Source organism: Theropithecus gelada, chromosome 20 (assembly GCF_003255815.1).
Source record: "Theropithecus gelada isolate Dixy chromosome 20, Tgel_1.0, whole genome shotgun sequence".
NCBI lineage: Eukaryota > Metazoa > Chordata > Mammalia > Primates > Cercopithecidae > Theropithecus > Theropithecus gelada.
Window position 1 is genome coordinate 44,625,148 of NC_037688.1, and position 72,089 is coordinate 44,697,236.

Genomic DNA, 72,089 nt, shown 5'->3' on the forward strand with positions numbered 1-72,089 from the left:
CCAGGAAACATTTACCCCCCAGTCCAGACCACAGCTGAGTCATTGGCCAGGAGAAGCTCAGTCTGTGTGCAGAGAGCTGGAGATTATCTCATCTTCCAGGCACTTGTAGACGTCCAATCCGGACAAATCATGTCCCACCCCCAAGAATCTGCAAGAAATGGCTCGATGTGTCTCCCACACAACAGGCCGATAACTCGGCATCACTCGAGCCAGTGGGCAGACAATGTCCCCGCCGACAGGGTCCAGCCTGGTGCCCCACCCAGCAGACGTGCTCCAACAATGGCTTCATCGTCCTCCCCACCAGGACTGTGTAGACGAGGGAGGTGCCTCCTGCGGTGCAGGCTGCGAGCTCCGAGCAGTCACGCTGGACGCCGGACCAGTGCCCTGGGCTGCTCCTCCCTGCGGCTCCACGAGCCCAGGTAGGGATCACCAGAGGTCGTTTTACTCCCAAGTGGAGCGATAAATCAGCCCTTCTACAGGAAGATTTCTCACAAAGTGCCCTGCTGCACTGTCAAAGGGTAAAAAGGAGAAAAATAATAATAATAAAGCCAGAGGCAACGGCTCCGGGCAAGAGCAAGATGACAATGTTTGTACAGCGGGGTTTGCAGAGGAGCCCCCGTAAGAGCCCAGCGTCTCAGAGAGCCAGTCCTTTGAACTGTCCCACCCTTTGTTATTACAAGAGACTTGATAAGCCCACCCAGCACAGAGACCCTCAGAATCCAGGCATATGGACTCCATTAATCTGCCCTTGCACCTTTTAAGTACTTTGCAGCTCCTGCCGCCCACAAAATCCAAGCAGAGTGAGAGTCGCAGGGTTAATTTTCTTAAATGGATTTTAGTCAGGCAAGTCCTGGGTTTCTTTGGAGTGCAGAAGTTGACAGCTCACTGCTGGCCCTGATCTGTCCTTGGGGTAATGACGTCTGCCGCCCCTCAGCATGGGGACCAGATGCGGTCAAGGTGGTGGAAGCAGCAAGCGATGGAAAAGCCCAGCCAGCTTAGGCAAAACCCAGCACGGGGGAAGGCAAGGCAGCAGCTCAGGGACCGTGCCTTGGGTTCTGTACCCGGGAGGCAACCCAGCATGGGGGAAGGCAAAGCAGTGGCTCGGGGACCACATCCTGGGTTCCATCCCTGGGCACCACTGGCGGGCTGTGCACAATGTCGGACACACACCTTAGATCCTGTGCCCATTTCCCCTTCTGAAAGCAGAAGCCACAGTCACTCCTCTGCCCTGCTGTGAGGAGGATCATGAGTTACAATGTGTACAGCAATGGTAACAGTTCCTGCCATGTAACAAGCGCTCAACAAAGATGTGCTGACTGGGTGAGGGAATGAGAAACAACAGCAACCTTCAACGCAAGAATGAGCATCAAAACGGCGCGTGCCACTGTGCTGAGAGCTCTAGATGTGGTCTTTCTAGCCCTCCCAACCATCCTTCTTGAGATTCTAGGGGCTACAAATGCAGACGCCTCCACCAGACTCCAACACTGCACTCATGTTGAGGTGAGCGTCCAAACCCAAACCCCGCCAACAGGGCTGGGGAAGCTTCCGGGGACACCAGGTGAGCGTCCTTCATGAAAGGACGCTCCTGTAGAGTAACTGCTCTCCTGCCTGGAGGCCTCTGGTGGGGGATGAAGCCTGGGGCTATGGCCACAACCTTACATTCACTAGAAGCTGGAAACCGCTGGGCGTGGGTGGCAGCGACAGGGACAAGTATGGAAGTCCCAGGCCACATCTGCGATGGCTGGGCTAGCCTACCTTGCAGCTCCTTGTTTTCCAAGAGGACGTGGTTCTGCCCCGTTTCTCCCAGCCAGCCTTGGGACTATGGAGAGGGCCATGGCAGAGGCGAGTGCCAGCCAGGCAAGGATGGTGCAGAGACCCACAGGTCATTCATTCATTCACTCCTCCAGTAATGCCTGTCAAGCACTTTCTACATACCAGATCCCTTCCGGGGGGAGGGTACTTTTACTGAGGGGTGCAGCTCAAGCTGGTATTTAGGTGGCTGGCCGTGTGCACAGACTTGAGGCCACATGGGGCCCCAGGACCGTTCATCTGCACCATAACTCAACGAAGTAGGGCCGGCATTGGGAAAAGCGGGATTCGAGACATTTAAATGGGTTTTTCTGTTTGTTTTCACTGCAGGACCTGTCAGAGCCTGGAATGTGCCTGTGTGCATGGAGACTCCCCTGGGTGGGTGTCCAAGAGCATGGCACTGGAACTCTCCGGCCTCCGTGCCCTCATCTCTACAGTGGGGATGGAAGGAGTAGCCACCTCCTAAGTCTTAGAGGTTGAGCATTCAGTGAGATAAGCCTGTGAACCATTCGACACAGTGATGGCATGTGGACAGTGTCAACCCCGAGAACTGTGCTGATGTCTGTTCCTCTTCTCCTCCCTGAGCACCTCTGCTCCATGGAGAATACACCTGCACCAGATCACAGAGGCAACCAGTGTCTGGTCAGAAAGACAGCGAGCTCCCTGCGGCTCACTCCCTCTATGGCTTATCTGTCCCGAGACCCCCACCAGTCAGCCGCTCTAGGCTAATCTCTAGATATCCCAGGCCAGCCCACTCGGGGGACCAGCTGAGCCCCCTCTTGCCATGAGTGGGTGAACCCTCTAATGAATAACCCTCCACAGTGCCGTGCCCACCTCCGCCTCCCCAGTACACAGCCCTCTCCCTCCTGGCCTTCAAGGGGCTGCTTTGGTGCACACACTCCTTATTTGTTCTCTTTTTATCTGCTTGGCCACATTCATTTAGAAAAAAAAAATGATCTCAGCTCTCAAGACATGCTGTAAGGAGGATAGTCCCTGGCCACGGTCTGCAGTGAATTTCACAGAACAAACTTCCCTTGACCACTAAGGCAATTGAAGCCGCTCTCCAACAGCCAGAGACACCTGGCCAGCTCCCGCCCTGCAAGCTGACTGAGGAGCCCCTGAGGGAGGTCACTGGAAAGAACGTGTCCAGGTCTGGCCAGACTCGTCACTGTCCTTCCTCCTGGAGGGAACCAGCAGTGTGTGAGGAAGCAAATGACTCTGTATTTGGTATGAAATGACTGAACTGGACCTCAGTAGGTGCTTATGAATTCTGCTTCATACACCTCTCTTAAGATATTTTTTTCTTGTTTTAATAAAAGAGCACGGGTGTGGACCAGGTGTGGTGGCTCACGCCTGTAATCCCAGACTTTGGGAGGCTGAGGTAGGTGAAACTCAGGAGTTTGAGACCAGCCTGGGAAACATGGCAAAACCCCATCTCTACCAAAAATACAAAAAATTAGCCAGGCATGGTGGTACATACCTATAGTCCCAGCTACTCAGGAGGCTGAGGTAGGAGGACAGCTTGAACCCAGGAGGCAGAGGTTGCAGTGAGCCGAGATCGTGCCACTGCACTCCAGCCTGGATGACAGAGTGAGACCCTGTCTCAGGGGGAAAAAAAAAAAAAAAAAAAAAAAAAAAGCATGGGGGAAGAAGGGAAAAAAGGTAGCCAGTTTCCCCAGAGAAATTATTTGACAAAAAACGTTTAACACTTAGCAATCTTGGAGTTTCTTTAACTTAATTTGTAAACGAGACCCCTGGGTTGAATATTTGAGGTCTACATGTGACAACTGCCTACATGAATTTTATGCAATTCTTGGTGGTGTGAAAAAGCATTAATGGGCAAGAGGAACCCAGCTGCGATTACCAAGGTGTTTGGATCTCACCCATCACGGCTGAAGGGAGGCCTGGCCTTGGAAGCTGGAGTCGGGTGTCCTGGTCTGGAAGCTTTGGATTTCCAGAGAGGCTCTCAGGCACCCTGACCACCCCTGCATGGCGCTGCCCAACCAGCAAGGGTGGCTGCTGTCCGAGGAGACCCAGGCCCGGGGACGGCCTCCCGCCCGAGGAGCTGGCTTGGGGTGGTCGCTGCTGCTGCAGCCGTGTTGTCATCACTGCTGCTGTGTGGTAGGGTTGTCGTGTTGTGTGGGTGTTGTCGTTGTTGTGGCCATTTTGCAGTGTTGTTCCCACTGTGTTGTGTTATTGTAGGTGGTATGTTGCTGTTGTGTTTTTCTTGAGGATGATGCATTGCTGGCATTCTCGCTGTGGCCAGGTTGGCCGAGCCGTCCTGACGTTTGTGTTGCTGTGTGGTTGTTGATCATGATGCATTGTCATTGCTGCTGTGTTGCTCTGTTGTTGCTGTGTTCTTGCTGTCATTCTCATGCTGTTGTGGTGTTGTCGCTGTGTTGTTGCTGGGGTTGGTGTTGCCGTGATGATGGTGCTGCGTGTGTCGTGTTATTGGTGCTCTTGTCATCACTGCTGTGTTGTGGGTTTGAATGTTGATGTATCTTTGGTGATGTGATGTTGTCATCATTGGTGCTGTGTTGTTGTTTCATTGTTGTGCTGTCATTCCTGCTGTGTCATTGTGGCTGTGTTGTCATCACTGTCACTGTGTCATTGTTGCTGCTATGCTGTTGTGATCGTCACTGTACTGTCGTGATTGCCACCACACTGTCATGATCCTCACTGTGTAGTCGTGATCCTGTGTTGTTTGTGACTGTCACTGCGCTGCCATGATTCTGTGTTGTCATGACTGTCACTGTGTTGTTGTGACTGTCACCAAACTGTTGTGATTCTCGCTGTGCTGTTGCAGTTGTCACTGTGTTGTCGTGACTGTCACTGTGCTGTTGCGATTTTGTCACTGTGTTGTGGTCCTCACTGTTGTCACGATTCCATTGTGTTGTCGTGACTGACACCATGTTGTCATGATTGTCTCTGCATTGTCATGATTTTCACTGTTGCCGTGATTCTCATTGTGTTGATGTGATTGTCACTGTATTGCTGTGATTCTTGCTGTTGTCGTGATTCTTGCTGTGGTGTCGTGATTGTCACTGTGCTGCCGCTATTTGTCTCTGTGCTGTCATGACTGTCCCTGTGCTATCGTGATTCTCACTGTGTTGTTGTGATCCTCACTGTGTTGTCATGATTGTCACTGTGCTGTCGCGATTGTCACTGTGTTGTCGTGATTCTTCCTGTGTTCTTGTGGTTGTTGCTGTGCTGCTGTGGTCGCTGCTGCCGGGCATGGACCCTTCTCTCCGCTGCACGGGGTCCTGCTCCAGATCTCCTCACTGTGTATCAGGGAAGGAGTTCAGGTGCAAATCTAGGCTTGTGGTTCCTTAAGCTTATACAATTTGGGGGATCCTTGTCAAGAAAAGATACAAAATGACCAATTTTGGTAGAAAAGTAAATATTCATTTGGAATGAGTAAAGAAATCACAACAAACTGTAAAGTTTAAAAACTAACAAACATAACAAATGCACATATCACACAACCCAGCAAAACAGCCCAGTCCCTGCTTCCAGTAAGGAGTAACCTGTTCCCTCACACCCCTCCTTGAGCTTCTCCTTGGTGGAGGCCATCACATGGATGTCCGGGCAGAGACAGGACCGTGTGTTCACAGCCGAGCCCCCTAGAGCAGGCACTGGGCTTCCCGTGCTGGCCAGGCCACCTCGGAGCTGGGTGGCCTTGAGCTAAATGAAGCCTCTTTCCTCTGTTTCTCCCTTTCCTCATCTGTAAAATGGGCTGCTGATGAGACCTGCACTTCCCGCTATGGGCTGTGGTGCGGGTGAGCTGGCAGCCGGGCTGCCAGTCACCAAGCGCACATCTGTTGGTCACCGAGCACACATCTGCTGGTCAAGTGACACGATGTGTCTTCTCCTTCCTGATATTCCCTCCTCACAAAAATAGAACAAAGTGGAAAGGCCACATCATTCCTAGAAACCCTGCAGAAACGGATGCACAGAGAAGCAGCTGAAGAATGTTTAAACACAGGAGGTGGCATATTGGGCTCCCCAGAAGCCGGCCCTGGGACGAGCTTCAGAGAGATGGGCATTTACCCAGGAGGTGGTCCCAGGCAGCAAAGGCCGGGAAGGGAGGAGGGAGATCGAAAAGGCAGAGTCAGCAAAGAGTTATTTTACCAAGGAGCTTCCTCTGTGGACAGCTAGGGCTCACTCCACCAGCACCTGGGAAGCAGCTGTGTTCGTGAGCTTCCTGTGGCTATAACCAAACGGCACAAACACGACTTGAAGAATGCATGAATTCTCTCACCGCTCTGGAGGGTAGAAGCCCAACCCAGGTCTCATGGGGCTAAGATCAAGATATGGGCAGGGCTGGTTCCTTCTGGAGGATCCAGGGAAGGATCCGCTCCTCACCTTTCCCGGCTTCTACAAGCCGCCTGCACTCCTTGGCTCCTGGCCCCTCCCTCCACCTCCAAAGCCAGCCATGCCAGGTGACTCCTCACACCCCACGTCTCTGACTCTCTTCTGCCTCCTCTCCACTTACAGAGACCCTGTGGTTACAGTGGGCCCACCCCAGGATTAACGATTAACTAGCAACCTTAACTGCACCTGTAACCTGGAGTCCTCTTTGCCACATTCAGTAGCATCCAGGTATCACTGCTTTTGCTTTCACTTTCTCTTTCTTTCTTTCTTTCTGTCTCTCTTTCTCTTTCTTTCTCTCTCTCTCTCTCGCTCCCTTCCTCCCTCCCTCTCTCCCTCTCCCTCTCACTCTCTCTCCTGGTCTCGTTCTTTCTCCTTCTCCCCACTTTCTGTCCCTTTCCCCTTCTTTCCTTCTTCCCTCATTCCCTCCGTGTTCCCATCCTGTTCTCTATCACCATCTCTCTGTCCGTACTCATCACACTCATTCTTGGTTTGGACCATTCTCAGCCGGAGGGAGACCAGACGCTGAGTCAGGAGGAGGCCTGTGAGCCTATTTTTAGGGAAAAAGGCCAACACGTGATTTATCAGGAATTTGAACCAAGACACAGTCAGGAAGGCAGGTAATGGCGTTAGCAGCAGACAATTGAACCCCCATCTGGACCAAAATGTGCCCAGATAGCTACAATTTAATTGTGTTTCTGTGCTGCCATTTAATTCATCTTAAACATGGGCATGGAGGGAGAGACTTCAGGACCACCGAAATCCAAATTGAAAAGTAATCAGGAGGATCTGGGCCACCCTTTGGTGTCTGCAGTGAGTTTAAGAGAATGCCATGATTACACCAGCTTGCTGGAGGGCCTTAGACGTTTCCCCGATGTTCCCAGGCTTTGGTTTTTTCATGCACGAAATAAGGGTGTAATACAATAATAAGGTCCTAAATCACCAACCATCTCTACATTCTCTGATTTCACCTTCAAACCAACAGAGTGTAAGAATAGCTCACATGTATTAAGGGGTGACTTTGCACCTGGCATGGTTAGGTTATGTGAACTGATTCATAAAATTTTTCCAACACGCCTGTGAGGCAGGTAGCCGCATCACCAACATCCTCTCTGTAAAGACAAGGTGACTGAAACACAGAGAGGTTAATATTTAACTTTCCTGAGGTCAGACAGTGGGTAAACAATGGGGCCAGGATGCAAACCCACCAATCTGGCAGAAGAGCTCCCTCAACCATGACTATCCAGTTTTGGAGGGTGAGAGTGGGAGTGGCTGGACACTTCACAGCAAAATTCAGACGGGAGAAGAAACCACTGGCTGCAGAGACTGAATTCCCACACCTATTTGAGGTGTGACTGCAAATTCTCAGGGGTGTGCCATTGGGCAAGAAAAGGAAATAAAATACCTTAATGGAAAGGAAGAAGTAAAATTACCATATTCTCGGATGACATGATCTTATGTGGAGAGAGTCCTAAGGACTATACACTGTACATACCTATTAGAACTAATATACAGGGTCACATGATGTAAGAGCAATGTGCAAAACTCAGGTGTGTCTCTGTACTCTAGCAATGAACAATCAAAAGATGAAGCTAAGAATATGATACCACTCACAATCGCATCAAAAAGAATAAAATACTTAGAAATAAAGTACAAGTCTTGGCTGATGAAAATTAGAAAACTTCACAGAGGAAAATCAAGGATCTAAATAAATGGAGGGACATCCCAGGTTCATGGATTAGAAGGCTCATGATTGTTAAAATGTACATTCTCCCCAAATTGATCTACAGATTCAATGCAATGCCTATCAAAATTCCAGCAAGCTCTGTTTACAGAAACTGACAAGCAGACTCTAAAATTTATGTAAAGATGCAAAACACCTAGAGTAAACTAAAACATTTTTAAATAAAAGACAAACTTTCATACCCTGGGCTTTCATATCCTGATTTTTAAATGCGTGAAGAAGCTATGGTTTCATGACTCTGTGATGCTGGCGTTAGAAGAGACATACATCAACGGAACAGAACAGAGAGATCAGAAATCAACCCTTATATTGGTAGTCAAATGATTGTATACAAAAGTTCCAAGACAATTAATTGAAGAAAGAATAGTCTGTTTATAAATGAAGCTGGGAAAATGGGATACCCATATAAGAAAAGATCACTTTAGGCCCTTGTCTCATACCACACACAAAAATTAACTCAAAATGGAAAATAAACGTAAGGGCTAAAATAACAAAACTTTTAGAAAAAAAAAAAAGAAGAAGAAAATCTTTGAGACTTTGGGGTAAGCAAAGATTTTTTAGCCATTTATCAGAAGCGCAATCCATAAAATAAAAAAATTGACAAAATTGGATCTCATCAAAATTTAAAACTTCTGTTTCTCAAAATACAATATTAAGAAAATGAAAGGACAAACAACAGCTGAGAATAAAATATTTGCAAAACACATATCCAATAAAGGACCCAGAATATACAACAAAGAAAACTACAACTCTATGACAAACAAATCCAATCAAAACAAGACAAAAGATAGGAAAAAGCATTTCAGCAAAGAAGATATACAAATGGCTAATACATATATGAAATAGGTGTTCAACATCATTAGCCATTAGGGAAATGCAATTTAAAACCCCAGTGAGATACCCCTTTATACTCACTGAAGTGACTATCATAAATAACACAGACAATAACAAGTGTTGGAGATGATATGGAGAAATGGGAACCCTCCTGTGATGCTGGTTATATTAGTCCATTCTCATGCTGCTAATAAAGACACACCCAAGACTGGGTAATCTGTAAAGGAAAGAGGTTTAATGGACTCACAGTTCTACATAGCTGGGGAGGCTTCATAATCATGGAAGAAGACAAGGAAGAGCAAAGGCATGTCTTACATGGCAGTGGTCAAGAGAGCTTGTGCAGGGGAACTCCCCTTTATAAAACCATTGGATCTCCTGAGACTTATTCACTATCATGAGAACAGCATGGGAAAACCGCACCCCCATGATTCAATTACCTCCCACAGGGTCCTTCCCACAACATCTGAGGATTATTACAATTCAAGGTGAGATTTGGGTGAGGACACAGCCAAACTGTATCACTGGTGGGAGTGCAAAATGGCGCAGCCACTTTGGAAAGCAGTTTGGAAGTTTCTCAAAAAGTTAAACAAACTACCCTGCAAATCGGCAATTCTATTCCTAGGTATCTACTCAAGAAAAATGAAAACCTATGTGTGAAAACCTAAAAAACACAAAGACTCATCTACAAATGTTCATGACAGCATTATTCGAAGTGGCCAAAAATGAAACAACCCAAGTGTTCATCAGCTGGTGAGTAGATAAACAAATGTGGCCTGTCCATGCAGTGGGATGTATTCAGTCATAAAAAGGAACAAAGCATGGATGGCATGGATGTACGCTGCAACATGGATAAACCTCCTCAACATGATGCTCAGGGAAAGAAACTGGACACAAAAGACCATGTATTGGCTGACTCCTAGAAGAAATGCCCAGAATAGGCAAATACATAAAGATAGAAAATGGCTCCCAGGGACTACAGGTGGGAACAGAAATTAACCATCAATGAGCATGAGGATCTTATGGGGGCAGGGAGAGTTCTAAATGTTCTAAACTGAATGTCCCAAAATGTTATTGGTGATGAGTGCACCACTCAGGAATGCTACTGAAATCATTGAATTGTGCACTTGAAGTGGTTGACTCTTGTCCTATGTAAAATGTACATTCACAGAGTCGTTTCCAGAAAATTCTCAGGGATGCCTCCCTTTGCTAAAGAAGGAGTTGATATACTCATTCTACAAATCCATGAGCATGAAAGAGTTCTTCCCTGCAGGGTCACAGCAAGAGAAACTGGAAGTCCAGGCTTTTCTCTGCACATGTAGAAGTAAAAGAGGTACCTGTGTTCAGAAACCCCCTAGGGAAAGAGCTCTTTTGATGGGTTTTGCTGCTGTGAATGTCATTTAGTCCCAAGAATCTAAGTCGCCTTGCCACCATGCAGGCTGTGATCTTAAGAAGACACTTGTCCTCTGAGCCTCAATTATTTCAGCTATAAAATGGGGAAAATTGACACAATGAACTGCTGTACCAGAATTTGGACCCAGACCTCCTGATTGCTAGTCTAGGGTTCTTTCCATTCAAGTTCTGCATCCCACATTTCTGCAGTCATTGAAGATCCCGTGTATTTCTGCGGCTACTCATAACCTGAGTTAACCACAGATTCATGGGATTGAGTGCTACCGAAGAGATGGGAGGATTCGCTTCCCCATTCCTGCTCATCTGCACACCAAGATTCTCGACTTCCACCCTGGGTAGCCACTTAACCCCAACCCTGCCACAATTCTGTCAAGATGCCACTAAACTCCCCACAAGGACCCCATTTAACTGTGACATCCATTCCTATCAGGTCTCCATCCTTCCTCTCTCTGTTCTCCCCAGTGTGCCCTCCAGGGCCCCCATGACCAGCCCTCCCATCCTGGCATCCCCTTCACTAACCACTTAGAGCAAAGGGAGTCCAGGAGACTCCATTGGAAACACTGCCGTCTGTTATTTCCTGAACTGTGGGCTGTGACTCCCTGTGTCCTCTGGAGAAAAGATTGCCATGTGTATATTTCTCATTTTCCATGACACTTCTGCTCTGTGTGTTGCAATCATGGTGGGTGGTGAGGTTGAAACAAAATCTGTGGCTTGGCTGTGAGAGGAGAATGGGAGCTCCTCTGTGGGCAGAAGCAGCTGCTTGCCTGGCAGGGGAGGTGCAGGGTGAAGACAGCCAGGAAAGAGAGAAAAAGAGCAGGGAAAACCCAGAATGGCACCAATGGGCAGAGGTTCCACTGCCCTTGACCAGTGGGGACAAGTTAGGCTGCTCTGGGCTCCACATTTTAGAGCAAGTGATGCAGGCTGGTAAACTGAGGCAGCCTTGGCCCTGAGTCTGGCTGAGACACCCCAGGAAGACTGGAATGATGGAGTCCATGAGCCAGGTTAGGAAGTCAGAGTCCCGAGTGCCCTGCCCTTCTCCCCCTGCCAGGGATTCGTTCAAGTGCCTGGGCCAACCAGGGCCCCTCCCTCGTGTTTCACCTGAAGCTGGGAGAGAATAGAAGAGCCCCACAGTGATAAGCTGGGGAGAACAAAGTTGAAGTACTCACACTCCCTGATTTTAAAAACTTACTGCAAACACCTGGGGAGGCCATGCTGCCCTCCAGGGCAGAAAACTCGCCTCCCTAACAGAGGTGGAAATGAGCTTGTGGCACTCATTCATTAACAAATAACCAGGAAGCACCTCCTAAGTGTCAGGAGCTATTCTCTGCCTGGGGCCACAGCAGTGAGCCTGGGGATGAGTGAAGTCCCTGCCCTATGGAGTTTATATTCAGTTTGGAGACAAAAGATATTTTAAAATAAAATAATAAGTAACATAAATATCTGGCATTTCATTCAGTGGAAGCGCTAAAGAGAGAAACAAAGAAGAGAGGGGGTTGGGGGCATGGGGCAGAGTTGGAGGAGTCAGCAGTGAGGGGGCTCTGGTGAGGCCTTTCACTTTCATCATTACAAGAAGGTGCTGGAGGGGGTTGAACAGAGAAATGGCAGGGTCTGGCTTACATTGTTTTTCTATTGAGATGAAATTCACAAAATTAACTCTTAAAGTGAACAGTTTGTTGGCATTCAGTACATTCACCATGTTGTGTGACTACCCCTATTTATTCCAAAACATTTCTATCACCCCAAAAGGAGATCCCACACCCATTATCAGTCACTCCCATTCACCTCTGCCCCCAGCCTTTGGAAGTCACCAATTTGCTCTCTGTTTCTGTGGATTTGCCTATGCTGGACACTTTGTATGAATGGGTCATTCAACATGCAGTCTCTTGTGACCAGCTTACTTTATGCAGCATTGTGTTTTCCATGCACATCCATGTTGCAGCATGGGTCAGTGCTTCACTCCTTTTTGTGGTGGAGTCATGTTCCATTGCATGGATATTTTAACAATCCTTTTTATAGAGGTGAAAAAGTTGATCCTAAAATTCATATACGATTCTGAGATACCCCAAATAATCACATTTTTTCTTAAAAAAATAACAAAGTTGAAGGACTCACACTCCCTGATTTTTAAAACTTACTACAAATTTTGGAAACCCCAATCAACCACTGTAGTACTGGCATAAAATAGAAATACAGAGCAATGGAATAGAACCCAGTCCAGAAATAAACTAATATTTCTATAGTCACTTTATTTGACAAAGGTGCCAAGACCATTCTATAGGGGGAAAAAAATGTCTCTTCAATAAATGGTTCTGAGAAAACTGGGTATCCACATGCCAAACAATGAAGCTGGACCCCTACCTCACACCATATATAAATACTAACTCAAAATGGATCAAAGGCCCAAATGTAAGAGTTAAAACTATAAAACCCTTAGAGGAAAATATAGGAGTAAATCTTCATGATTGCCTTAAACTTCAAAAGAATCAGCCTGGCTGATGTGCTGGGTTGAATCCCAGAGGCTCCTTTCTCCAACCCTGTTAGAGACCCTCAGGAGCCTCACAAACTTGACCTCTCACCTTCGGTCATGAGCCAGAAAGTGGCCCCAGGTGGACACAAAGGAAACAATGGATGGAGAAAGGGCCCTATGGTCTCCATGAGCACCCACATGACAATGAACCAGTACTATTCAAACTACACACAATGCCCACATGACATAAACCAGAATCATTCACACTGCACATGAGGTCCATGTGATATCATTTTGGATGCTCCTTTTAAAATAAAGGACTTTGTTCTCTTGCCACTGTCTTCATCCTCAGACAGGAAGAAGCACTTTGATCTGTGGATGACACTCCCCGAGGCCTTCAGCAAGGTGACTTCTGTCAGGAGGAGGGGAGTCTTTGCTCTCTGGGTCTGCTCCTCTGGCACCATAGACAATGTGCCTTTGACCAGCAGGATCCAAGGAACTGGACCTTGCCACAGGCGACCAGCAGATGCTCCAGTGAAGGACAGGCTCAGAGTGGGCGGGGGAGGAAAGCCTCACCTACACTGACTTGGGAATCTGCAGCAAGTCAGGCCAGGAAGCACCCCATACTTCTGCTGCATCTGTCAACAGCACATTGGGCTGACCCTGTGCCACTCAAAGACAAATGCACTGTGAGCTTAGACCAGCAAGATCATCGTGCTTTGGGATGAGGCTATCACACAGCAGAAGTCCCTTAATCAAACAAATACTCTGGTAAAATTGACAGAGCTGAACTTGAAACCATGGATCAAAGGTAAACGGATCAACAGACAAGCAGGGTCAGCATTCAGTTTGCACAAACAGGGAGTCAGAACAGTCAAAACTAAGGGTGCCCCACAAGCTGGCTGGAAGATCCACTCTGTTAGACAGAGAGGGACCTGGGGCCCTGCTGCCCCATAAGTGAGTCCAGACAGCCCAACCATGTGAGCCTCACAGGAACCTGTCACCACCTGCCACCACTAGGAACTCTTCCTCCACCAAATGCTTCCCTGATGGCCCACAGGTGTCCCCCTGGGAACCCACAGGTGAGGCCAGTGTGGCTAGGAGTTGCCATTGCTCACAGGAGGCCATGCTTTGGGGAACAGGGACCCCCGGGATCCTGCAGGGAGGTAGGAAAGGACCCCTCCCTGTTGCATCATAACCTGTGAGAGATTCACAGAGCTGCGAGGCTGGGCTCCAACTGGGCCATGGGATTTCTGTGAAGCCACTTGTTCTGTGCTAGCCCACAGACCTCCTTGACCTCCAGCACTGAGATGTGCTCTTGTGACAGCCCCACCTGACCTCAGAAGAGCCAGGGCCCAGCGTGTGCAGTGACAGAGACCCCAGTGCTGAAGGCTCTCCTTCAGGTCCCCCTCCAAGGGCAGCTGTGGCCGATGCCCTCAGCCATGGCCACATACTGTGAGCTCAGGGGAAGTCCCTCAATGCACCAGAGCCATGGTGGCCCCAGCTGCGGGGCATCTCTGTGCTGGGTCATCCAATCTCATCATCATCACATCCACTCATTAGCCCAGGTCCCCGCAGGAAGCAGGTGGCACAGGCAAGCTGGGGGAAATGAGGAAAGGGGTTGTAGTCAGACCCACAGCCCATATCTGGCTGCCATCCACTTCTGTAGAGCCTAGGAGCTAAGATGAGCTTTATTTGTTTAAAGTTGTAAAAAATAAAACCAAAAGTAAATACATGGGAATGTATGCATGTGGCTCACATTTGGGGACCCCAGAAAAGGGCATAATAAATAGCTGGGAGGGGGCAGTTACTGTGGTTGCTGGAACTCAGGAGGTGGCAGTAGTGGAAGGAGACCAGCCAGGATGAGCTGCAGCCTGGGGTGGGCACCCAGCCAGATCATGGGACCCCTCTCCTGTGTGGGGAGCTGGGGGGTAGCACCCCTACTTTGCTCCCTACTCTCCATATCATGCCAGGGGGCCCCACTAGCCAGCCCACCCAGAAGTGGGGTTCAGGATCCCAGGACATAGAGCAGGTGGGGGTAAAGTGGGGCCCCCTGCAGAGTGGGGTGCCAATCCTGATTTTACTTAGGCAGAACGGGGAGCCTCAGAGGTGAGCAGACTTGCCCAAGACTACCCAGCTCCTACGTACCTGCACAGAGACAAGGACTCAGCTCTGTTCTCCCCTACCTCAAGCCCACAGGTCTACCCAGGCTTGGCCAAGGCCCTGGCAAACTCTGGAGCTGGCTCTGCCACTCACCCTACAGATCCTCCAGCCCATGCCCCAGCTCAGATTCCACACTCAGTAAGCAAACTTCTGAGTAGAATTCCAACTCACACAGAGCTTTCCCACAGGGAGGAACGTGCTTGCCAAGCTGACAAGCATCCAGCCTACTGGACACTTGGGGGCTCACTATAAAGGAGTAATTTGACCCAGAAAGGGACTGCACTGACCAGCTGACACTGATTTCTGCCCCCACTGCAGCCCCTTCCTCACTGCACTCAAGCACGCTAGCATTCGGGTTTGCATCTGTCTCTCGTGAATTAGGTTAGTGTGAGTCAGTCCTCCTGAGCCTGAGCACATCTGGGGCACAGACCAGATCACATTTCTGGGCCTACGAGGCCAAGGGTGAGGTGCTGGGCCGGGCTGCAATAACCTCAGCCAAACCCTGCTTCCCTGGGGCCCAAGTGGGCCTAACTGGTCTCTGCTGGGGAGCCCTCAATCAAATCTCCGTCAAACCACAACAGCGACAAGTTTACAACCCTCAACCAGAACCCTCTGCAGGGCTAAGACCCGAGTTTGCATCCGCTGCTGCATGGGACTCACACACCAGAAAATCAGCTGTGTTATAGAAACCACCAGCATCTCCACTTCCCAGTGCCAAAGAAAGGGAATCCTGTGTTTAAAAATTAGGAACAAAAAGAACTGGGCCATCATCAGTGACTGCTACTACAAGTCTTTGGTACACAGGGTCTGAAGGCAGAAAAGAGTTACCACTGCTCTTGTATCTCTGCAGGATGCCTGGGCCTCAGGCTGGGAAGCGTCCCCATGCATGTGGCAGGCACACACCAGAGCCCACCGCACTGCAACCACGAGGTCTGAAGAGCCCCTGTGGGCACAGCGGTGGGCTGTGGGCTTGGGGGCCTCACAGGTTGGCTGTGTCCTGGTACCAACTCATGCTTCAAGCCTCAGATCCTCTTCTCTAAAAGAGGTAAGGCAGGGTGGCCAGGAGGCTTCAATGAAACAATGTTTGAAAACCACTGAGGTGGGTGGCTCCTGATTTCCCATGAGGACAGGCAAGGGTGGTAACCAGTACCAGGAAGAGGAACAGCCACTTTCAAGATGAAATCTCAGAAAGTGATCGTTGATGAACAAGAAAGAATCAGATTGCTGGTGGCTGGGGGCTGGCACCTTTCCTCAGGGTGCTTCGAGTTGCATCCCTTTTCTCCTAGTGAGCCTTGAGAGGGCTGGAGGGGGCTAGAGACTGACACCGTAGAGACCCACAAATGGGCACCAGGAGACCACAGTGGGCAGACTTGGTGCTGCTGAAGGGAAAACTGGCCCACCACCTCTGGGGTGCGTCCTGGGGTGCTCCAAGCTGGGCCGGCAGTGACTTCGGTGGGCCACACTGAATCACAAGTGCCCCAGCATTCAGAGCCTGGGTCGCCCCCTCCCACACTGACATTGGGCTTGGCCTTGTGACTTACTCTGGCTGGTGGAGCGTTGGCCAACGTGATGCAAGCAAAGGCTTCCTGAGCTTGCAAATTGGGTGTGGCGTCTTGGAACCCAGCAGCCATCCTGTGAGGAAGCACAGGTGCTCCTGCTAGAGTGAGGCCCCTAGAAGGGGCACTGGGGATTGACATGGGAGGGAGGAGCCGGGTGACACATCAAGGAGCTCCCAGTTGAATGCAGCCAGTGAATGGCCCTGGAGACACAGGGTAAGCTGAGCCACCCTGCCAGCCCACAAAATCACAGAAATACAAAATCACTGTTACTCAAAGCCACTAAATGTGGGGATTGCTTGTCAGGAAGCAACAGGCAACTGAAACAAATTCCCAGCATCGCCTGTAGCAGCCCACGATTTCACCACTGCAGCTCACGCTATTTGCACGAACATTATGACAACCACGTTGCAGATGCCAACAGCCTCCTTCTGATCTAATTCCTTCGGAAAGGAACGCCAGAATCCAGGATATCCTAAACTGTAGCCACCTTCTGGACAGGCAAGCATGAAGAACCAACCCCATCATTCATCACTGTTTGTGCTGCTTTAAGTCCAGTGGCCCCTGTTGTCACTTCTCATTCTCTGTACCCTCCATCATCGGGTGCAGATCTGTGGCTGAACTGCTCAGCCTGCAAGCTGTGATGTCAGGACCTGGTAGGTCCGTGGTGGCCAGCCCAAAGTCAACAACCCACACAAATGGCCCTTTGACCTGCACACCATTCCCTGGTGGCATTCATCTATTTAAAGATGCCAGTATCATGATCCTGTTTTCTGGGGCTCTTTTCTGCTGACAAGGCTCGCATCGGGGGCCAGCATCGTTTAGGGGATGGAGCAGACCCCAGGTGGGTCTACAGCCAGGGAGTAGTCTCCCCTGTAAAGGGGGGATGACTATAATTCTTTGGGTGTCTGGTATATGCCAGGAACCGTGTTGGGAGATTTACAGACAGAATGGTACTTTTTAAAAAAGTTCCACCTAAAGGGGATCTTTGAGGCAGTGAACTATCTTGGCAGCGTAAGGGTGGATACAGGACACCATGCATCTGACAAAGCCCCTAGAACTACACCACAGAGAGTGAACCTGGTGTAAACTGTGGGTCTCAGTAACAACGTAGCAGTATCAGTTTATCCCTTGTCACAAATGTACCTCACTCATGCAGGATGCTAACAACAGGGGAGCCTAGGAGGGGAGATGGAGTGAATGAGAAATCTGTGCTATCTGCACAATTCTCTGTAAACCTAGAACTGCTCTGTAAAATAAAACCTATTATTTTTTAAAGTTACAGGAAAAGAAAAAGGGAAGGAGGGAAAGACAGAAGGAGAGAAAGAGTCTAAGCCACCTTTCTCCTCTTGGGATAGCCAGGCAGCAGGCAGGCTCAACTTATCTGACTCTGGGATGCCAGAACAGGAAACGGGAAGAATTCTCAAATCAGGAGGAAGTCTAGAATCACAGTGGAACATGCCTGGCCAGTCCTGGCTCTGTCACTCACTGGATGCCCCTGAACAAGGTGCATAGCATCCCCAGGCTCCGAATCCATCACATGTAAAATGAGGATAATAACAGGACCTTGGGGACGAAGGCGGTGAGAGTGGTGAGGGAAGGATTTGCGCCTCCCCTCCCTAAGTCCTGGTAAAGTTGGCCTAGAAATGAATGAACAGAGCAGGTAGAATGTGGTCATGCTTTTGGCATTTAACAAATCGGAAGATAGTGGCTCTGAGCACAGGTGAAGTAAGAAATTCCCTAACATCTCTGCTCTCTGCCCCCATGAGCTGGCAATCAGAAGTGTGTGTCTCCCACCTAGGGCTGCTGAGCAGGTAACAGGGACAATGTGCATCCCGGGGTGTGACAGTGTGGCACACAGCCCATGCAGTCAGAGACCAGGAGCTGCTGGGGAGAGGTAAAGGAGGGGCCTCTATCAGCCCTCAGTGAAGCCGAGAGACGTGTCCAGATCACGGCCTGGCACCGTCAAACTTTACATTTTTCCTGTCTTATGGTCATGCGATGACATCTATTTTGGATGTGATTTGCACGTCCACATGTGTGCATGACAAGAGCACGTTGTCGGCAACATGTTGGCGCGTGTTACTTGTTACTGGGTTACCCTCTTTAGGAAGAGCCTGAATTCACAGTTCCAGTGCAGAAATTCCTCACAGGTGTTTGTCATTATAGATATGTTTATCAGCATTCCTCACACCCCCCGAATCAAAAACAGTTGAAAAATCAAGAAAATGAGAAAATGTGTCATAATTCTCCTGCAAGAATTAAGCCTAACAGTCAACACAGAGACGTTACAAGTTTGAAGGAACCCAACAAAGTCCTCAAAAGTGACCACAGGAAATGCTGACCCTCAGAGATGATGGTGCACGCCCACATCTCTGGGAACCAGGTGAAGCGTGGAAGACGGAGGGGACCATCAAGTCAGTGCCTCCGACCTGCCGATGTCACTGCGGTTGTCATGTTGGAACCACAAGGTCAGGGTCTGCCATGAATAGCAAGTGATTCTTGCAAATAAAATAAACATGAATACCTTTATACACATAGTATACTCTATACAAATCCTATGAGAGGTGTTCCAAGAAATAACAAGTTATGGAAGCAAAGTCAGTCCTTCAATTGGCCATTTCGACACATGATTCTGTGTGAGGCTGTCAATACTTCCAGAAGATTTGAATGTGGCATGCTTTTGGAGTAGGAATAGGCACTCCAGGGCACACAGATCTTTATAAAGGTCTAAGAAGAAATGCAAACCGGAGAAGGAATGAATATTACTATAGAATCCTCCAAGCAAAATCAGAGACTAATCTTCAATCGCAGTTAGTAAAACCCAATTTCAGTGTCAAAGCATCAAAAGAGCCAGGGGACAAAATTTTGTCTTCTGTTAAGAAGGAAACCGTTAAAAAAGAAATAAGCTGGAAACCATCATCCTCAGCAAACTATTACAAGGACAGAAAACCAAAACCGCATGTTCTCACTCATAGGTGGGAATCGAACAATGAGAACACTTGGACACAGGGTGGGGAACATCACACACTGGGGCCTGTCGTGGGGTGGGCGGCAGGGGGAGGGATAGCATTAGGAAAAATATCTAATGTAAATGACCAGTTAATGGGTGCAGCAAACCAACATGGCACATGTATATCTAGATAACAAACCTGCATGTTGTGCACATGTACCCTAGAACTTAAAGTATAATAAAAAAAAATACTTAAAAAAAAAAGAAACGTAGATGAAGCAACAGGCACCTAATGTACAATCGCAGATGCTTTGGAATGCATGCTCAACAATCCAACCAACGTAACAGCAAAATAAATGTTTCTACGTCTAGATTAATGCTATGAAGCAAAGATCAAGGCCTTCAGAGAGGCCTAAAATGTTAATACACTGTTTTCTAAAATTTCACCGTAAGATTGGTAACTACACTAAATATCTGTGGTACTTCAATTTTGTAATGATTTTTGAGATTTATTTTGTTAATGTGTCTTTCTTTTAATATTTTCTGTTATCACATGTCTGAATAAGGTACAGATTAATGTGAAATGCTACCAAATGACATAATATTGTCAAAAGATATTGATCATTATGTCTTTTTTAAAAAATATAAAACACTCTGGAACTTCATTTAATTGTATCACAAAAAAATGATTTACCGTTTACTGTTAGGATTTCTCATTCTTATTTAAATCACATAAAGTGTTCTGGAAGATGCAAAGTAACTTATGATTTCAGGAATTACTGTGATTTCCCAGGAATATTGTTCCCAAACCCTAAAGATGAATATCAGTTGGGAATTCAGGACTCCTCGCCTAAACTGAGTAGCAGGAGCCAATAGGGGTCAGCGAATGAGACAGGATGAGAACACGGAGCAAGAGGGCTGGAGAGAGCTTGGAGGAGACACATGCTGGAGACCACAGCCAAGGCCAGCAGGCAAGGCCCTGGGTTTGCATGAGTGAGCAGGATTTAAAAGAACCAAGACAGGGGGACATTTGGGCTCAGAAGATCCACGTTATTCCTCAACCCTGCCCTTGACTGCAAGTTCACAGACAGAATGACGCAATTACGGGCAGCCAGAGGGTGAGCCCGCACGCTGCCCTCCAGCTGCTGAGGCAGGGACCCGTCTGGCTGGACCCCTCGGAACACGCAGGTGGCCTCCGCTCCTCCAGACAGACAGGGGCACTCCCCCCGCTGCTGCCCCACACACGCAGGCTGCGGCGGGCCGGGTGGGAAGTGGGTGGGCTGGCTCTCTGCACCTCGGTCCAATTTGGCCCGGGTCGGGCGGCAGCCTCCCAAGCCGCGTCTGCAGAGGCCTCAGCAGGCTGGAAGTGCGGCCCTGCATAAACACGCACTGTTTTTCTTTGAGGCTTACGCACTTATCCCTGTCATAAATTGTCACCTACTTACACTGAGGGGTCGCAGGCCTCGTTTCCAGGGAGGTCTCCGGCCCTCCCAGCACAGGGCAGCCAGGGCTCCTCGTTAGCTCGTGGGGAGCGAAAGAGCGACTCTCACATGGCATCCACGGAAAACGTGAGGTCCTGATCAGCTGGCTCCATGGGATCACTCACTCATTCATTCCCTCACTCACTCATTCAACTCACTCACTCATTCATTCACTCACTCATTCATTCCCTCACTCACTCATTCAACTCACTCACTCATTCATTCACTCACTCTCTCATTCATTCCCTCACTCATTCACTCACTCACTCATTCCCTCACTCATTCCCTCACTCATTCACCCACTCACTCATTCAACTCACTCATTCATTCATTCCCTCCCTCACTCACTCATTCCCTCACTCACTGATTCCCTCACTCACTCACCCACTCATTCAACTCACTCATTCATTCACTCACTCTCATTCATTCCCTCATCCACTCATTCCCTCACTCACTCATTCTCTCACTCACTCACCCACTCACTCATTCAACTCACTCATTCATTCACTCACTCTCTCATTCATTCCCTCACTCACTCACCCACTCACTCACTCACTCATTCATTCACTCTCTCATTCATTCCCTCACTCACTGATTCCCTCACTCATTCACCCACTCACTCATTCAACTCACTCATTCACTCACTCTCATTCATTCCCTCATCCACTCATTCCCTCACTCACTCATTCTCTCACTCACTCACCCACTCACTCATTCAACTCACTCATTCATTCACTCACTCTCTCACTCATTCATTCCCTCAGTCACTCATTCACTCACTCACTCATTCACTCATTCCCTCACTCCCTCACCCACTCACTCATTCACTCTGTCATTCCCTCACTCATCCACTCATTCCCCCACTCACTCATTCATTCCCTCACTCATTTACTCACTCCCTCACCCACTGACTCATTCACTCATTCATTCACTCAAGTACTCACTCCTTCATTCACTCTCATTCACTAATTCATTTACCTCTTCACTCACTCACCCCCTCATTCATTCATCATTCAGTAATTCCCTCACTCATTTCCTCACTCATTCACTCACTGACTCATTCATTCACTCACTCTTTCACTCACTCATATACTCTTTCACTCACTCACTGAGTCACTAATTCCCTCACTCCTTTACTCACTCACTCCTTCACTCATTTCAGTCACTCACTCACTCCTTCACTAATTCACTCACTCACTCCTTCACTTAATTCACTCACTCCTTCACTCATTATTCAGTCATTCACTCACTCACTCCTTCACTAATTCACTCACTCCTTCACTCATTTATTCAGTCACTCATTCACCAAATGCTTACAAAGCACTTCCTCTGTGTCAGCTAGTGCTGAAAGTCTGGGTGCAAGGAACACAGAGGGACAGGTAGATGCTGAAACATGCAGTCCTCTTCTAGAGACACACACTGAAATATTTACAGATACAATCATAGGGTGCTTAGGACCAGCTTTGACATTAAGCAAGAGGGAGGGAAGTGGCTAGGGTTGTGTGAGGGGCAGAACTGACCATGGGCAGAGGGGTGGGAACACAATCTTCATTATCCCGTTCTGTTTACCTTTGAGTAGAAATTTCATTTGAAAGTATGGTGCCACCTAACAGCAATAATAGGGCCATACAATGATGAGTGAAGGGCCTGTGTTCCTATTGCCTGCCTCAAAGCCCAGCTCTGTTATTTACTAAGGGATGTGACCTCAGGTAACTGTCAACCTCTCTGTACCTCAGTTTCCTCATCTGTGAGATGGGGACAATAGCACCTGTCTCAGAGACAGAGCTGTGAATCCAGTGAGTTCTTCTCTGTGAAGCAGTGAGTGCTCAGGACAGACAGCACCTGTTGGCTCTCCCTATTGGTGCAATTCTGTTTATTTTCTAGATGAAGACACCGAGGGTCAGGGTGGTAGAGACTAGCTTAGAGCCACACAGCTAAGGAAATTGTGGAACCAGAATTGGAATTCCTTTCAGGCAGCTCCAAAGTGTGCTCCAATGTAGGATTGGGCGGGGACGATACAGCAGGATGGGAAATCTGGCCTGTTTGGATGAGCACAGTGGCGGGGGAGTGTCTCACCCAGGCTCCACCAGGTGCAAAGGCCTCTTTCCTGAGGCATACTGACACCTTTTCCTCCACATGATGGTTGCCTAAGGAGGACCCAGCACACAGCCCAGACTCCATAGGCCCTCAGCAGTGTGGGGGGCATGGTTTGGGTAGCCTCAGGCTGAAGGTCACGGCTGAATGTCAGTGGCAGGCCTCCAGGAACTGGTTTTGCCACCTTCACTCTGCTTCACCATCCAACCACAACACACAGGTGAGTTCCTATTGTTCCTTAGGGTCCTTACATGGACAGCACCTCCTCCAGGGAACTCTCCCCAACCTCAAAAAGTTAAACATAGGGCGGGGCGCGGTGGCTCACGCCTGTAATCCCAGCACTTTGGGAGGCTGAGGCGGGCGGATCACAAGGTCCGGAAATCGAGACCATACTGGCTAACATGGTAAAACCCTGTCTCTACTAAAAATACAAAAAAAACATTAGCCGGACGTGGTGGCGGGCACCTGTAGTCCCAGCTACTCGGGAGGCTGAGGCAGGAGAATGGTGTGAACCCAGGAGGCGGAGCTGGCAGTGAGCTGAGATCGCGCCACTGCCCTCCAGCCTGGGCGACAGAGCGAGACTCCGTCTCAAAAAAAAAAAAAAAAAAAAAAAAATTTAAACGGCAAGGTGCAGTGGCTGACACCTGTAATCCCAGCACTCTGGGAGGCCAAGGCAGGAGGATCACGGGGTCAGGAGATCAAGACCATCCTGGCTAACACAGTGAGACCCCGTCTCTGCTAAAAATACAAAAAATTAGCCAGGCATGTTGGCAGGCACCTGCGGTCCCAGGTACTTGGGAGGCTGAGGCAGGACAATGGCATGAACCTGGGAGGCAGAGCTTGCAGTGAGCCAAGATCATGTCACTGCACTCCAGCCTGGGCAACAGAGCAAGACTCCGTCTCACAAAAAAAAAAAAAAAGAAAAGTTAAACATAGATTTAGCACACAACTCAGCAATTCCACTCCTGTGTAAATACCCAAGAGAAATAAAAACAGGGACTCAAGCAAAAATGTGTGCATGAATATTCATAGTGGCATTATTCATAATAACCAAAAAGGTAGGCATAGCCCAAATGTCCACCAACAGATGACTGAATAAGCAAATTGTAGTCTATCCATGCAGTGGAATACTACACAGCCATGAAAAAGAATCAAGTACTGATTCATGCTACAACATGAACCTCGAAAATATGCTAAATGAAAGATGCCAGTCACAAAAGATTGCATATGATTCTGCTTTATGAAATGTTCAGAATAGACAAATTCTACAGAGATAGAAAGAAGATTAACAGTTGCAAGGAGCTGGGGGGAAAGGGGATGGGGATTGGCTGCCTAATGGGAACAGAGTTTCCTTTTGGGGTGATGAAAATGTTTGGGGACTAGATAGACATGGTGGTTGCACAACACTGTGAACTTACTAAATGCCACTGAGCTGTTCACTTTGAAATGGTTACTTCTATGTTATGTGAATTTCACCTCAATAGAAAAAAAAAAAAAAGAGGCAGACTGAAGTTCGGGACAATTCAAAGCCCTGGAAAGTCAATTATTCCATTCCTAACATTATATAAATGGTGAAGCTGGCGATAGGAGGGAAGGTGGTGGAGGCAGCTGCACTGGCCAGGAACGCAGGGTGCGGCTCAAAACGTTCATGGTTTAGAGTAACAGGAAGCCTGAGCACCACCATAAATCAGGATTTTCTGACTGGGTTTCTTGTACCGAGCAGAACAAAGTGTATTGAATATCCCAAGCATGTGTGGGGCTCTCGCCTGCCCGACTGCCAGTCCTTGCCAGTGGGGAGGCTTCTAATTTGATGCTGGCCTCAAACTGAAAATCGCTCAACGAAAAAATTAGGTTTCAACATTTTAACAAAAGTCAAGCTGGAACCGATGTTAAACATGAGCCGGAGGATTTCGGTAACTGCAAGGAAAACACAGACGGACAAGTTTCTTGCGTGGCTGGAGCAATCGAAGGGATATTTCCTCTACTGGGGCCAATGATGGAGCTCAGAGTTGCAGCTGCAAGTGACGAGTGTCTGCCCGGCTCATGCCAGCTTGTGAAGCCGGTGCATTGCCCACCCCCATCCCTTGGTCACAGGCACATTCAGTTTCTCCTCTGCCAGATTCCGTGGATCCTGAGGTGATGGCACACAGAGGCTGGACGCCAATGTTTCTGGATCCTGCTCATCTAGAAGAAGACATGTGTGCCTAATGCAAAGCCCCAGAGCTTCTTTCCCAAAGTTCTAGGCATACAAAACTGGAATTGGGCTTTGGAGAGGGTTCTGGCTTTGGAGAGGGTTCTGCCTTTGCCCGTAAGCAAGACTTTTCATCAGCCTTTTACATGGTGCAAAAGTCATTGCGGTTTTTGCCATTAACTACAGTGACTTGCACCAACCTAATAAGGAGCTGTGAGTCACCAGCCTGACTTCAGGGATGCCCGGGAAAACAGGAAATAATCCCACACACAGATGCTCCTGATGGAGAGAATAAGAAATCTACTCAATCAAGCACAACGCCCTCTCCTGCTTCTCATGTGTAAAGGTTCGTGATCTTTCTGAGCTGCTGTTTTCTCATTTGTGGGGCAGAGGTACCCAGATCACCCATTGGGTGGGTTCTGCCTTTGCAAAACTTAGACTACCTCATCTGCTGTGAGAATTCAGCTGGCTTCTGCACCCTGGCGCTTCTGCCTGGAGCTCTCCTCTGAGCCTCCTCTCCTGGGCCAACTCCACCATCCTGAGTCTTATCTTGAACCTGAATCTCTTGGGGCTGCCTTGCCTAACTCCCAGACTGAGATAAAGCCCTCATTATACCCTCACGTCTCTTCGTCTGCCAGAGACTGAACGCTCCGTGGATTATTTATAGATGGGCGCACCTGAACAATCCAAGGTAATCTCCTGCATCAGCTCTTTCACTCAATCATATCTTGCGAAGTTTCTGCCATGTAAGGTAACACATTCAGGTGCCAGGGATTAGGATACAGACTCTTTGGGGGACTGTTATTCTGTCTACCCCAGGTGGGAAATCAACTGTCACATCTTCATACAAAACACACACAATTTATGTGGGCCCCATGGAACTGATAGCTTGGTGGGAGAGAAAGATAATAAAACAATTGAATGGATAACTCTTGAAGGTGGCTAACCTTTCTGTCTCAATAGTGACAAAAAAATTATTTATGGATCTGACTATATACTAGGCATGTTGTTAAAACTTATAGACATGACCACAATTCATCCCAACAATAACGTTAGAGGATGTACCTTATTCCCATTTCACAGAAGTGAAAACTGAGGCTTGGGAGCATTCCGTGATTGCCTGTGGGTTGACACTCCCCCATGCTGGAGACAGAGGCCCCTGAGTTTACCATGTGTTCATCTGCCCCGCATGCCAGAATGAAGATCTAGAGATGGTACCAGCAGTGTCTGCACACGTCCTAAAGGGCCAGGAGAGGAGCAGGGGAGCTTATTCCTTCCCCTTGCTGGCAGCTCCTTTCCCAAACACACTTGCAGGGATGCCTTTGCACTTACCTCACCTGGCCCACCCCACACTCCTCTCCTTGCCACTCAGCCAAGCAAGCACAAGTGAAGAGGGATGCTGACCAGTTGTTGAGCAAATATAGACCACCTGGATCACCCAGCCAGGAAATCAAAACTGCAGCCAGACAGGCACGGTGTCTCACAGCTGTAATTCCAGCACTTTGGGAAGCTGAGGCAAGCCGATCACTTGAAGCCAGGAGTTCAAGACCAGCCTGGTCAACATGGCAAAACCTCGTCTCTACTAAAAACACAAAACTTAGCCAGGCATGGTGGCACGCACTGGCAGTTCCAGCTACTTGGGAGGCTGAGGCGGGAGAATTGCTTGAACCGGGGAGGCAGAGGCTGCAGTGAGCTGAGATCACACCACTCCCCTCCAGCCTGGATGACACAGCAAGACCGTCTCAGAAAAAAATAAAAATAAAAAAAAGAACCAAAAAAAAACCCCTGCAGACAGTGGAATTGAGAACCTGCAGCATCGATTGGCAGCCTCAGTTCCTCCCTGGGAAAAGGAGTTCTCTGGCTGTAAACTGGTCTCTAATTGTTGTGATTCTCAGATGTCCTTTTCATCTCTGCACTGAGTCCTGTTTTGTTGCCCATGTGTGCTATACAGACATCCGATTTATTCACTGTCCACTCTCCAGGTGTCTCAGTGATCCAGAACCCATTTAAGAAGGAGGCATGGAAAGTCTTTGAGTGCCCAAACACACAACAAACCTACATAGCAAAACACATGAGCTTTATTTATGCCTCCAACACTCATTCTGTGTTTATTTACTCTTTGTTTAAACACAATTCTAACAAACTTGGTTATTTTATCCAGACACATTAGAATGATCAGATTAGAAAGGAACAGAGAAAAGGAAAATCAGACATAAATTAATTAATGAGTGTACGTGTGGGTGTTATATATATAGTTATATAATATTGTTATATATAGTTATATTATGTTAATATAGTTATATATAATATAGTTTAATATAGTTATATTTAATAGAGTTTAATATAGTTATATTTAATCTAGTTTAATAGTTATATATAATATTGTTATATATTAGTTATATAGTTATATGCTATACTGTTATATAGTTATATATAGTATAACATATATAAATAAAATATAAATAAAAGTATAACATATATATATAAATAAAATACTAAAGGCAATGAAAAAATAAAGACATGCACATGGCAGTCAGGAGACATTTAACTGGGAGCCAAAAGTCCTGCATGCGTCAGCTGTCCCTGAGGGCACTGTGGCCCTCCCACAGCAAGGGACGTGCCATGTAATGATCAAGTGTTCTAGTGTTTCCATTTCCCTTATGTAAAGTCTAAGACAAAACCTCACACCTGGACCAGGCTGACTTTCCTGGTGTAAAGCAGGGACATGTGATGAAAACTAGAGCCAGGAATGTCAACTCTCACTTTAGTCCAGGATGCTTGTGTGGTCGGTTTGGCCCACAGAACCCCAAAAGAAATTACACTGATGGCTACATCCTGACCCCTTTCCCCAATCCCCAGGGTCACAGAGAAGAAGCTTCTCTCCCACGCACCAAGCCCCAGGCCAGGGCCCTCAGAAGCCTCCCATGTCCTCATCCCACCTGCCCCATATGACTGGCACTGTTTCTCCCATTTTAGAGATGACAGCACCAAGACTCAGGCAAGGGAAATGCAGCCAATCCAAAGGCACAGAAATGACAGTGGAGAGGCAAGGGCTGCATCCCAGGTCTAGCTGACTCCAAAGCCCCTGGGCTTTTTTCCAGTGTTTCTTTCTGCACTTGACCAAAACTGGGAGACTCCTGGTGATGGCAAATTGACTGTCTCCTGCGGCGTTTCATCACGCCTATCAAGTTTCATTTCAGGGCATGGGGATGCAGCAGCACAGATTCGAATCTTCCCAAATCTCCACATAAAAACAGAACAACGAGAAGGCAAAACTAAACCCTCAGACAACCTCTACAGCAAATGAGGTGAGAAGTTGTCCCCAGACTCCAAATACAAGCAGGTGGCTGTCGGCACCACATACAAGTGCCTGCTGGGATCACATCAGAAAGACCCAGAGACAACTTGAGGTTCCCTGCTGGTCAGTATGAGACAACCTGAGCTTCAGTAAGGAAATGAACTGCAGTGGGTGGAAATTCATTCAATGTATTTAAATCTACATGTTGATGATAATTTAAAACAAACAAAAACCTAGTGGGTCACCTTTTGAGAATGAGAGCAAATCCATTTATAATATTCAGAATTGGGTAAATTCTGGGTAAAAGGAAAGACTCAATTATTTATCTTCCCTTTCATGTGTAAACTGTACAAATGAACACAGAAGGAGTGCATCTCTACGTCAACTTACTTCCACTCATAAAATGAAAACGCCATGAGAGAATTAGAATATCACAATCCCGCAGCTCCCAATTAATTGAAATAATTAATGGAAAAACATTAAGCATCAATGGCTGATAACAGCAAAACAGAGTGAAAAACAAGGAAAGAACCTAGAAAGGAAAAAAGACATCAGAACTCTTTTCAGTAGGCAGGAAACACACAAATTCTGGAAACACTCACAATAATAATAGCATTCCTAACAGATACTCAGGTGTGTGAAAATAAACCTGCACGGTCTAAACAATATGCTAATATTTGATTGAGGCAAATTAACTCTTCGCATGCCACGTAAACAGAACTTTTCAATAACCAAAAAGGAAGTAAAAACCCTATATTCATCTCAAAATCTCATTTTCGTGATGGTCACCCATCAAGCATGGACTCCAAAGTTGTAGTTAAGGCATTTTATTGCCAGGGCAATTCCATTGTCTTTCACATCTATTTTTGCTTTTGATCATTGAGGCAACTAATATTGATTTTCAGGAAACAAATCTACAACAGTTAATAGCAGTTTTTGTGCTAACCGCAAAGTGAGTGCGTCCCGGTTCAGCCTTTCCAAGCAGCAAGGAACACACTTGTGTTACTCAGCCTGAGCTCCTAACATCTGTGGGTTCGCAGGAGAATTAATTCTGCAGGAAAAGGCCCCTGCCCTAATTAGATTTAACTTGGCTTATTAGTAAATCTCATTCACTAACTTAATGAGAAACAAAAGTCATGTGATAAAAAAGTCACAATCAATAAAATGTTAACTAAATTTATACAGCAGAGGGCTTGAAATTTTCCCTTCATATCAGCAAAACTGAACTCCACAGTGGAAACAGGAATTGCTATAAATGGCCTCAGACCTAAGCATGGAGACCTTTTTTACATTCAGGATGTAGCTTATTCCAGAGAGAGCACCACACAATTTTGACATTTAAAGTGCTAGAAATGTGTCCAAATCTTTACTAGTTGGGAGCGGTAATAATAGCCCAGATGTATTGCGTACGGTGTATGTGCCAAGCTATCGTAACAGCTTTAAACACATTAACTCCTTTAACCTTATAGGGAAGGTTATTATTATTCTTCCCATTTTACTAATGGGAAAATGGAGGCTCAGAAGGTAACGGGACTCACCTGGGAGGGACTTATTCTCAGGGAATAATCGGCAGCAATGGGGTCCAACCTCTAAGCCAAGGCAGTAGAACCTCAGCACAAACATGACTCCCAACACTAAAAAATTAGGGGATCCTGGCTGGGTGCACTGGCTCACACCTGTAAGCCCAGCATTTTGGGAGGCTGAGGCAGGTAGATCACTTGAGGTCAGGAGTTCGAGACCAGCCTGGCCAACATGGTGAAACCCCGTCTTTATTAAAATACAGAACATTAGCCAGGCATGGTAGCGGGCGCCTGTAATCCCAGCTACTCTGGAAGGTTAGGCAGGAGAATTGCTTGAACCCAGGTGGTGGAGGTTGCCCTGAGCCAATATCATTCCACTGCACTCCAGCCTGGGTGACAGAGCGAGACTCTGTTTCAAACAAAACAAAACAAAACGCCTACATATCGGCACAGAAATACAAACAACTGGAAGAGAAAAACAGACAAAAAGATACAAAAATTAGCCGAGTGTGCTGGTGCATACCTGTAGTCCCAGCTATTCAGGAGGTTGAGGTAGGAGAATCCCTTGAACCCGGGAGGCAGAGGTTGCAGTGAGCTGAAATCGTGCCACTGCATTCCAGCCTGGCGACAGAGTAAGACTCCAATTCAAAAAAAAAAAAAAAGAGAGGGGAGCCTGAATTACAGAATAATTCCAAAACAGGATTGTCATGGAGGAGGAGAGAATGCCTCCCCAGACAGATGCTGGGACCCCAGCGGGACCACTTGTATCTGAAAGACAAAGGCATTTCAGCCACCTCCTTCTGGTCAGTTTTATCACAGTATTTCATTCTGAATTTCAGTTAATATCAGAGACTGAGGCCTTCGTGCTCCTCAAAAGGGAGCATGGACATTAAAATTGAGGTGCCCATGTTCAAGATGGAATTCCATGACCTAGCAGGACATTTTCATGCGGCAAATTCACCTTATCCAGCGTGACCCCATCAGCTGCTATGGTGAGTAGAGGAAAAAAGATGTTTACAATTAGCACAGCCATAGATGGAAATTGGTCCTTGTGATATCACTTGCAGTGCACTTGCTAAGACCTGCTCTCACTCCATCATCCCAGGAGCTCTGAGAGGTGGCATCATTATGGTCTCCTGTGCCCGGTGGGAGAAGCCCGGTGGAAGGACATGCCCACACCCAGGGGAGGGCCCTGCGGGGAATCCACACTCAATGTTACACACACACACAGAGCCCCATCTGCCAAGCTGTTGAGCAAAAGCCCTCCCAGGTCATGTCAGCCAACCAGAGAGAAAAGGGTTCCCGCGTGTCGTCTGCTGCTGTTCCCCAGTCACGGGACGGACATCTGCTCCCTGCATCCCTCACCTCGACACCCTCTTCCCCAAGGGGCAGTGATGGCTCCTCCATTGCCAGAGGGCCCTGAAGTGCTGACCCCAGCTCCCAACTGCAGGTCGGGCGTGGGGTCCACGTTGGACCCATCAGATAACTTCTTCCCGGAGGTCAGCACGGGCATGGGAATCTGTGGAGCCAGCACAGCAATGGCCATGCCTGTGCAGTCCCTGGACTCAGGTGCACAAGGCCTGATGCTGGTCAGGCTCCCACTCCCGGGAGGCGGAAGGGTTAGCTCTTCCTTTGAATCTGCTGGCTCCCAGTATCCTTCCACAGAATAATCCCTTGTTCTTGTTTCTTCGTGTGAAATGGAGAATTAGTTGGGACTCCTAGCTGCAAGTGGCAGAAACCCATCTCAAACCAGCTTAGCCAAAAAGGCCATTGTTGGTTCCCACAACCAGAAAATCTATGGGGGTGGGTCTGACCCCAGGCATGCTTGGGTCCGACCTCAGGCACGCCTGGGTCCAGGGACCTAATAGAAGCCATGCAGAATCTGCCTCTTTCTCTGTCTCTCCACTCCAGCCGTCTTGATTTTGTTCTCAAGTCAAAATGAACCTTGGAAGCACAGGTCTTCATGGACCATAAAAGTTGGGGGTCCCAGCGAAGGGGGTACAGCTTTCCCCATGGCCCTGGGGAGAGGCTGGGGAGGATGGGTTGGCCTGGATGGTCCCACATCTGCCTGGGGACCTGCTACCATGGAGGTGGAAACTCTGGGCATCCAGATCTGGGACACACACTGTCCATGGCCGCAGGAGCAGGGCCAGCCTCCCCAGAGTCACATAGATCACTGTGGAATCAAGAATTGACTCTCCTAAGGAAGGGAACCTAACAAATGAATCCCCTGTAAAAAGAAGGTTACTCCAGTTATAACTAAAGGGTCCTGTCTGAGACCAGTCACACTGATGACCGCAGCCTAAGAGGTGGAGATTCTGAGATAAGTCAGAGCTCAAGGAGGATGGAGTCGTCACAGAGCTTCCAGAAAAGACGGTCCTGGGAACTTGGATAGCTTGAACAGGAAAGGAGCCATCTGGATTCCCGGTGTCTGGAGAAGCCCCACTTCCCGGGTCTGGGGGTGCCCAGTTGGCCTGTGGTAGGAGACGCCATCCAGAAGGAACATTGCGTCCAGGTTGTGGTCACCCTTTAAGTGGCAAGTAGAGAATGCTGCAGAAAACCAAGAGCTGAAGTCCACTCCCTAAAGCAGAGTTTCCCTAGGGAAGGGTGGGTTTCCACATCCCTTGGCAGAGAGAAGACATCAGAGCAAAACCCAATGCCTTGGCTGAGATTGAAGGGCCTGCAGAGAACAGAACCGCAAGGAGAGGGGCTGGACACCAAATGACAGCTCCGTCCTCGCTGCTGTTTGTCCTTCAGAACCCCAGCTGAGAACCCTGGTGCTACCACCCTCGCCAGCATCTCTGTCCACAGACATTTCATTTCTCTCCTGTCAAGCCACAGGCAGAGAAGGACCCAGCTGACAACTGGAAAACAAGGCTGATCACAGGGCTGGGAACTCATCTGTGGCCAGCAGGGAGGTTGGGCCCCATCCTGGCCTCTGCACACACGCAGTGGCCCTTCCACGCCCGTCCACTCCACCCTGATCACCGCCTGTGGCTCCCCATGGAAAAGGCCCATCCACCAGCATCAGGCAGACCTGCTCAGCACCTCTGGGGGCTCCATCTCAGCCACTTGGAGGAAGCACCAAGAGGTGGAGGCTCCAGGCCCCCATCACCTCTCCACTTTCACCCTCCACCACTCACCCGACTCCAGCCACATCGGCCACCCACTGCCCCTAAGCAGATGCCTCACCCAAGTGCCCTGGGCCCTCCACTCTTGCTCACCGGGCTCTGCTGAAGCTCCCTCCAGGGCCACACCTGGGGCATGTGTGAATCAGGGGCTAATGCACCCAAAGGCAGCCTCCTTTGCCTTCCCCAAAGGCAAGTGGCCCAGCTTTCTCGCCCTCTGGAGCACAGCACTGAGGTGGTTCAGTATAGCCCCAAAGACCCCCAGAAAGATGAGCCCCGACTGCCCGAGCAATGCGCTGTCCCTTCATGCAGGTTTTCTTGGTCCCTCCCCTCCCTGGTCTCCCCACGCCACACCCAGCAGAAGTTCCCGGAATCACCTCCCAGAGGAGGAGGAGGTTTGGGTCCTTGTCTCAGGCTCTGCTTCAGGAAGCTCCAGAAGGGTGAGGATTTCTGCCTGCTTTCCTCCACTGAACCCCCAGTACACATGCAGGCACCCTTAAAACGTAATTAAGAAGATGACTCTATTAAAATGCTTCGGCCTCATCCTCTGAGAATCGATGCTATTATTCAAAGTGGATGGGCCAATTTGCATGTCAGGAACCTTGAAGGATGGAGAGGGAAAGAAAATGACTTCCCAAGGGCACATGGTCAGTAGCTGGTAAAGATCAAGGACTCCACCTCCTGCCTCCAGACCATCAGTGGAGGTGTTTACAGCAGGCTAAGAGGGGAAGACTGGAGTAAAAAGGGAGAGTTGTCCCACAGGGGAGGGTAGACGCTTATGTTTACAAGTGCAGTGGTTAAACCACTGTGGTTAGAGTTGCCTAAGAAACATTTTAAAAATGCAAGTGCCACCAGGCATGGTGGCTCACACCTGTAATCCCAGCACTTTTGGAGGCTGAGGTGGGCGGATCACCTGAGGTCAGGAGTTTGAGACCAGCCTGACCAATATGGTGAAACCCCATCTCTACTAAAAATACAAAAATTATCCAGGCATAGTGGCATGCACCTGTAATCCCAGCTACTCAGATGGCTGAAGCAGCAGAATCGCTTGAACCCGGGAGGCGGAGGTTGCAGTGAGCCGAGATGGTGCCACTGCACTCTAGCCTTGGCAACAAGAGCGAAACTCTGTCTCAAAAAATAATAACAATAAAATGCAGGTGCCTGGGTCCCACTCCCCAGAGATTCTCTTAGTCCATTCAGGTTGCTGTAACAAAATACCTTAGACTGGGCCATTTATAAACAAAAGAAACAAAAGAAATGTATTGCTTGCAGTTCTGGAGGCTGTGAAGTCCAAGATCAAGGTGCTGGCAGATTCAAGACCTGTTCCTCACAGACAGCACCTTCTATGCATCCTCGCAGGACAAAGAGGCAAACCAACTTCCTCAGGTCTCTTTTTTTGTGTGTGTGAGACAGAGTCTCACCCAGGCTGGAGTGCAGTGGCACAATCTCAGCTCACTGCCCCCTCCAACTCCCAGGTACAAACAATTCTCATGCCTCAGCCTCCTTAGTAGCTAGGATTACAGGTGCATGCCACCATAGCTGACTAATTTGTTTTTGTATTTTTAATGCAGACAGGGTTTCCCCATGTTAGCCAGGCTGGTCTTGAACTCCTGGCCTCAAGCAGTCCTCCCGCCTTGGCCTCCCGAAGTGCTGGGATTACAGGCATGAGCCACTGCACCCAGCCTCCCTCAGGCCTCTTTTATAACAGCGTTAATCCCATTCTTGAGGGCTCTGCCTCCATGACCAGATCACCTCTTAAAAGTTCCTTCTTAATACAATTGCATTGGAGACTAGGTCTCAACATATGAATTTAGTGGAGGGCACAAATATTCAGACCATAGCAGATTCTGACTTAATGAGTCTGGGGGGGACCCAGACATCTGTATTTTTAAAAGTTCTTCTGATGTTTCTAATATGTAACCATAGTTGGGGAACATTGGATGAAAAAAATGATCTTGCAGATTTTGCTCCCTAAGACCCAAGTAGGTTATCTTTTTCTTCCTCATTGTATTGGTTGGGCTGTTTCATTTTAAAAGGAAAAAACTCAATCCAACCAGCATATACCAAAGGAAGGGGTAGTGATGAGGACTCAGGGTGTGTGTGGAAGTCCAGGATGAGGCTGCAGCGGGAACTGGAAGGCCGTTGCCCACCTCCACATTACTGCTTCTGCATCCAGCCCTCTCTCTGCCTTCTCTGCTTCTCCATCCACAGAGCCAAGAGGGGCAGTGCTCAGGATGCCAGTGCGCACATCTCCCCATGAAGGCCCCAGCCCAGCCTGGGTCCCACAGGAGGCTCTGATCATACTAGAGTGGGTGGGGTGACCTCTAGGACCAGTTAACTGAGGTCAAAGGGGTGGACCCTAATGTGGTTTGGTATCTGTGTCCCTGTCTAAACTTCACGGTCAAATTGCAATCCTCATTGTTGGAGGTGGGGCCTGGGGGGAGGTGATTGGATCACAGGGGTGGTTTCTCTCGAATAATTTAGCACCATCCCCCTAGTGCTGTTCTCATGACAGAGTTCTCACAAGATCTGGTTATTTAAAAGTGTGTGGTACCCTCCCCTCTCTCTCCCTTCCTCCTGCTCCAGTCATGTAAGATGCATCTGCTTCCCCTTCGCCTTCCGCCATGATTGTAAGTTTCCTGAGGTCTCCCCAGAAGCCAAGCAGATGCCAGCACCTTGCTTCCTGTACAGCCTGCAGAACCATGATCCAATTCAACCTCTTTTCTTTATCAATGACCCAGTCTTGGGCATTTCTTTTTCTTTTTTTTTTTTTAGAGACCGAGTTTTTGTCTTGTGACCCAGGCTGGAGTTCAGTGGTGCGATCTCGGCTCACTGCAACCTCTGCCTCCCAAGTTCAAGCAATTCTCCTGCCTCAGCCTCCCAAGTAGCTGGGATTACAGGCATCCGCCACCAGGCCTGGCTAATTTTTTGTATTTTTAGCAGAGATGGGGTTTTGCCACGTTGGGCGGGCTGGTCTCAAACTCCTGATCTCAAGGCCCACCTCGGCCTCCCAAAGTGCCGGGATTACAGGTGTGAACCACCAAACCCAGCCCAGGCATCTCTTTATAGCAATTCAAGAACAGACTAATACAGTCACTTATGGTACAAAAACAGCCTCCCGGGCACGGGCGAGTGGGGTTAAAGAGCCACTTGGGGTCCACCTCATCCTCCCCCACCAGCTCACACCCCCACAGCACTTTTCTTCCAATTGTCGTAATATTTTGCTGTATCTGTTTACCATTAACCATACACTAGACGGTCTTTCCTTTTCTCCTTTGAGTAAACTCACTTTTTAAACTTGAATGTGGCCATTTTGTAGGCAGTGGCACCTGTGAGGTCGAGGGTTGCAATGTGTTCGAAATGTCTCGATAATGCGTAATTACATATGCAAGGCCATATTACAACTGGAGGCAGAAGGGACAACATCAATAATATGGATGCTACCTTTGTTCAAAATTTTGGTATTTTGTTCATCGGGAATATTTTTGCAGTTTGATTTTTTTACATTGGATTAAATTATTGTATATCTCAACGATTATGGGGGTTTTTAATATCCTCTTAAATTTTCACCCAAGGCAAGCATCTTACCTGCCCTTCTTCAGTTCCAGTCCTGTAGAATTATTTAAGTGAAAGTTTGAAATAATCATGCATGTGTCACCTGAGACCTCTTCAGTCCCACACTTTGGAAACACTCAGTTCACTGGCCTAAAATAGAATCAGTGAAGCAGAGGACGCCTTCATGTCTGCTGGTGCAAATCCCTCTCTCCCAGGTGAGGAAACTGAGGCCCAGCAAGGTCGAGTGACAGGCCCCAGCCCCACAGCAGTTTGACGACAACTTCACATCGGAGCCCAGTTAGGTCCGGACACTTTCCCTGCACCTGATTCTTCTGTCGCTTCATTAATCTTATGAATAAGGGAAGAAAAAAGTACGGGCTATGGCCTCAGCTTTCCACAGCTTTGCTTTATTTCTGGAGTGAGCAATCCAGCCCCAGCCGAGGGAATCGTAAATCCCTCTGGGAAAGAGCCCTGGAACTCCTGAGCCCACGCCAGGGCAGCCCTGGGGGGCACGGGGCTGGCCAGGGAGAGATCGCCCTGCGTGCCCCTTCTGTCCCCCAAGCCAGGACCTGACATTTTCAGGCAGTGACATCAGAGTGGAGTGAACAGAGACCACCCTTGAAAGGAAAAACAAGTTACAAAAAGGCAGACGGGGGATGGTAAAAGGGACGGGGCGGGCCCTCTCCTTTGCCTTGGCGAACACGATAAATTCAAGAGTAAAAATAATCTCGAGTTACATAAGGGAGTTGCATTTTAATCCCATCACTGGGTGCCACTGAGGCCAACAGTAAATGTGTCATCCCCTGTGAACCCCACAGCAGCCCATGGGGGAAGGCGCTATTTTATTCCCATTTCACACAAGAGGAGACCAAGGCTCAGAGAGGTTAAGTGGCTTCTCTGCAGTCTCTCACTCAATAAAAAGTGGCCAAGATTCAAACCCAGGCTGTCGGAAGCAGCAGACGCCCTTATGAGCAGGCGGCCATGACTCTCATGAAGGAAGCCCCCTCCTCTGCTGGAAGGAGGCCCCCAGCCGTCTGTGCCAGAAGTCATGTTCCCCAAATCCCTGACTCTGAGAGCCACAACATTCCAAATCCTCCGTTGCTCCGAGGGGTAATCCCTCACCCTCCTGCATGGACCTCCCGACTCCGGTCCCCCAACCAGCAGGCTACCAGACCCCTCCTTTCCAGCTTTTCTCTTTTACCAGGTCAGTCGAAATCCCCAGGTGGCTGGGTCTGAGCCCCAAGCTTGCACCCCTCATGCCAGAAAGAAGTTGGCCCCTGAGTGGATGAAACTCAAGCCGGCCCTATCCACCCACATGTGAGATTCCTGCAGAATTATGTGCATTTTTTGGTGGGGAGGGTGGAGCTTAAATATTTCTGATGAGACGGAACTGGGGCTGCCTGGAACCGTTCTCTGAATTGGATCATCTACCCAGATGCACAACCTCACCACTTATCTACTAACCGTCAACAAGGAACTCACATCACGGCTTGGCCAAGCAGCTCACGCCACCCTGAGAATGTACACAGTATCCTTCCAGAAGTGGGGGAAGAAGCTGCCTTCCTACTGAGAAGCCTATTTCCTGCCCCGACCAGGTGGAAAACCTGCTAAACTCAAAAGGTCAAACCTAGTTTAATTTTATACACTTTTGTTAAGAATGTGCCCTTAAAAAAAAAACAAACCCAAAAAACAAAATAAAAACACTTCACATGTTTCTTTCCAACTTTTCAAAAGTTAATTCATGTGGAAGGAAAAAAAAAAGATTAGGATAAAATTTCAAATATTAAATTCAAATGCAGGATTAATGACTTTTATTTCTAAGCCCAAGAGGTTGTCTGGAATTTAGAGCATTTTTGGAGTAGTCGACACCAGACATAACCAGATGTGGTTGTATTTTGGACCAAGTCAGCACAAATTTAGCACCTTGAAAGACTATATCCATGTCTGCCTTAATACAAACAGTTCCCCCTTTCTCAAAACTCTCTGTCCAAAATGAATTCAAAGCCATCAGCTTAAAGACAAAGACTAAACACTTTTTAAATGTAAGTGACAGTAGCTGACAAATACGAGTCCTGATTCACACCTCCTTCCCAGTTTAACCCTTTCTCCCCTTTCACCCTCCTCAAATACACACACACAGGCCCCAGGGACAGCACGAAAATGACTAATGTGAAAGAAGGAAAAATCAGGCTCTCCATAACGCATGGTCTGTCTAGAGTCACTAAGTACTGTGACAAAACATGCCTCAAGTTCTGCTGATCCCAAGAAGGACTGAAAAAAACATCGCATACTCCAACCCTATCTGGGGAATTTCTCCAGCCCAGTGTGGTTTGCATCATTTAGGAGAAATTCCGAATAGGAGTCTGGATGATTTATCCAAGTCCTCGGATGAGCCTACTCAAAGAGCGTCCCCTCATGCTATGGCATCAGCAGGAACAGGACGATGGGCATGGGACAGTGGGAAGATGCCCCAGGGCTGGGATTCCAGACCCTGGCTGAATGAAGTGGGACATCAGCAACACTTGGCAAAGAACTTCATGGTCCAATACGCTCGGAAAGCACAAGGTACTCTAAGACAGGGCTGGCCAACCATGTCCTGGGGCCATATTGAACCCTCCACATGTTTATAAATAAAGTTTTATTGGAACACAGCCATGCCCATTTGCTTACAGACTGTCCATGGCAGCTTCCTGCCACAACAGTTGAGTGTGTCGTTCTGACAGCCCAGATGACCCACGAAAACAAAAGCTTTACTAGCTGGCCCTTTAGGGATAGAGTTTGCTGACCCCTGCTCTGCTCTAAGACCTTAGAGATTCACAAATCATGTCAGCACATTAAACACTCCGAGAGATCCTGCCACAGGGAACTCTAGTCCACTTGGTCTAGTGTAATATTCTCAATTACATTTAATTTAAAAAAAACTTTTCCCTCTATAAGACACATATTAATTCCTCTCATAGGATGTCCTTCCTAGGACATATTTTGGAAGATACTGGTGTATGTGTGCATATGTGTGCTTGCATGTGCAGGAAAGAAATATGTATTAGAACAGTCACCACAAGGAAAACACCCTGTGTCCATTTTCGGACACCTCCGGCCTAACACACAGCAGGCACAAGAATGTCATTAATGTGGTTACTTAACCAGCTCTTGAGACATGTAAGAATACCACATCCACACAACCAAATTAAAAGGTTCCGTTTGTTCAGGAGAGAAATTGCTTTATTACCAATACTTGATTATTTCTAATATGGAAAACTCCATCTTGCTAAGACAGAGGATGAGAGATAGATTCATAAAATCAGATAGAAGAGGCCGGGCGTGGTGGCTGACGCCTGCAATCCCAGCACTTTGGGAGGCCGAGGCGGGCGGATCACGATGTCAGGAGATGGAGACTATGCTGGCTAATACGGTGAAACCCCGTCTCTACTAAAAAAAATATGACAAATTAGCCAGGCGTGGTGGTGGGTGCCTGTAGTCCCAGCTAGTTGGGAGGCTGAGGCAGGAGAATGGCATGAACCCAAGAGGCAGAGTGAGCCGAGATCGCGCTGCTGCACTCCAGCCTGGGGGACAGAGCACGATTCCATCTCAGAAAAAAAAAAGAGATAGAAGCAACCACCCTGCGGAAGAATAATAAAGAGCACAAACAGAGGCTGAGCTGGATGCTCTCAAGGACCCTGTGTTGTACCCTAACCTCAGTCCCTCAGAACATGACTGTCTTTGGAGACAGGGCCTTTGGAGAGGTGATGAGAGTAAAATAGGCCATCAGGGTGGGCCCCAATTCAATAGAACCGGTATGTCCTCATAAGAGGAGAAAATTAGGAGGCCACAGACACAGAGGGAAGACCCCGTGAGGACCCAGGGAGAAGACGGCCATCTGTGAGCCGAGGAGAGAGGCCTTGGAGGAACCAACCCTGTCGGCACCTTGACCTCAGACTTGCAGCCTCTGGAGCTGGGCATTTCTGCCGTCTGAGCCTCCCAGTCTGTGGGACTTTATGGCAGCCCCACACACGATTATAGCCAATAAGGCTTGTTAACAGAGTACCCATGGAAAATGTCTGATAATGTACGGCTACATTTTATGAAAAAGGCTTCAGTTCAGCCTACACTTAGATCTGAGTTCAAGATCAAAAGCACTTACCAGCTGTGTGAGTTCGGAGACGCGACTCACTCTCTCCGATGCCATGAGTCACCTGTAAAATGGAAACACCAGCACCTGCTTCACCTGAGTCTTTCTCACAGGCTGCTGGTGAAGATTGAGTGAGGGAATAGACGTAAAACCAAGTGGCACAGAGGGGCCATCGATGAGCAGCCTGCCTCATGATTACCGTATTTCTTCTATCCTAAGGCAACATCAATTGTGATTGACCATCAACTGCCTAAGAGATTTTAAGGAGCAAAGAGATGCCAGCCTGTATGTGCTCATCAGTGACAAAAATGCATTCTGATTAGAGAAACACACAGATGGGAGGGAAATGAAATGTTTTTTTAGGCACTGAGAGAGGGTGATATTCCTCTTGATTTTATATTTAGAGGGGCACACACCTCATCGTGACATGGAAATAGTGATACCAGATCCTGGGGCAGGGCTCTTTAGCATGGACTGGGAATGCCAGTGCATTCCTCCAGGGCATGAGTGAAACAAACAAGGCTTGGTGAGACACTGCATATGGTCATACCCCACCCACGGGTGGAGGAGGGGCTTCAGCCCAGACCTCCCAATAGCCCCTCCTGAGCTACCTGTGCACCCACAAAGGACAAAGGACATATGGGGCTTTTTGTTTGTTTGTTTGTTGTTTGAGACAGAGTTTCACTCTTGCTGCCCAGGCTGGAGTGCAATGGCGCAATCCCGGCTCACTGCAGCCTCCACCTCCAGGGTTCACACCATTCTCCTGCCTCAGCCTCCCTAGTAGCTGGGACTACAGGCACCTGCCATCATGCCCAGCTAACTTTTTGTATTTTTAGTAGAGTCAGGGTTTCACCATGTTGGCCAGGCTGGTCTCGAGCTCCTGACCTCAGGTGATCTACCCACCTCAGCCTCCCAAAGTGCTGGGATTACATGTGTGAGCCACCATGCCCGGCTCAGGGTACATATGTTTTAACCCATAGAGTGACCAAATTAGTAGAACAAGAAACTTTATACCTGGAGTTTACTATATGAACTCAGTGATTCCAAATTCAAGAATTCTTGTCATTTTTATGAAATGTCTTGTTTTTCTCTGAGCCTGCAATGTCAGTGAGGACAACCAGGTCAAATGACAGTGGCCCATGGATTCACCAATCCAGGAGCATTATAAGGGAATAACTGGAAATCAGACCAGACCCAGTAGGTTGTGTTACTGGGGAGATATTGAGTGGTGTTACAAAGGGAAGGTCACGCACCACGGGAGGGCCCGTTTACAGCTGGAACTTCAAGCAGGAGTAACTTTTTCCACCAAAAGAGTTTAAAACTCTCTCCAGCTTCAAGGAAAACAACATAATTTCGATCCTATAGAGACAATGCAGACCCTACTGGGAACCAGCACAGAGACCACCAGGCAGCCACTTTCCTTACCCAGGAGAGCTGACTGCCAGCTCCACACAGAGCATTTGAGAGGAAGAAAAAGCTTTCCAGGGAATCCATTCATAACATCACATTCCTCAGGTTAGTGCTTTGAGAGGCTCATAAAAAAATGTAAAGGGGCCAGGCGCAGTGGCTCACTCTGTAAACCCAGAAGTTTGGGAGGACAAGGTGGGCAGTTCACCTGAGGTCAGGAGTTCAAGACCAGCCTGGCCAACATGGTGAAACCCTGGCTCTACTAAAAATATACAAAAATTAGCTGGGCATGGTGGCTTACACCTCTAACCCCAGCTACTCAGGAGCTTGATGCAGGAGAATCACTTGAACCCAGGAGGTGGAAGTTGCAGTGAGCCAAAATCGTGCCACTGCACTCCTGCCTGGGTGACAGAGCAAGACTCCATTGAAGGAAGGAAGGAAGGAAGGAAGGAAGGAAGGAAGGAAGGAAGGAAGGAAGGAAGGAAGGAAGGNATTGAAGGAAGGAAGGAAGGAAGGAAGGAAGGAAGGAAGGAAGGAAGGAAGGAAAGGGGAGGGAAGGGGAAGGGAGAGGAAGGGAGGGGAAGGGAAGGGAGGGAAGAAGGGAAAAGAAAGAAAGAAAGGGAGGAAGGGAGAAAGCGGGAGGGGAGGGGAGAGGAAGGGAGAGGAAGGGAGGGGAAGGGAGGGGAAGGGAGGGGAAGGGAAGGGAGGGAAGAAGGGACAAGAAAGAAAGAAAGGGAGGAAGGGAGGAAGGGGAAAGAAAGAAAGAGAGAGAGAGAGAGAGAGAAAGAAAGAAAGAAAAAGAGAAAGAGAAAGAAAGAAAGAAAGAAAGAAAAAGAAAGAAAGAAAGAAAGAAAGAAAGAAAGAAAGAAAGAAAGAAAGAAAGAAAGAAAGAGAAAGAGAGAGAGAGAAAGAGAAAGGAAGGAAGGAAGGAAAGGCAGGAAAGGAAAGAAAGGAAAGAAAGAAAGGAAAGGAAAGGAAAAGAGAAGAGAAGAAAAAGTAAAGGACTGACTTGAGATGGGCTTCAGCGTTTTGAAACAAGGCCTCCCGGTGAAGCTGAGAGCACCAGGGAACACACAGCAAGGATAACGGTGCCTGGACTTCCATTCCCTGGGCTTGTGAAAGCCTATTTCCAGGTACTCAGCAGGGGAAGCAGAAGGTTGATATCCGAACCCACTGACTGTGAGTAATGGGTGTGTGTTTTTGAGAGTCTGCATTCAGCTATGCTCAATTATTCCTCTTAAGAAAATCCTGAGTTAACGATCACTCTAGGAATTTTTATAAAAAGAGGACCCTGGAGTGGGAAGACTCTCTGGGACTAACCAAACCAGCATGCCCTGGGCTCAGCTTCCCTTGGAGACTCAGGTCACACTCAGGTGGTTTTGGGGAACCTGGGCTGGGCTGGTCCTTGCTACCCCACCTTGGCTTTGCTGCTTATGTTTGGTTTGGGCCACTATTACATTGAGTTTGCATTCAGGGAGGATCTGCCAGGTCAGCTACTGGGTTGATGATATGGGGCAAGATGAGGAGGAATGAAACCCAGGCTGAGCTCAAAGAAATACCAAATTGCATGAGAAAGACGAGGAGCTGGGAGCCCTGATCTGTCACTGAAACAAGGGCAGTGCTGGCACAGAACAGGGGATCCAAGGAAATGTGTTGAAGTGAACAGAACAGATGATTGTCTAGGTAGCAGATGCAAATCCAGAACTGCCATCTCAGGCGCCTTCTAGAGGATATTTTTTATTTGTTAATTTAGGCTTGTTTTTGCTTCAATTTAGATGCTAGGCTCAGGGGTTTTATTATCTCATCAGTTGACCCAGAAGCCCTTGGAGAAGCTGCCACTCTCCCGTCAGAGCACCAACCTCCAATAATAAGACCTATGCCATGTTATGGGCATGGTAAAGGTTAGCGGACCCTGGAGCAAGGCTGGCCATGTGAGGTTCTAGCTGTGGACATGCACCAGCTATGTGACTGTGGCCAAGTCACTCCACCTGCCTGACCATTGTGTTCCTTGTGTGTAAAGCGTGGTGTGGGGCGGTGGGGGCGGGGGGGGCGGGGGGCACCGACAGCACCTCTTCAACTGTCGCAAAGATTTAGACTATCACTGGCGTTAGCAGGCACAGAACACGTGTGATGTGTTTTGTTACTATTATTCCTTGGAACTGCTGGGAACCTTTGCTCAGACGCTCCACACACAGTGTCTGGCACAGAACAAGCACGCGGAGAGGGAGTGCTATTATGTTTATTACAGGTGCAGTGTGGCCCTTGCTATTTGGATGGATTTGCTTTCTGAGTTTGGACGGTGTATAGATAGGGATATGGGTACAGGGACCATTTTATCAGCATTCTTATTATCAGGAATTCCTCCATGAAGGAGGAACCCAGCCTGGCTTTCCGGAGCTGCATCCCTTGGGTAGCAAAGAACAAGCCACTCTTCCAGACAAACCAGTGAGGTACCGGGTACCCAGACACACACTCATCTCAGGCTCTCTCCCGTCCTGAGTGCAAGAGGAAGAGCCTGGTCATTTCTGTCTCCTACAGCTCAGCCAGCAGGGCCGGGGCAGCCAACCCATTTGAATGATGCTCTCCAGGACCCAGGAGGCTGAACAGGCTCTCAGGATAGGGGTGTCAGCCTGGGCTCCACAAAGCCACATTCCCACAGGCACTGCTGGGAGCAGGGCCAGTGAGATGAGCCAGGGGCTAAGGGGCCAAGCGAGGTCTGCGCAGGAAGCCCACGGGGTGTCCGTGTGCTCATCCGCCTCAGGGTCACAGGAGCTGGGATCAGCTGGTGTGCTGGAGCCATGGGTCCTCAATCTGTCATGACACCCCAGGAAAAAATACAGCTCAAATACTGTTTTTTCATCCCTTTTATTATCCTAACGAGACTTAACCTGGAAGCATTGTTGGCACCAAATGGCAAACTGCAGTCAGCAGCGGGTACAGGGACGCAGCCATGCGGCAGGCTCTGCATGGATATGGGAGTGGTCACTGCAGAGCCAGAGGTCAGCAAGGCCCAGGCCTTGGCAGCGTGAGACAACCGGGACTGGCATGAAGGAGGCCAAGGGGCAGCATCCTCCCGGACAGCTTTATGGCCTGGCACCCAATCCTATAAAAACTGCCAGAGCAATGAGGTCCAGAGGCCTCCCCAGCACATGATGTCACCGCGGTGGGCGGGGCTGCCCACCTTGGAACCCAGAACCTGGAAATCAGCTGTTTCCAGCTGCATGGGGCCGTCACCCTCAGGCCAGTCCTTGGGTGGAGCCTGGGGAGGCCTGTGAAACCCACACGCTTCTTTCCCACACTACGCCATTCACAGCCACCACCCACCCTCCACCATGAGGGAATGATGTCTGTGGATATTGCCCCGCTGGGGATATTGGATCAAAGGGCAAAGGCTCCTGGGAGTGACAGTTGAGTATCATTGGCCGTTGACACCTTGGTGTTTGAGGAGTCCTGCCACTTTCCGGTCTCACGTGGGCCAGGACATAAATATTAAAAGGGCTTGGCCACCAGGGCTCTCTTCCCCACACGCAGGGCTGGCTTCACAAGTGTGCAGAGGATCCCGCCCTCGGTCTAACCCTCTGCTGTTGCCAATGTGAGATTCTTCATGACTTTCTGGGCTGCCCCCATCCTGAGAGATGCAGCTGGTCCCACCCACACCCCACAGGACCTGCCTGGCTCGTCGCCAACTCCTCCTGCCTGCCGGGTTTCCAGACAGTCTCTCACGGAATCCTTGAACAACCCCAGGATGCGGGGAACGGTGTGGAGGCCCGTTGTGTAAGCGCGGAAGCTGGGATGCATGGGTAGCGTGTAATTCCCTAAGATCACACCCCTGGCAAACAGCAGCCCCGCGGACCCAGGCAGCCTCTCTAACCCCAGCTGGGGTTCCTCCCCCACATCCTACTTTCCTACATGTTGGAGAGGCCTCAGGGAAGAGCTGGGGCAGCCAGGCTTGCTGGGCAAGGCCTCGTTGGGGAAGGGGAAGGCCCAGATCACTATTCCAGAAGAGAAATTCCAAGTGAGGCCCCAGTGGAGAGCATTGGAGGGGCAAGAGGCTATGGTAGAAAGGGGTGCTGTGATGTCCCATGGCTCTGTGAGTTCCGGGTGGGTTCCTGAGGACCCTCCTAATTCCACTTATCCTCCCTGAAGACATGGCTGAGGAGGGTTGGTCCTACGGCTCCGATTCATTCCCCCATCACACAGGCGTCCCGGAGCCTCTGATGTCAGAAGAGGGGACTCTCACATGAATAAAGAAGCACAGAGGGGTCTGGCACGGAGGTTATGCCTGTAATCTCAGCACTTTGGGAGTCTGAGGTGGGCAGATCACTTGAGGTCAGGAGTTCGAGACCAGCCTGGCCAACATGGGGAAACCCCAACTCTACTAAAAAAAAAAAAAAAAAAAAATTAGCCAGACATGGTGGTGTGTGCCTATAATTCCAGCTACTCAGAGGCAGGAGAATCTCTTGGACCCGGGAGGTGGAAGTTGCAGTGAGCTGAGATCACGCCACTGAACTCCAGCCCGGGTGACAGAGCGAGACTCCATCTCAAAAAAAAATAATGAAGCAGGAGCTCTCAGGACCACAGGAGTGGGGTCTGCTCCCCCCCAGTCAGTGTGAGCACAACGATGGGGTGAGCCCCTCCAAAGTCCACCCAACCTGCTCAGGGCGGCATCAGAAACAGCCAAGAAGCCCTGAGAAAGAGGGTCTCGGGCAGCAGCAGGCAGAGCCATAAACAAAGGCAAAGGGAACCCAGGAGGGGGCGTCCAGAGAAGAGAAAGCCCCAAGAAAATACCTAACAGGCGTCTTGTCCAGGACACGTGCAGAGGACGGACGCCAGCGCCAGCCTTGGTGAAGATGCTGTGTTGGGAAGCAGCAGAAATCTCAGCTGAAATTGGTTCAAGTCAAAAGGAGATGCACCAACCCACCATCTGGATGCCCCAGGACAGGCCATGTTAGGGACGGTGACGGAGGCTCAGCAATGCCTGCCTGGGGACTCTGGGTCTTCCCATCTCTCTGCTCTGCCCGGGGCACATCAGCCTCCTGCTCCAGCTGGCAGCAAGCCGGCTATGTACTTGCTGCCTCCATCCAGACAGGCAGAGGCCGGGGACAGAAGGGAGACCAGGTGCCCAGGATTCCTCCATGCAAGAAGGAAACCTTTCCCCAGAAGGCCCCCATCTCCCCTGGCACCCGGGAGGCTGAGCCGGCTGCAGGGCTGGAGGAAACACACCTGGGCTCCCTGGGTGCCATGCCCCACCGGCAGCAGCAGGCAGAACGGCCCCTAAGACAGGCCAGGTGTGAGCGGAGCATCCGTAGCCTGCCCATGACCCTCTCCAAACCACGAGCTTCTCCAAACCCCACCATTCCTCACATCGACGTGAACTCTGTAAAAAGACCAGGGTCATGAATGTGCCTCTGAGCCCCGGCGCTGTCACAGACGGGCCCTGTGACTGGTTAGTCCTACAGACCTCACCGGGGCTTCCCATGGCTCTTCGGAAAAATATCACAGTTTATATTGTGACCTAGAAGGTTATCAGACGAGAGCATTAGCCCAGCATAACCAAAGCCAGACTGGGCTGAACTAAGCGATAAAACAACCTCAGAGCATGTTGTGTGGCACTGGGGAGTAGGGTTGGAGCCTGGATCATGCCAAGAACCAGTGCAGTGGAGACTTCCTGCCCACCGCCTCCAGCCCCAGCATCCCAGCGCGCTGCGTTACGGCCGGGATTCAGCTGCACCCACAGGAACCACAGGAGCAGCAGCTCCAACAAAGTGCTTGTGGAATTTATTTTTCTCACATAAGGGTCTGAGCTATGTTCTCTAAAATCACCAGGATTTTCCTCTCTTGTTAATGGTTGTGTCCACCCACACAACGGTGATTCGGTACCGTGTCTCCACCCAGCTATTGCAAGAAGGCTTCTCCTCTTGGAGGCACACACAGCCTGTTGCACGCACATCAGCCGTCAAAAAGGCTGGGAAAAGCGTTCTGTGTTCTGTGGCTTGCCTAGTTAAACACTCTCACTGTGGAAGGGAGGGGGAGGCAAGGTTGGAAAACAATCAGCCGTGTCAGCCTCCCTCTCCCTATGCTGGCTACAGAGGGCTTCCTTCTGTTCCTCTGAAGCGGACGAGCTCTTCACAGAGGCTGTTCCCTCCACCAGGACACTGTTCTCTCCTATCTCCTAGTTAATTCCTGTACTGCCCTCAGACCCCAGCTCAGCCACTCGGCCACCCCACCTGGCCACCTCAGAATTTTTTTATAATCCCTTCCTGTGATTGTTTGACTGATGGCTGCCTCCCTCGAAAGATGTTATGTGTCCCAAGGTGGAATATCAGCTCGTTTCCTGTTAGATGCCAGCACCTACTCCAGGGCTGACCCCTCTGGATGAAGAGCTGAGTAAATGAATCACCCTCCCAAGTCTCCAGGTCCCCTGCACATGGATAAGACTCATAGCCGTCACAAGAAAGCAAATGAAGATCTTAGGCCGGGTGCAGTGGCTCATGCTTGTAATCCCAGCACTTTGGGAGGCCAAGGCAAGTGGATCTCTTGGGCCCAGGAGTTCAAGACCAGCCTGGGCAACCCTGTCTCCACTAAAAATACAAAAAAATTAGCTGGGCGTGGTGGTGTGTGCTTGTAATCCCAGCTACTCGGGAGGCTGAGACAGGAGAATCACTTGAACCTGGGAGACAGAGGTTGAAGTGAGCAGAGATCACACTACTGCACTCCAGCCTGGGCAACGGAGAGAGACTCTGTCTCAAAAAACAAAGCAAATGAAGATCATAGCAGGGGCTGACACCAGAGATGCTTGACTAAGTGGCAGTCACCATCCCCTGTTTTAATTTGCTTAATCCTCCCAGCAGCCTTTCTAAGGCAGGTTTTGCTCTTATTCCCGTTTCACAGAAGAGGAGACGGGCAGAACGGAGTCAGCTGAGGGGCAGGCTGGGACTGAACGCAGCTCCGGAGCTGGCACACTTGAGGTTCCGGCAGTTCCCTTTCTGCACTTTCTGGCCAGAGATTGGGGAAACCTGGGCCATCTCCACTGGCCACAGACCTGCTGAGAGAGCTCACAGCGCAGAGGGTCCAGGACCCTCCTGTTCTTGTCCCCAGGCCTCTTCTAGGAACCGCTCCCAGTTGGACCTGAACTGTGGCTTATATGGGGAAGCCCTGTGTTCCTGCCCGCCCCCACAGAAGTGCTTTCTACAGAAGGTCGCTGAGGCCCCACAAGACCCGAGATCCATGACTCCATGCAGTCAGTGCCTCCGGGCTCAGGGTCCCTGGAATATGGGAATACGGCCATGTGGCCGGTCCCCTGCAATGGCTCCTGGAGACCCCCAGCCAGGTGACACGTGGCTGTCCGCTCCTGAACCACTAGCCAGAACACAGGCAGGTGTGTGCTCTGAGCGATGAGGATGGGGCCGAGGCCTGGCGCAGCTCACAGGGGATGTCAAGGAAATGCTAAAACATGCCCCAGAGAAAACTCTGCCTGAAGTAACTTACTCAACTTCTACATGATCCTTTTTTTTTTTTTTAAACCAAAAAGCCCCCACCCAAAACTATGTTGTTATGACAAAAGGGATATGCATTCTTTCATGCAGGAAGAGGCGGAGAATACACCATAGTAAAAAAGAGCAGGGTTATCCACATCCCGCCGCCAGCACTCACAGGCAGGGAACCTCCCGGTTCTCGGTGTTACACCTCCTTCCTGGAGGAGAAACCCACGCTGATGTCATCATGGGTTCAATGCGCCTCCCTCTACGACCTCCACAGGAACAGAAGGGGCTGCTTTCGCCATCCCTTCCACAGGGACAGTGTGTGGTGTGTGCATGGTGCGGGGATGGTGTGTGCATGGCACAGGGATGGTGTGTGCATGGTGCGGGGAGGTGGTGCCGAATACCTTGCACAAACGACGCCTGTTCCCCGACACTAAAGTTTCCGGAGGCCTCCCCTGTGTCGGATGCCGCGGATCCTCAGGGAACACGGGTTGGACTCAGGCTTGGCTTCTGTCTCGCATCTCCCCAGCCTCTCATCATCCAAGGTACACACAGGAGACAGCTGTTTTGTTTGTAACAAACATTTTTCCAGTACTTTCCACATGCTAGGCATTTTTCTAAGCGCTTTACAAAAGTTAACTTGGTGAATAACAACCTTAGAAGGTAGGTACTCTGATCACATTTTACAGATGAGGAAATTGGAGCCCAGAGAGACCAAGCCACTTGCCCAAGGTTACACAGCACATGAGTAGCAAACACTGGATTCAAACTCAGTCATTTGGGCTCCAGAGCCCATGCTAATGGTCTCAGAAACACAAGCGGCCCGACCATGAGTGTGAGGGACACAGTGAACCCACTTCACCAGCGGAAATGGAGACGGGAGCTGCCGCGTGGGATGGAAGCCTCTGCTAACGTACTTTATTATTTTTTTAAGGCCAGTCAGATGAATGAGGTACAAGGCAATAACTATGCACCTGGCTATACCTGAGAATCGCCTGGGGCACCCTGAAAACTGCTGCCCAGAATCTCGGTCCCTTGGTGTGGGCTGGAGCCCAGGAGTCAGTGCCTGTTAATGCTTCCCAGGCCACTGCACTGTGAAGCCAGGTTTGAGAACACCTGCTGTGTCCACACATCCCAGCTACATGACCCTGGACTACCTGCTTGACGTCCCCAGGCCTCAGTTTCCCCATCTGTGAAATGGGAATGCTACCGCTTTGGTGTGACAAGCTGCGTGTCACACGCACACCTCACGGGGGCCTGGCACAGCCCGTCAACCACGTGGTTGTCAGCTCTTACTCTAAAGCACACGTGGCTCTCTGCAAGCAGGCAAAGCTGGGTGAATTGATTTGCCCGGGCTGCCATAACCACGTCGTACAGACTGGGCGGCTCAAACCACAGATATGCATTTCCTTATCGTTCTCAAGGCTGAACATCTAGGATCAGGTGCCGGCAGGGCTGGTTCCTCCCGAGGCCTCCCTCCCTGGCTTGCTGGTGACCATCTTCTTCCTGTGTCCTCATATGGTCATCCCTCTGTATGTGTCTGTGTCCTCATCTCTGTTCTCGTGGGGACACCAGTCATTGGATTAGGGCCCAATGACTCATTTTAAGTTAAGTTCCTCTTTAAAGACCCTATCTCCAAACACGGTAACATTCCAAGGGCCTGGGGCTGGAGCTTCCATGTAGGAATTTATCGGGAACAAAATTCAGCCCGTAATGAGTAAACAGAGACAGTACCTGTTGTGAAGTGTGTCCATGGGTGGACTGCTGAGAACGCGGACTCCCACCCTCAGCCAAGCACAGCGAGGTAAGGCCATATAGTTAGCTGGCTTTTGACAATCGCAAAGCCAGTGCTCCTCATCCGGGCTTCACCTCCACGCCTGCGCATCCCTCTCCCCTCCTGGCTCGGCGAGGGTTAATCGGAAGGTCTCTGGAGTTGGGTGGACTTACTGCCCCAGACCTTTACCATCTCACCCTGACTGTTGGGCTCACATTTCTCACTTAATTACTTGCCCTGCAATCAGAAGAGATAGCCCGTTTCTGAGTTGAGTTGGCTGCAGCTGTGAACTGTTTATTTACTTTTCCTCAGCCCGGGAATGGCTGTAATTTAAAGGTTCAGATCTCAGCTACCCTGCCTGGTGCAAACCCTACTTAAACACTTCCATATTGCAGGGGTGGAATGTTGCTGGAAGCTGCCCCCGCTGCCCACCTCCCTTCCCTGACAGGAGAGCTGAGAAGGCAGGTGTTCCTGGTTATCAAGCCTGCCCATCCCAGGAGCTGGGCAGAGAACCTGCAAGCCACAAACAGCGGCTAGGACCGCGAGCTGCGAGGATCGGGACTGCCCCAAGCCACCGCCCTGCAGAAAAAAAAAAGTTGTCCCTGCCACAGTTCAAGCCCCAGCTCTCACTAATTCCTGCGCCAAATGGTGTAATTACCACTTAAGTTGTCAAATGGCATCCAGATGGCCTTACCTTTCACACCGGCGGCTTAATAAGCCTTTAGGCATGACCTCTGCCGCTTGTCCTCCACCTGCACAGGCCCTGATTTGTGAAATCTGAGCCCACAATTAGATCTGATAATGAGAGCTGAGGTGCGCCCAGCCTTGAACTCTGCAAGCTCACTGCAAGGGGTGCCCAGCGAGTCACCCCATGCCACTGACAAATGGCATGCATCCCACCCCAAACAAAGGGGCCCCTGCACACAGGCCCCCTGGGGCCTGCCTAGGGAGATCACAGGCCCAGAGGCCCTGAGACCCCAGTGCATTTGGGGGGCCAGACAGCTCTGCAAGCTCAAAGCATGTTGTTTCTGGAAACAGCAAGCTAGAGGTTCAGACCCCATCATGTCCCCCTATACCTTTGTTCGCAGCCTGCCTGCCCCGTGGCAGCCCCCCGGGAGGAACTGTTTCTCCATCAGCACAAACAGGGGGGCACCCCACATGGGGATCACCCTGCTGCCAAAAACCCATATGTGACTGTCTGTCAATTCACCCCTTGGAGTTTCCGTGAGCTGGAGTTACTACAGCAAGGTTTTCAGCACACGGGAGAGTGGTCTCGCACTGCAAAGGATCACGGTCCAGTGTCTGTTTTGAAAATCACATTGTTCTTTCCAGAGATGGGGACAAACCCCTCCAATAGTTATGGAAGTCACATGTACCAGGAACCATTTCCAGTGCTTCGCACATACTTACTTATTAATCCTCACAATAACCTAAGCACTGTTTGTATCCCCCATTTATAGAAAAATGTGGCACAGAGAGGTTAACTAACTTACTCAAAGTCACACAGCTGGCCAGTAGTGGGAAAGGGATTTGAAACTAAGTAAGGAAGCAGACACTCTGAATACACACAACCATGATTCCATTGGATTTTTAAAAATAATTTGATAAAAATTTTATCAATACACAATAGACATGTTACATCTACTAAACCAAGTCTGTAAGGGCTTGGAAAAGTCCAAATATGTCAAGAAGAGCCCAGGCACTGATATTCTTCATGCTCTGATAAATCCGTGAAAATGGGCAGGTACAAAAGAGAAGCACATCAGAAGCTCTCTCTTTCTCCAAAGGTTGGAGCAGAAGGAAACCAAGGAGGAACGAACACTGAGTGCTTGGCCGGGGACAGAAGTTTCCATGGAAGACTCCTGTCCCCAATCTTTGCCAAGAGGATTCTAGTAACAGCAGCTCCCAGACCAGAGAGCGATGGGAAGGCCAAGACCCCAGAAAGAAACTGACAAATATCTTTATTCCAACTCCCGTGTTACATTTGACTCTTTTTAGTGGTCAATATTCCCTTCTCCTGACCTGCACAGGGACCTTGGGTTTTAGGGTCTGTCTCATCTCGTGTTGTCATTGAAAACCTGCCCGTAAGACTGTGTCCCATTCTTACTAAGGTGCAAATGACTGATACTGAGGAAGAAGAGATGCACTTCATGTTACCACCTTCAGATCCTCTGGTTTTTCAAACAAGAGGCCCTGAGAAGACCTATATTAGTCTGTTTTCATGTTGCTGATAAAGCCATACCTGAGACTGGGTCATTTATGAAGAAAAAGAGTCTAATGGCTCACAGTTCCACGTGGCTGGGGAGGCTTCACAATCATGGCAAAAGGTGAAAGGCGTATCTTACATGGCGGCAGACAAGAGAGAATCAGAGAGCCAAGCAAAAGGGGTTTCCCCTTATAAAGCCCTCAGAGCTTATTCAGTACCATGAGAACAGTACAGGGGAAATGCCCCCATGATTCCATTATCTCTCACCTGGTCCCTCCCACAACACAAGGGAATTATGGGACCTACGATTCCAGGTGAGATTTGGGTGGGGACACAGCCAAACCCTATCAAGACCCGAGATCAACATGATGATCCAATATTATCACTTTTACCAAAATAAGAGTGTGGGGGAAGGGGAAGCAATGGCTTTCAACGATAAATCTGTATAAAATCAGGAACATGAAACGAATGGGCCCAGATTTTTAACATAAAGAAATGCCAGAACAGTGGTGCTTGGGCAGGTTTTGGTCTATGGCCCACACTCCTGGAAAGGGGAGCCTCCCTTGTTAAAAATTATTGGATAGGAAATATTGAAGAACAAGGCCTTAAATTACACAAGTGGTGACATCATCAGCAAGTGACCAATTTATTTACGCATGAACTAGGGCTTCCCAGGGACAATTGCAGGTCTCAGAAGCTACCTGCATTGAGACACCCATACAAAGCCAGCCTGGTCTTAAGACCCTCTCGCCCACCCAGCATTCATTCATTGGTAGGTCAGTGGCAGATCCATCCTGCCATCCACCGACCCTTTCCTAAGCCACTGTCAGTCCCCACTGCAGTGCGTGCCTGAGTCTTGACAGTGGCCATTCTCACTGCTGCAAACGTGTCTGTCCCTTGACCACCTGGATGGTTCCTGCTCATAACTGAAGACGTCATCACTTCTGTCCCAGCTACATCCGTGCCGACTTCATGGGTCCCGGTGTCCCCACCCTTTGAGGTCAGGAGCTGTGGGGCTCATCTCCCGCAAGTCCTGGGCAGGCACTTGGCCTGCACGGGGGATGCCTGGCCACACAACCAGTCGTTCATTTCCTTCCTTTCCCATTCTCCCCAGAGTGTGAGCTCCTGAGCAGGGGCTGAGTATATTCATCTCCGTGTCCCCAGTGCCGAGGCTGGGCAGGCGCCATCTGTGTTTGAATAAATGAATCATTCTAGTTCCATCCCTCAATACGCCTTTATCTGCAGACCTCCCTTGGAGATCCTGAGCCCTACTGGCCCTTAAGTTAATATGAGGCCGCATTTGTTACCCTGAGGAAGACATGCAAATGAAATGACTTACCTAACGTCTTGCTCCAGCAAAACCAGACAGAATGTCAGGCTGGTGACATTCAAAAGTTTGGGAAGCCCACAGGAGCCCTTTGGAAGAGAAGGTCAGCATGGAAAGGGGATGGTGATATGGCTTAGGGGTGATCAGGCAGGTGACAGTGATGTGACTTGAGGTGATCAGGCAGCAGGAGCCTTGCAATACACAGGCCTTCTCCTAACCCTTTGCTCTGCACAGGCTCCATGTGGCCGAATGAGGTAAGTGCTGTTACTGTGTCCACTTCACAGACAAGGAAGCTGAGCATCAGGGCCATTCAGCAACATGACCAAGACCCCACAGTGGTGGAGCCTGAATTCAACGGGAACAGAACAACCTAATGCACAGAAACAGCCATTCCCAAGTGGAGGGGAGGCAGAAGCTCAGGGGTTGGGTCATGGAGGATGGGCTTGACTTGGGTTTCCAAAGTCAGTCTCCTTCTGTGTGTGTGTGTGTGTACTTGTGTGTTGGTGCATGTTCTGTGCATGTGAATGAATGTGTACAGTGTGTGTACATGCATGTCATGTAATGTGTGTGAGTGTGTGCAGGGAATTGTGTGTTGGTGCACATGTGTGTATGTGTGTTCCTGTGGCAGAAAAACACCTCTCAGAAATACGCCATGAGGCCGTTCAAGCAGCCACCACACTCCCCATTTCATTGCACCCTTGCTTGGCCAAACACAAGCCAAACGCAAACACAAACCAGTTCTGCGCACGCGGCTTCCTGCTTGGGATCTACAGAAACCCTGGGAGGAGAGAATATTCAGAGACTGCCTTTGACAAGTAGAAACTTCACCAAAGACAAGGATCCCGAGACTCTGAGGAGCTCCACCAGGTTCCCCTCCATACCGACTCTCAGAAAGCAGAGTCGGGAGCTAAACCAGAGCATGAGTGGGTGGACTGTTTCCCTGCCGGATCTAAGAAGAGCTCGCTGATGTCTGCAGTGGACCAAGGCTACCGCACAGGTCCTCCCCAAAGCCCTGTCCGGCTGCCATGTCTATAGTGGCTCAGATCTCTCCACATGTCTGCCAGGGGGCCTTCTGCTAGTAAGGAATTCTGCCATGCCTGCTCCAGTTCTCCTATGTGTAAAAATAGAGATAACTCTACCAGCACCGACGTTAGCTAGCGCTCAAGCAGAGCACTTCCTATGCCTCAACTCCCTGAATCGTCCTAAGGACTGATGCAGTAAGAGCCACATCATCCTCATTTTACACACTGGGAAACTGAGGGGCAGAAGGCAGATGATGTGCTTGGCTCAGAGCCTGATGAGGAGCTAGCGTCTCCCGCACGAGAGCTGGCGGGATGGCCTGTGTTTGCAGCTCTTGCAGGCATCGTCTCTGTGGTCCAGCCTGATGCTAACTCAGCAGATGCTGCCAGAAGGGGCCTGTTCATCCCATCTGACGGCAGTGTCTCCAACGGCCTTGCAGGGTCCTTCCCTGTTGCTGTATGTCTCCTGTGGGATGCACATTCGATTGTGCTGGTTCTTTCATCAATGTTCTGTATCCCGAGAAGGCTCAACAACCCCCTCTCTGGCCCCAATGCCTTCAGCTCTGAGAACCCCACAGTTCCTCAGTGATCTCAGTTAAGGGCTCTTGAATACAGAGGACAGCAAAGAAAGAGAGTCCCTTCTATTGCTGTCAATGTTTAAAATTTTCCAATGGAAATTGCGTTCATGCCTACAACGAGGCCACCAAGGGTGCTCAAAACATTCAAGGTCTCTACTTTTAACTCCGACCCTGTTAGCTCAGTGTGCTCTGTCTGGTTTTTGTGATGATCAGAAACCTTGCCAGGAGATTTCTGTCTTTGAATATCATCTGGACAATAAGCCTTAATCCTTTCCTGAACACCCAATGGATGCTTGGCTGTGTGCAGAGCACTCCGGGATGCCTCCCAACAATCACAGAAGGAAGATAACATCAGACTCAGTCAACAGAAGAGGAGACTGTGGTCTGAGAAGCTCCAAGAGGCGCAGAGACCGGGGATTGCAGTGAAGTGGGAACTTAGCCTGTTTCCAGAGCCTGGGCCAAACTGCCAGGCCAGTATTTCCCCAAATTTGCCAAATGAGAAGAATTACCGGGGGCCTGGTGTAAATTAAGAATCATGGGTCCTACCCCAGTTCGAATGTGTCTCCCTGAACCCTAGGACCTGAGGATCTGCATTTTAAACAAATATCACTGGAGGTAAGATTGAGACGCCTTGCCCACACTCCATCGTACAGTTAGGTTAATTACCTGTTTCCATCCACTGACGACTGGGTTGGAGCACCTTTCAGAAGTCAGCATGGATGGGATGGGATGAGGGCAGAACCCGGGCCTGCACAGCGCCTCCGAGGGCCATGCGGAGGACTGCGGCCCCTATCACCCCTCCCCAGCTGGGAACCACCCACTGCCCCTGCACAAAGAATGGGCGGAAACAGGAGTTCACCCCGTGCCATTTCTCACTGGCCGTCGGCTGGGCCAGACCTGCAGGGGCGATCATGGACTCAGAGCAGCTGAAAGGCCAGGGACACGGGAGCGGGAGGTGGCAGGATCCCTGGTGCGGTGCCGAGGGGCCTGGGAAACAAAACACAGCCCCCCCAAAGGCTGGCGGGGGCCGGCCGGAGCAATCGCCCGCTGAAATCTGCAAGCTCATCACAGCGCTTGGAAAGCTCACGGGGACGCGCAGCACAGGACGCATCCTGCTCTGTAGAGATAAGAGGCAGTTCCCAGGTTCTCACCACCGCGCGTCCCCCCAGGGACCACACTGCTGGCGGCAAGCTTGGAGGACATGAGAAAGATGCCCAAAACAAACAGGCTGGCAGGGAAGCGCCCGCCCACCAGCAGGGGAGCTGCACAGGCCCCTTCACCCTTCACCCGCCTTGGGACAGGACCTTGTTGGGGAGGGGGCCCAGGGCCATAGCATGGGGATCCACACTGACCGGAGACCCTGGTCGCTGATTTTGCTCATCCCTGAACTCACTCCTCAGGCTGACTTTAGCTCCACCCTAACACATACTGGTTGTGGAGGCCTGGAAGAGTGGCTGCTTCACTGTGTGCCTCAGTTTCCCCACCTGCAAAAAGGTGCTGCAGGTGGAAAGTACCCCTCTGCCTTCTTCCAGGCCTCACTGCGATCATGTGGGTTTGATTAATGGCTGGCAGTTGAGGACCCTGTGGTGCTCAGAACTCTTCTGTATGATCCCATTTCACCTCACAGAGGCCTGCAAGCCTCGCACCCTTACCAGCACCATTTACCCCACGAGGAAACTGATGTACGCCAGGTTATGGAGTGTTTTCGAGCTAGGGAGAGCTTAACTTATGCACACATTCTCTCTAGTTCTCAAGTCAAGAAGGTGCCAGAACCCAGGTCAGCCCATTCCAAAGCCCATGGCCTCCTGCACAATTCCAGAGAGAGATATTAAAGTTCTGTTTTAGAACTCCCAGAGCACCTGTAAACTACATTCCACTAGAAAGCCATAAAGAAACGCTTTGGAAGCCTCCACTTCCTATTACTGGTGGCCTGTCCTCAAGGATTTGCTGAAATTAAGGATCTGGGAGGAGGCTGCATGGATTCCATGGATGTGCCTCCTTGAGTCACTGGCACACAACTTCTCCCTTGCTGCCTCCTCCCTATTGTATACCTTGCCAGCATCCCTTGCAGCTAGATGTGGCCATGTGACCTGTTCTGACCCATGAGATACAAACAGAGTCTGTTGGGACACTTCTGGGAAACCTTTTGTTTTTTTAATCAAAAGGCACAGAGACCGAGAGGGTGAGTCCTAGTAACCTTCTCCTCTCTTCCCTCTGTGAATACAGATGTGATGTCTGGAGATTTAGCAGCCACGTTAAGGCCATGACAGAACAGACAATAGCAATGTGGTAGACAGCATATTAGCCACCCAAGAGATGTCCACATCCTAACCTCCAGAACCAGGATACTGGAGTTGCATGTGGAAGTAGGGTTGCTAATCAACTGACCTTAAAATAAAGAGATAGTCCTGGATTATCTGAGTGAGTCCAGTGTAAGAACAGGCTCCATAAAAGTGGGAAATAGAGGTGGAAGAAGAAGTCATAGAAGAAATGGGTGCAGAGGGTGGAGGGATAGATGGGATGCTGCTGCCTTTGAAGACGAAGGAATGGGCCACAAGCCAAAGAATGCAGCAGCCTCTGGAAGCTGGAGAAGACAAGGACGCTGGGCATGATGTTCATGGAAACATTTTCCCAGGAAACACACTCAGGGGCCCCTGATCATACTGTGCCTTCCTTTGCTAGAAAAGGTTCCAGAGATACTCAAAATTCTTCTCCAGACCCTGGCATCATCAGGGGGTTTCCCCAGAAGGAACTAGCCCTTCCCACACCTTGATTTTAGCCCAGTGAGACCAGCATTGAACTTCTACACTATAGAGCCCTAAGATGATAAAGGTATGTGTGTTTTAAGCCACTGAGTTGATGGACATTTGTTACAGCAGCCACAGGACACTCCTACAAGCAGGAAGAAGGTGCCATCTCTGCCACTGGTGAATAGCTAAGTAGATGCCTGAGGCTGCCTTCCTCTGACATCCTTACTGTGAGAAGGACAAGCCTGCACTTGTTTAAGTCATCTTAAGTTGGGCTATTATGACTTGAAGCCCAGTGCATTCCTACTTGGCATCCGTGTCACCTGAGGGGGCTTTTACTTCAAAATTCTTTTTGTGGGAGAGAAACTGCATTAGCAGCTAAGTGAGTTGAACCCCTAAGATGGTGCTGAGGTCTGAAGATGAATTTTGGAACCTTTTCTGGCAAAGAACGGGAAAGTAAGATCAGGGTTGCCTAAGAAAACCTTTTCCTTCCATATAATGCCCTAACGGCCTTCAACATTCTAAGAAGAAAAAATGGATTGTTAATTCAGTGTTTACTCAATCATGAAGTAGACCTAAGACCAAAACAGTAAAAACAAGAAAAAGCTAATTGCAATAAAGAAGAGAGTGAGCTTGTGTAGGCATCAGGGTTGCTCTACGGCAGATTAGGTGCCCGGGATAACAGGTGTGTTCATAATCTGCCACATCCTAGACTGTTGTTCTCCAGTTGAAACGGTTACATAGGATAAGTGTCCTTGGGCTCTGCCTTCATGACAGGCCCTTCATCTTCGATATGAGTTAATCAGTGCACAGTTCATTTTCAGGAACGTGACTTTACTGTGTGGTTATTTCTAAGCTGATTCCTGCCCATCAATTTTATTCCTTACTTTACAACCAAGGTTTCCAGGAATGGATTCTGGTGAGGTTTGGGACTGCCTTTGCACATTCATGGATGGATAAGTTAATCAGGGAGTTAGGAAGGCAAGGTCATTTGTCATGGACCCACCTCCTACCTGCCAGACAGGACTTGGCTTCAGAAGCTCTGTGGGCATTTCAGCCTGCTGAAATGTGTGCTCTGATGCCCAGCTCTGCAGAAGAGCGAGGAAGGGCCAGCCAGGAGCCCAGCAAGTAAGCAGGGCTTAGTAACTACTCATTATGCTCAGTAACTACTCACTGTGCTCAGTAACTACTCACTGTGCTCAGTAACTGCTCACCATTGCAATGCTTTTCTCTCTCATGCTCACAGCACCCCTATGAGGGAGATCTGTGGAATTTTCCCCTATTGCAGACCAGGAATCCAAGGCTGAGAAGTTAGGGGACCCAGACTGAGAAAGGGGCGGATTTTCCCACTGCCTTATTGGTGCCTCCTGACAGGGAGGCATGAGTGCTGTGGCTGCCACAGCAGATACTGGCCTTGGCATCCACAGCCCTCACACTGTCTCTGCAGGCCGGGTGCCATGTAACCACACTCCTCTCTCAGACCCCACAAGAGCCCCATGGGGGGCCCGTGTGCTGCCCACTCTCATGATGAGGAAGCCATGACCTGAGAGAAACCTAGCTTCTTGCCCCCATGCTGTGATACTTGGGGATGGGTGTAAATACAGGCGGCTGCCGGCACATCTGGGCTCTCCTTGTGACCGGGAAGGCCCGCCAGCTGCAGTAGAGCCTCCTCTGCCCCTGGGAACTTAGAGAGGTGAGGCAAAGGCTTGCAGCCAGAAGCAGTGAGAAGGGTTCCCTCCAGGGCCAGCACTCTGAGCTCAGAGAACCGACTTGCAAAAAAATCCCAGACCAACCGGGAGCCTGAGAGAGGAGTTCAGAGAACTGACTTGCAAATAATCCCAGATGGACTGGGAGCCTGAAAGGTGTGGGCCGGGTAGGGCGGGAGCAGAGGGAGGAAGCCCTGGGTACCCCAAGGCGCAACATGGCAGGGCCACACCGGAGGATGTGATCAGGCCTCCCCGGCCCCCAGCTGCGGTGACTCTCTCGCATCGCCCACCGCGGCTGAGATTCCGGGGCCAGGAGGGGATTCTGTGGTCTGAGCCCCTCTGCCTGTGTGACTCTGGGAAAATCACCCGACCTTGCTGAGCCTGGATTTCCTTCCATGTGGAAAGATAATCATCAACGACCCCGCCTATTTCAAGGAGAATCTTGGCCCAAAATCCTGATTCCTCTAATTCCTCCTGATTTTTCTAAGTCGTAAACACATTAATTTATGGTCTTTTTAATGAGGCAGTGGGTGAAATATTCCGAATATTAAACAAGATATCTTTTCGGAAGGATTTCTGTGAAGCCCTCTTTAATGGAGGGAGCATGGAGCCACCGTCAGACCTGATCTTCACGGATTTCGGGGCCCTCTGCTGGTTGCCTACACATCCACCCCCTCCCTAAACCTTCCTCGTTGACACGATTCTCGTTTCATTTGGCTTGAAAACGAGCTCCAACAACAACAAAAGGCAATTTCCCAGACTCCTCTGCCGCGGACAGTGGTCACATGACCCCATTCAGGCCAATGAGATGGGGGCCAGCGGGCCCAGAGAGGGCGTCCTTTCCAGGGACGCTGCATTTCGAATTTGTGCTTTATCCTCCTCCTGGACAGGCTGAGAGCCCGCAGGTGCGGCATTCACCTTGTCTCCTGAGGCCACAGGCAGCGAGGCCAGGAGAGTAGGAGGGGGCTTCCCGCCCTGCCTGGCCCCAAGGTCGTCTCCATAGCAACAACCTCCCAGGCCCAAAGGTCCAGCCTCCTCCGCCAATCTGAAATGATTGACAGTGATGCCATCCAATTACAACATTTCCTCTCTCCTCGTGGGCACAGAAAAGCAGACCACTCGGGCATACTAAGGTCAAGATGTCGTTGATTGCTTTGTTTGTTTGTTTTATTGTATTACTTGTTTTATTTATTTACTTTCTTGGTAAAACCAGCCTGCCGGCTTGCTCAGGACATGAACTATGACGTCCCTGGAGATGGCCTCTTGGGAGAGGAGCTCCCCAGGCCCTCTGAACCTGCTCACCTGGGGATTAATGAGCAAGCCCAGTCGTTTCCCAGGACCACTGGTGCTCCCTGATCTCAGTGTCTCCGTCTGTAAAATGGGAATAACCAGAGCCAGCCTGTGTGGCCCTGGGGAAAGCGGCACTGAGGACAGACCAGTGTCCAGCAGGGTCCTGCCCCGACTCTCACGTACCCCCTCGTGGGCTCCCTCGCCGCAGTCTTGCACCCTCTACTCCCCGTGCCTGCAAAGCCTCTGCCCCGTCCCTACCCAGGCTGATCCTTTGCACCTCAGCTCAGAGGCCCCGTCTCCAGAGCCTTGCCTGAAACTCCCTCCTCCAGGCACCCACCCTCCCCACCAAGACTGCCACACCCAGGCCTGCTGTCGCCCTTGCGGTGTCGTCCTTCTGATGAGCTGTGGAGGCGTAAGGGGCACCCTGGTCTCTTGTTCACAGCCTTAAGCCTAGCGGCACTCAAGTGCCCGGCACACAGCAGGGGCTCAATAAATACCCCTTGCTGACTGAACGGCAGCCAGTTGCAAGACTCAATGCATGGATGCCGCTCGTGGGCCTGGGTTTGGAGATCTTAGAAACAAAGCTTCGTTTTGCCACACTCATGCCTTCTACCACAAGGTCACACACTTACATCTTGTATCCCTAGGGAAATGCAGCCAGGGGCATTTTACCAAGTTGGTTTGGGATGACTTGAGTTAACCCTCACGCTCCACAGACAGATAGGTAACCCAGGTGACCCCAGCGCTAAGTGACAAATATGGTCTTGGATAGAACAGCCCAGAAAGGCCAAGAGGGAGAGCTGCAACGCTCAGATAATTACCCTTCAGCGAGGCAGTGCACTTAAGTGGTGAAAGGAGATTCACTGGTTGGAAAAACACTCCAGGGAGAAGAGCCAGCGTGTGCAAAAGCAGCAAGGCATGAGCGAGCATGGGCATTCCCGCCAGCCACCAGTGGGCCACGTGCCCCAACGTGTGAGTGCCCCAAGGATACAAGTGCCTGATGGGCACCGCCAAGTGGACGATCATTCAGTACTGACTCTGGGCCTGGCCCCCTTTCCTCATGCAAGCCTTCCAGGCAGGAACTAAAATAAGCCATCCTCTACAGAAGAGAAAAGCAAGACACAGCAAGCTGAGAAACTTACCAGGGTCACCCAGTTGGTTGGAGTCAGACATATGTTACAGGCAGCAGCTCCTCTGCCCACTTAGGTCTGGGCTTTGGGGGCTGGCCCAGAGATAGTCATAATGCAGCCCTTTATTCAGCACTTGCTACGGGCCAAGTCCTTCATTCACAAGCTCAAGTCTTCCCAACCCAGAAAGAAAGATGGTTAGTTTCATTTCATGTAGGAGGAAACTGTCAAGGCTCAGAAAATTTAAGGAATTTACTGGTCATCAGTAAATAAGAGTAAAGGCCTGTGCAAACCCAAATCTGCCCTCCTCTGAAACTCTAGCTACAGACATCACACCCCACTGTTTTTCAATTTCATCCTCTTATTTATTCACTCAACCAATATTTATTTACCAAAGCACTATGAGGCTCAGTTAAGAATGTGTGGTCCTCGATCTGACAGCCTGGATTCAAATCCCCGTTGCCCCACAACTCTCCACACCAGCTGTGCGGCCGTGCGAATTTCACTCAACCTCTCAGGGACTCAGTTTCCTTGACTGTCAAATGGGAGTCATGACATGTCCTACCTCATTGATTTGTTGGGAGGTAACATTGAGTTATCCCATGCCGTACCTGCTCCGTTGTAAACTCTGGATAATTATTGAGCTTTATTATAAGTGCATCTCACAGACCACTCGAGGCACTGGGAATGTAGCAATCACAACATAGATTCTAGTCATGGGAGATGGTCACCTAACAAATTAAAAACTAAGGAATTTGTTGAAGGACTGAATGACCGAGATTAGAGTTCCAAGAAAAAGTGTGGTGCTCTGGGACGGTCAGGAGAGCTTCTGTCACTGAATAGCAGTGTGGCCCTGTCTAAGCCCCTGACCTGGCTAGGCCTCATGCCCATGTCTGCACGGCAAGTGCCTGGAACCGAATGGTCATGGCAGCTTTTGCTCTGTGAATGTCCAACTGCTGCCCTGGACTGCTCCCACATTTTCTGTCTCCACCGAGCAAGCCTCTACCAAAGCCCTAGAGAGAGACCTGGGTCCCCAGCACCCTCTCCTGGAGGAGATCCAGATTGGAATGTTTGGGACGCCTCTCATTCAAATGCTCAAGTCTCCAAACTGCTCGGGAGACGTTGCACAAGAGACAGGCAGGGATTTCAGTTTCTGGCACTTGTTTGCTCAAAGGATCTCAACCTTCTTCCTCCTGACATGCAGCTTAAACATGTGAGCTGACCCTTAAATGAAATCCCCACAATTTTCCGTCTCCTTCCAAGAGAATTTCATGGGATGCAGGGAGAACGGGGAGGAGGTGAAACGTGGTGTATCCTGCAGGATTCACTCCTTCGCTGACAGGACTAAAGGGTGAGGGTTAAACACTGGATGCCAAATGTGTCCGCTGGTTTGTTTGGGTGTGTGTTTTCTCTTCTCTTTTGCCTCTTAACTAAAACAACACCCAAAAAGCACCCTGATTGCATTCAGCTGTAAGAGGGAAGGAAATGTATCTCCCCACCTTCGCTTGCAAAGATCAAAGTATCGTTCTCAAAAAACGAAAAGTGGGAAGTTTACAAATACAGGACCCAGAATCTGAAAGTGTTCACAATTACTCCAAGTCAGTGATAGGTGCAGATGGACACCTTTGCTGGCAGTGCCGCCTCCGAGCTGTTTCTGTAAACCCGCATGCAAAGACCATGCCTGATCCACCGTCTACCCTTATACACACAGACACACACACAAACACACACACACACAAGTCACAAGGGGCAATCATCTCTGCATCAGCTGAAGTCTTGTCAGCTTAGTTGGCAAATTAAACCATAAAAATATTTTAGGCTGAAATTGGTCAAACAGGCATATTGAGTTCATTTTTTAAATCTTGCCCCAAACCAGTTTACTCTGACATATGAAGTCTAAATGTACCTTTCCTTCCTTGCTAATTTCTGAAGCCTGAAATGTTTTCAACTAAATGAGAAAATCTTTGCTGTTGAATGGCCTATTAGAGCTGTCACAAATGTGATTTCTGGAAATAAACAAGATTATAAGAAGGCTGGCTGGCGCAGAAACGTAAGTCAACACTAATAGGTGGTGTAATTAAATTATCCCTTAAGCCAAGATGCCAAATGACACAACTTTTTGGTGTTAATTCTAATATGATCACCTCCGTGCGACTGTACTAATCTGAACGGCTCTCTCGCCAGAGTCACTAATTCTATTTTCTTCAGTTCATACATATCGAATAGCTCTCTCTGTTCTGCTAAGGAAGCAAGTACTTGGGACGTAGAAGTTCATATTTTCTCCGTATCATTTTACAAAGGTTCACTTGATGCAAACGCGGTTCAATAAACAATGTTTATTTTTTACGGGTTAGTATCTTGCTCAAGAAAATTAGAACTAAGTTTCAGGAAGATTTATTTACATTTTGACTATTGTTCACTGGCCACTGCCACTCAATACTTAAATGACTTTCTCCCCAAAGGGCAAAATCTTTAAAGCAGAACAGAATTTATTTAAACAGCTGGTTTTTTGCACAATCATTTTATTAATACATAGACTCGAGTTATGAATAGTGAGTGACTTGCACAATTTTTAAATTCATACAACTGTAAAACTAACATGTCATTCAATTAAATTTTTAAAGAAGTATACAAGATTAATTACTACCAGGCTTGATGAAGTCATTGTTCTAAGCTACATTTATATATTTATAAGTCTCTAAGTGGTATTTCAAATCGGAGGCAAATGAATACTCCTTCATCTTTTTTTTTCCCAGAATAAAGGATAACATCATTCTTAGGAAAAGGAATAAATCTTTTTGTTGATGTTGTTGAATGCCAGTTTGTTTACAATACTTGTCAACATGCACACTACTTCTTTTTAAATTAAAAAAATGATATGGCAAATCATTACTTAAAACAAAATAAGAAATGTCATCCCATGAAGAATCTAAACATTGAAATTATTCAAAAATATTTTAAAATTATTTTAATTTTAATATGAAATATGTTGAAGAGTGACACATACCATCCTTAGCTGAGATTCTCTCTAGCAAGAGATGGGGATAGAAAAATGTTTGTTTTTGAAATAAACTAGAAACTTTTCTGAGTGAGGAAAAGGAGAAGGTTGCCCTGGAATCATTCAAGGGAGATGGAAGTTTAACACATCTAAGCAGCTGGTTTACTATTTTAGCAGGTGCTGATGTAATGAAATACAACGTCCAGGGTGCATATCCATGCCACCACTGTATGAAAAGGAAAATGCTTTTTTGAGAAGGCGAGACTACCATTATCTATACCTGCCTGGTTTCATTTGACCATTTTTATGCACATAACATTTCATGTAACATAAAATGTACATTCTTCATGATTCCTCTAGGAGAAAGGTGAGGATCTTTAAAAAAAAAAAAAAAAAAAAAAAAACATGGGCAACTGATAAAATTGAAATTCCTGCTACGTTATTCCATTTTTATCTCAAACATTTCCAGGAAGTATTTCTTTAAACTCTGGCTGGGCACCATCTCAGACTGTTTCAGGAGGGTTAGCTATTTGTTCATTAACACTTGGCTTAAATGCTTTAAATGCTCTTTGATAGCTTAGCACGTTTCAGGAGAGGCCTCAAAAAGTTTTTCTTCTTGGGTTTAGAGTCCGATGGATACACCCTGGGAGAGGCGACGGGGTGGCCCCTGTGCCTTCAAGCCGCGACGCGGTGTCGTCCCCACCCCCACCCTCGTCACTCTAGAAGTAACAGCGCCATCTACTGGGCAGCGGACAAACCTCCCCACCCAGGGACGGGCCATCCAAACTAGAAAGCTTAAAAACGCATTTAAGAGGTAGAATACCATAGTTTACGGAACAGAATAACAAGAACAAAACTCTCTAATCAAAATCACAGGGACCTGGAAATAACTTCTTTGCACATATTGGTCTACAGCAATTTGGTTTTGGTGTTTTTGGGTTTTTCTTGTGGGGAGGGGAGAGTTGATTTTGGTTTTTTGGTTTGTTTTTGTTTTTGTTTTGAGACTGTCTCACTCTGTCATCCAGGCTGGAGTGCAGTAGTGCGATCTCCACTCAATGCAGTCTGGACCTTCTGTGCTCAAGCAACCCTCCTGCCTCAGCCTCCCGAGTAGCTGGGAACACAGGCGCACATCACCACGCCCAGCTAATTTTTAAATTTTTTTGTAGAGACAGGGCATTGCTATGTTGCCCAGGCTGGTCTCGAACTTGAGCTCAAGCGATCCTCCTGCTTCAGCCTCTCAAAGTGCTGGGATTACAGGCAGGAGCCACCACACCTGGCCTATAGCAATTTTGAAAACTGGCTCAAGCCCATTCCTCTATCCCCTGAAATAACCCCCCAAAAAAGAAGACTTTTTAAAAAGGTAAGAAAACTGCTTTTTTTGTTTTTAAGAGTTTTACATTAGCTATAAATTTCTGCAGCAAAGATTTGGTTCCACCCAGTCAGCTCCCACCTTTTTCTCCCCATCATCCTTGGGGTTAAGGTGTAGGGGAGCTGGGTATAGACACACACACACACACACAGAGACACGCGCACACACACACACACACAAAAAAAACACTTCTTGGGATGGAGCTCTTTAATCCCTCCTGGACCCTGAAAGCTTTTGTGAACATAAGGGTACAAAACTAGGATAACCCAAATATTATTCTAAATTCTTTTTTTCAGATGCTTAAGCAAAACAACTTTCATTTTCAAAAATGAAATTGAAGTTTATGTAACTTTTCCTTACAAATACCATCACATTCCATGATGCATCTGTCCGATGTCGATTTCTGGACTTTCTTACGTGAATAACCATCCTGCCTTCCTCCTTCTTTTCCCTCCTAACTGATCATTGGATTTGCCTTGAAATTCCAGTATTAATTGCTTTATCTTGGAAATGAAAGGCAGGGTATTCTTTTCACAGAGAACTCTATTGTTTTATAATTTCCTATACTACTTGGAATAGTTTCGTGGAAAGGAAAGGAATCAACTGTGGCCTAGCACATTAACTTATGTTTTCTTTGCAGTCCTCTTAATAATTTGACAAGATGTGCAGAAGATTTTTTAAAGGCAACTTATATTAACAAATAAAAATTACAATTAAATTTACTGAGTATTACAATTCACCCATTTTAAGAGAGAAACTTTTTTTTACTGAATCTGATTTTTCTTTATTACACATCATTAAAAAAAATTGTGTCCTAGGACCCTAAAACCAGGCTTGCTATTGTATTACAGGCACACGTTACTTCATTTTGGGTGTGTGTGCATGTGTGCACCAAAGTATTTAAATTTCCTAAGTTAATTTCTCACTCAATAGAGTTTGAAAGATCTGGATATTATAAAGGCAAACTCATTTTCTGCTGGAATGAAATGAGAAAATGAAAATTTTAAAAATTCATTTTATTAGGTAAATTTAGTAAGGACTCACTGGGAGCCCCTGAAATAAACCAGCCCGCTTCTGCTTACTTTCTCCATCTCTCAGAGTCTTAAAATGAAAATCAAAATCACTCCCCCTCCCCGTCCAATCCGATGTTTGCGTAGAAATTGTAGAGTCTCTTTTCCTAAAAGTGGAGAATGGTGCTGAGAGCCGAGGGGGTGAGTTCAGACAAGAAGCCCTGGAGAAAGGGAACTCCGTGCTGAAGGCAGGAAAGGCGGCGAGATGGAGGAAGGGGTCAGAGGCGCCAGGGAAGACCGGGGGGCACTCACAGTTCCCGAGTCCGCTTCTGTCTCCTGGTCCCGATTCCAAAAGGAAATGTGACTCTTTTGTGCAGAACCAGAAATGAACATCCAGGAAGTCGGCAAAATCACTAACTAAACAACCAATGGAGGAATAACAACAAATTAAAATTGCAAATTTGGGTTTTTTTTTTTTTCCATAATGGAACAGAAAATGAATTGAAGGGAGGGGAGGGGAACAGGACAGTTTTCAGTATATTTTAATTTTTTCCTGTGGCCTGAGCTGGGCCCCAGGTTAATCCAAGTTCGAATCTGGAATCTTTGCTTTCCTACATCTACATCATATAAAGGGTCACTTGACTGCAATAAATTCAGGCTGATTGCAAACCCCAAACTTCGCTGTATGAACAGTCCAAGTTCCTGCCGCCGATCTGAAATGAGTTTTCCTATGAAAATACACTTTAGAACTCAGCGACCCCCACCCCAACGAAGGCCTTCAATGACAGGAAATGTTTGCCATTTTAAGCACTTTTTATTTGCATTTGCTCTGAAGCTGAGGGAGTTAGGGGAGAAATGTACATTTCATGTTGGTTGTGAAATTAAGATGGATGGAGGGGACATATGTGTGTTTCGAGGACCCAGCCGGGACATCCTGGGTCCTGAAATTAGCCTCGGCGACAAGAGTGACTTTGCTTCGAATTCCCGCAGAAGCAAGAAAGATTGCCTGTTGCGGTATGGCCATATTTTACATTCTCTTGTGTTGTTGATAAGTTGGAAGAAAAACTCTTCCTCTTTTCAGCCCGTTAGTCTTATGAAAAATGCCATCTTGCAGTGTTTGTGGGGTGGAGATGTGTTTGTGCGAGTGTTTTCTCTCTGGGATCAAAAGAGGAAAAAAAGATTTTTTTTTTCCCCAAAATCAACTAAACACTGGAGCTCCGAAACACACAGCATGTGTATAAAATTGTCCTTCAGAAATCCATCTTGAATTTTTTTAAAGTCCTCTCTTTGATCAAAAGCCGGCAAAGAATTACATTTTTCTCCATTCTGTTGCATTTCACATGGACTAACACAGGGTGAGTCTAAACAAACACGCGGCCTGGCCATGAATGCTTCTTTCAGTTTGAGTAGCTTGAGGTGGGCTGGATGCATTTAGGCGGGTGAGGGGAGAGGATGACAGTTGGGGGGATTCATTAGAAGGAGGGGAGGAAGGCTACAAACTTTAGGGGAAGCTAAGACAGAAATAAACCCGTGATGAAAAAAAAAAAAATGTAAAACTGCCTCCCCGCACGGAGGCTGCGCCGCGCAGCTTCACTGTTGAAATTCTTCTGCCTGAAAGATAAACGGCCTACTTTAGTCAAGAGTGTCAAGTAGGGAAAACAAAACAAAACAAAAGCCCTTCAAAGTATATTTTCAGAAGATAATCTACTAAGAGGGGTGTGCGGGGGAGAAGGGCCGGCTCCGGGTAGGACATTCTGAACAAGGACCGCCGAGAACCTAGAGCTTTAATGGAGACAACCAAGAAAAGCCAGGACTGGGCTGAGGCTCTTCAAGGGACAAGAAACAGGCTGACTCCATCCAAGCCCCCATGGAAATGGCTGCTCAGGACCCCCCATGTGCAGCGTCTAAGCCGCCAACAACACAGGGCCTCCCTGGCACCCCGGAGGGTGTGCGAAGCTGGGGTGCAGATCTCGGGCCGTGGGCATCTTGAGCCGCCACTGAGAGTGATGCCCTTTGTGTGGCGTCTTCTCCAGTCGGAGGAAGGAGACGCCAGCTGGGCCAGTGGCTCGGAAGAGGTGCCCTGTCATCTCTGCAGCCAGCCGGCATCTCCGAGCAAGACTTAGCGTGTGAAAGTGAGGGGACCTTCCCCTCTACCCAAGCAGAGGACAGTCCCCGTGACCCCGGAGACTGCCGTAGAATCTACCTCACCCACAAGTGCAAGGACCCCACAGAAGAGAGGCAGTGATCCCTGCTATGCCCCCCACAGCCTGGGAGCCGCCACCCTGCCTGTTCATGTCCTAGGGACTCAAAGAACTTCCCCCAGACCCAGCCAATTGTATGGACAGTCTTTTGCCTGGCATGGGGGCCAAGTGGACAATATCACACGGAGGACGCTGCTGAAAATGTCAAAGGAGAACCGTCTGAGGCAGCTTTGGCATTTCTCATTTTGCTGCATGCAGAGCGCGCATAGCCCTCCATGCTCAAGGCGGGCGCCGACGGGGGCAAGGAAACGTTCCCTGGGGCCGCAGGCCTGGGGCATGATTTATTAGCGGTGGCACAGGCCCGGGTGGAGTGCAAGGGAAAGGTAAGGTGTTTTCTAGAGGCTTGAGGCAGAGAAGAGGGACCAGGACACTTGTTATAAACGCTGACAAGACCAGCTGTCACGTGGACATTTGGGGACCCCATAACCTAGCAGCCGTCTCCACCGAGCCACCTCTCCTCTCCCCCACCACCTCTCCAGGTCCTGGGCCACCGTGCCAATGAATATTCCCCGGGCTCTTGGCTGCTCCGACTCTAGTTTTCAACTTTGTTGTGGCTGACATGACCCCATGCCTGGGGCTAGCAGGGAGCTGACAGTTTGGTGAAGGTGAGAGAGTGAGAAAGAGGGTGTACCCATGGGGGAACAGAAAAGAAGAATGTTCTAGAAGGAGACAGAGCCCAGTTCCTTGGCCCAGAAGGCAGACACCATTCACTTTTCTCTTTCACTGGTCTTTCCCTTAAATGCCAAAAATAAACCTGGGACGACCTAAATGTATGTGCAGAAAGAGTTTAGAGACTTCATGCGTACGCACGCCCAAATGCGTTTTATTTTTACTTTATTTATTTGAAACACCAGGCCGTGTCCTCCTCCTAGAGGCCCTTTTTCTGTGTTGCCCTCCCCGCTCCCAGGGAGCTTCCCTCTTTAACGTAAACGAAGGCATTTCCCAGAGCCTTTTGCTGGAATGTTCCAAAATGCAGCATCGACACATTTCTATTTCGTTTTATTGCAGACTTTATTTTACGGCCCTGAGTGTGTGGGGTGTGTGGAGCCCGGGCCAGGGAGGAGGGTCCGGCTGCGGAGGAGCTCC